The sequence below is a fragment of the Cyprinus carpio genome, chromosome B23 (assembly GCF_018340385.1).
Source record: "Cyprinus carpio isolate SPL01 chromosome B23, ASM1834038v1, whole genome shotgun sequence".
Taxonomy (NCBI): Eukaryota; Metazoa; Chordata; class Actinopteri; order Cypriniformes; family Cyprinidae; genus Cyprinus; species Cyprinus carpio.
The window spans coordinates 18,560,819-18,631,687 of record NC_056619.1 but is presented as its reverse complement, the minus strand read 5'-3'; the positions used below and the strand labels follow the sequence as shown (position 1 = coordinate 18,631,687).

Here is a 70,869-nt window from a genome sequence, read left to right as displayed (position 1 = left end):
AACTATTGTTGACTTTGATAAAACACACACACACACACACACACACAAAACAATCTTGACTACCAAATCAGCATATTATAATTATTTCTGAAAGCTCGTGTGACACTGAAGACTTGAGTAATGGATGCTGAAAATTCAGCTTTGCCATCACATGAAAAAAATAAATTTTAAAATATATTAAAATAGAACAGTTTTTTTTTTTAATTGTAATAATATTTCAATATTACTGTTTCTACTATTCAGTCTTGGTGAGCATATGAGACTACTTTCAAAAACATAAATCTTAAACTTTTGAACAATAGTGTATACATGTATATACAGCAATGGCTTTGTGGTCATACCACCTGTGATTTGTCCATCTCAGCCTGTAGGACCTGCTTTGCCACCTCCAGATCCTGCAGCCGTTCACGCAACTCCTCATTTTCCCATTCCAGCCGTGAATTTTTCTTTTGAATGGCCTCAAGTTCGCTGTGTAGGCGAAGGGACACGCTTTTTGCCACCTGGGAAAATATTAATTTAGAGTAAAATAAATACACTGCAAACCATGTGTCCATGCTAACTATCCACAAAAATGTTGATGTTAATATGATAATTATCTCATGTCATTTCATTCTCTTGGGGACCACTGTAAGACACACAAAGCTCTATATTTATAGAAAATACATATCTGAAACTTTATATGGAACATTGCAAGATGAGGATTAAATTACCATGTTTCAGCAGTGGTTTGTGACATTGAGGATGTGAAGAAGAAAAGTGGTTAATTAATTGTTCGGGATTTAATATGGGTCGACTCTCCTATGATCTCCCTCCTTACCCTTTGCAAAGCACTCATGCTCTTGATGCTCAAGGGGTTGCTAACAATTGCAAACAATGTCAAGGGAAAATGGTTAGAGTGCATGTGACCACACCACAGAATTCAGCATATGACTTTTCTTTTTTTATATATATCGCAGGGCGATTATTTTCAGCATTGAGTTCCAAGAGCAACTTCACAAACTCATATTTCTCTGTGAAAAAAGTTAATGATGGAAATGTGGAGTACAGCAGACTTTGAAAAGGATGCTGTTAGATATCAGATTGCAGGACATTCCCGTGGGGGTTGCTGAAGACTCAATATCTTGACAGAGTGCTAGTGAGGACGCCGAGAAGCAATGGACACACACACTGGCCCAGTTTGTGAAAGGAGGGTATCTATTTCGCTCACATGCCTTTAAAATAGACTGGTCATGGACATGCCCGCAGCACACACCAGCAGCTGTGCTTGGACACTTCCCCTCTTGGATACTGTGGCTATAGTCCTTGACACATATACCGCACACATGCAAATGCACACACTCTTTCATTCAACCTTGAGTATACTTCACATTGTGTTTCTCTATAATACATTTTCACTGTTAATCCTGCACAGACAAAGCGTTCGGAAGAAACCTGAGGAATTTGTTTTGCATAGTCTGGAAGCAGATTTCAAAAGAAAACAGCCATTTTATATGGGTCGCCCTGCTGTGTAAATTCGTTTTTAATTCGTAACGTTCCTACAGAAAGCTCTGTCGCTGATTGGCTGGGAAGTTCAAACCAAAAAATGCTTATGCTGTGAGTGGCCTACCACAAACTGAACTACACCAATTGTCTGCCAAACAGAAAACCGAGGATTTTTCTCCTCATTTTACTAGTTGGACCACTTCCAAAAATAAAACCACTCACTACACATGTCAAACTGTAAAACAAAATGATATTTCAGCTCTCACTAAACCCTTAGTACCACGATTTGGGTCACAAACCACAATGGAAGGATTACACAATCCATCTGAGTGCATGCTGATTCATAAAAACAGAGTTTTGACTCATATAGTGACTTACTTTTCAGCATTTAACTGGCACTAAGCGTTAAGCAATTTAGATAAACATCCTGTCCCGATGAATGCCATGGACTGCATCCAAAACCCTAACAGTGGTTTTCCTGTACACACACCACTGTAGCTTAATTGCACCCAAATCATGAGGGAAACATCTATTTAATTACACCCTGAATGTCAGTGATTGCTCTGTATGCTTTATTTGACCTCATACAAGGACTTTCTCACAGAAAACACCAGCAAATTATGACTGTAAGCACATCCTCACCCTAATATCATGTTCAAGTGTCCTGATAAGCTCTCCGTCCACCTGTCCCGTCTGGGCTACACGCAGGCTGCGTCTCTCTGCTTTCCTAAGTCGGTACTGGAGGATGCGACAGGCCTTGTTGGCCTGTTCCAGCTGCTGTCGGAGTTCCTGCAGCTGGTAAACATCCTCCTCCATGTACATGTCCCTCATCTCCAGCATCTCTGAGCGGAGCTCCTCCATTTCATCCTAAAAATGCAGTCAGAATTGTGTATGTCAACATCAATTTCATAGAATTGAATCATATGTGGCAGTTTTACAGCAACCATAACTGTTTTAAAATGGAAGTTTTTGACTGAAAAACATGAGATAAATGAATGCATATTACTTCAGTTGTATGTACAAAGGGTGTTTCCTATATCGCTATCAATGTCAGTCTTCAGCCAACTCATCCAAGACAGTATTGGCCTTACATCTTGAGTGCCAGCATGCTGTTCGCATTAACCCACAGAACTAGGGGTGCATGCCAAGAATGACACGCTGCTCTTCTTGGATGCATTGGTGGCACTTCTGTTGACTTCTTGATTTCTACTGAGACACCTTGCACTTAATCACAGTAAAGCTTGTCTCGTTCTCACTGTGAACCCGTCCTTCTGTTGCATGTCAATACAATGAGGGATGACACGAGCCAATTAGTGAAAGTATAATCTTCTAAGAAGAGAGTAAATCTTACTGTATAAGCCATATCACGTGCAATTTATTTTTGCTTTGTTTATGTGACTGTTAAAATGTATTATACATGTAGTAGACACTGTGGGATTGTTTTGATTTACTTTTACATAGTGCAGCACATCATATGACATGATTTATGCCATGTTGGCTGATGATATTAGATGCTTAATAGTCATAATCCATCAAAACAGGTTGCATTTATACTCTCCTTTATCTAACATGGGTAAAGTGAAGGTACTTAAAACAGATTCTCACAAATAATTAAATGCAATTGTACAGCAATACATCGTTTTGGTAGCAGAATTCATACATCTGTTAAAAACTACAATGTTTATGTTTAGAAAAGCATCTTCATTTGGTGGATTTTCCATATGCACTCCTTGAGATCAGTCAGATGCTTGCTCATGTCCACTATGTGACAAAACAAAACATTGTCACAATGACAAAAGACCCTCGTGGCAATTATAAATGACTTTAATTTGATTGTCTTGTATTTAAAGAGGAAATATGAAATGTGTCCCACTTTACCTACCTGAACCCTCCCAAGCATAATTAACACCATGCATGACCATTTAGAATTAATAAACAAACAAATAAATTAATTAATAAATTAATCAACAAACCTCACCTTTAAATATTCATTTTCTGATCTTAGGTCATCAATCTCTCTCAGCAGATCCTCATGCACCCCATCAGCAAAGTCTCCAGTCAGATCTGAAAATGCCACAGACGCGCTCAAGTTCAAGCGACTGTCCAGAGAAACGTAGGACCTCTGGTCTCCAGGAGAGATGCTTCCCTCTCCGAGGCCAAACCCTGGAGACAGGGTGGCATTAATCAGACACTCTTCTTCTCTGTGTTCTGATAATATCTGCTCAGCTGAATCGTCCATCATCTCTTTGTCGTTACCTGTGTGACAGACTTCATCATACTGTGACTGGGCATCAGTGGACTGCTTATGCTCCTCAGATGCGTCCGAGATCTCAGAGCTGCTGTCTGTGGATGACAGTTTCCCGGTAGCACAGCCAGAGTCCTTACTCAGGTCATCAGACGTGATGCTGCCATCCGACAGCTTTCTTCTCCCGCACGATTTATTGCGATTGCTATCGGAGCTTTTTCTCGACTCTGGTCTCATCTCCTTTTTCCCCGTGTGGATGTCTGGCGTGACAGATGCTCCACGCTTTGGTTTCCTAGAGTGAACCTCGTTGGTTTTGCTCTGTGAGGCTGCTGCTGGGATGATTTTAGACCAAGCGTTCGCCTGGGGTTGTTTTGACGTCATGTGTTGCATATGATGCCGGTGGATTTGTCTTGACGGCTGCTGGCTGCTCGCGCTCGCGTCCCCGCAGGCTTTATCCTGCCCGTCCCGTCCGTGATGGGATGAGCGTGCATTAGACTCAGGATTTGCATCAACTTTTGTCTTTGTCATTGTGTTGGCTTTCAAATATGATAATTTCCTCTCATTTACCTTGCATTCTTTTTTGTTTGTTTTTGATTTTTTTTTTTTTTTTTTTACAAAGACGATTAATAGCCTGTAATGAGATGAACGCTTCCAGCAGAATCCTCTCAAGGGTTTGTGTGAGATGAGGTAAAGTTAAGGTAAATCCGGGTAAAGCCGTCGCTCCAGCGTTTGAGTGAATATCTGTACTGTGTGGCCATGTGCTATAAAAACTCTGAAATCTCCGCCCCAAAAACAGGAGCTTACACTCTCTCTTTCTCTCACTCTGAGTCACAGACAACTCTGCTTTACTGGCATTATTACGAACAGCTACAATAATGCCAAAACAATGTTTTACTAGCATAAAATATGTTAGTTTTCTCCCATGCATATTTGTTCAATATTAATTTAGTAATCGGCTATTTTGCATATGATGGCCTATAATGAACACTTATGACTGAAATCGGTAACAGTATCTGTGTTATTCATTAATAAAATCTAATAAGATGTAAGTTATTTGATTCATGGGTTGGGTAAGTCTCTTTTCTAAATATATACACCGATTTCAAAAGGAAAACAGTTTATCAAAATTCACGCTTCTCAGTGGCACGGAGCTGAAAATATCCTAACATTGCTCCGCTGACATCTAGTGGCTTCAAATGAAAGTAAAGTTTCGACGCATTCAGGTAATGTGGGCTGTCGCCAAGGCAGGGGCATATCAACTTCCTTCCGACACAAGAATATTTATTAATATTGCAATGATTATAATCTGTTTAGTATAACCTGGTTTATTACATTATGAATTCCCCGCTGGAATCCAAATTACATCAAACATTACAGTTTTTGTTTGTTTGTTTGTTTGTTTTTTACTATGCCTAACAAAACATAACCAGAAGTGGACACACAAAAGCCCTGATTGCATGAAATAAATGTTGAGGCTAATCACTAAAACTAGTCGTTTTTTTCTTCTCTGCAGCTTATTGTTTAAATAAATTATTGCTTATTAAAAATAGTAATTTGCAGATATACCAACTATTTTATTTGTATTTGTAATATATTTTGATGTATTTTGGACCTATTTTAAATATTTAGTTATGTTTTTGTTATATTTTTCCATTATTTCCCCAAACTGCACGTTTTTCACTTATGTTCTTACACTTTCACTTATATCTTGCACAGTTTTTCTCCAGTTTCTTGCTGCACAAAATGAACTTTTTAACATTTACATAAAGTTATGTTTAAATTAAATGCCTTATTTATCATTTTCTAAGCTTATTTTAATTAAGTTACTGCATATTGTATGATTTGAACTGCATAAAAAAGTCCATGTGATTAAAATTGAAAGCAAAATGCTTTCTCTTAAAACCAAGAAACCATATGTTACACTATTGGACCTAATTTATTTTCATGCTCTTATCAAAGGCCCCACAAACTTCTGGTCCTGTTTCACAGCACAAATAAGAATTCAAAATATGCAATGTAGTTGTAAAACATCTGTCTATTTGTGAATTCATTGAATATTTTCTATAGCTTCTTACTGATTTTTCTTATTCACACCCTAAAATCAAGGAGCGCCACTGCCATAGCCTACGGCGATATTTATTGTTAGGATTATAAATAACCCACATCCCTGCCTTTTTAGTACCGACCCCTTTTATGTAACCTCAATATAACCCCGCCCCTTCGAAAGGTTAATATCGTGCGTTCGCTGAGAGGGCTTCTTTCACAATAGGCTACTGCTTCTGTCAATCAAACGTCGCCCCGCCCAACTTCGTTTGTACCACTCCAATCCAGTTTTTCCTCCCGTCCTGGCGAAATGTATCCGCCCCGCTGTCAGTCTTCCCAAACTGGGCGCTTGTTTTCTGTCCCACCGGAGAAAGGAGCGACCCAGCTTTACATAACTGAAAGGTAACGCGACACACGAACAGTATACAGCCTTCTACGCAAGATCGACGTTATACGTCGTGTTATTTTGTGCCTTCTTGAAGGTTTTGACGATATCAAACGGGTTGATGAGTAATATGCGGGTTTATTATAGGTCAGTGCTCACTGCTAGCGGCTAACGCGGGTCAAAACAGCTCAAGCCAAACACCCAGTGCCTTCCGCCCGCAGTAGATCTAGCCTGGAGATGCCGCGCGAGGCAGGTTATTCATAGTATCTGATGTGTTTGTATATCTAACGGGACATAACTTGAATGTCAGCTTGCCCTCATGCACGGATAGCTATCATTTGGCAGTGAGGATGGGTGGATGTAGATTGTGTGTTGTGTTAATATGGTGCTGCATGTGATCATGTACTAAGCAGTGCGTTCTATGTCTTTTAAATGATATACTGAATCAACTGATTGAACTGTACTTTTGATGGGTTTAATCTACTCCACTGTTTTGGCTGACACTCATTACACCTGTGCTTATGATGAAAGATGCTACTATGATCCATCTTTTAGTTGACAGCAGTACTAATTCTGGGAATGCATTTTGACTTGATTGAGAAGAGCACATACTGTGGAGCGGTGCATTGAGGGAAAACAAAAGGTTTTATAAAAAGATGTATTAAACTGATTTAAAAAAAGTGAGAGTAGATACATTTAAATTATTTTTTTCCCCAAATAAATGCTGTTCTGAACTTTCTGCTCATTTAAATATTCTGAAAAATATATCAGTGTTTCCACAAACATTAATTAGCATAAAACAGCATATTAGAAAAGATGATGTGACACTGAAGACTGGAGTGACAGCTGCTGAAAATAAAATTTTGCCATCATAGGAATAAATTACATTTTAAAATATAGTAAAACAGAAAAGAATTATTTTAGATTGTAATAATATTTTACAATTTTATATTACTGTTTTAACTGTATTTAATAAATGCAGCCTTAATGAGCTTTAATAGACTTCTTTCAGAAATCTTACAGACCCTAAACTATATTCACAAGTGACACCAGTCTAGACAAATCTGCTTTATTGTATTGCTACCACTAATAAGTTATGTTTAACGTAGTATTTTTTTTTTTTTTTATATATATAAGTTACGACTGTGAACCTGCAACTGCTGTTAGTTAATAAAATAACTTTGTGCATCCAGGTCAGTATAAATTCCAAAACTACTGTCTGGTGCAGTATTTTCTTCCGGCACAACCACCAGGAACTGTGCCACGTTTTCTGAGAACCAGCCACTTATGTGGTTGTCTTAGTCACCATTGATCTGTAGCGCTGTCATTTTCCAGTCAGTCGTACGACTAGTTTTTTTTGTTTATTGTTGTTATAACAGTCCATCACAGCCGAAAGACGTTCATCCAACCGTTCCCTTTAGCTGAAAGACTATAGGGTTTATTGTTTATCTGATTATTTGGAAATATTTGAAAGAAAGTGTAAAAAGGTTTTGTAGTCAACAAGTTTTTTTTTTTTTTTTAAACATATATGATTAAATAATACTGTTACAGTCTGTTTTGGTAAGGTATATAGTGTCATTATTTTAATTTTTTTGTACTGTATATTGTGCAATGTTTGTGTTTATGTAAATGGAATTAGATGATATTATATAGAAATATTGTATTATAACATTTGTTTCATAACAAAACAGGAACTTAAATAATACAGTTGAAAGCTGTTTTCCAAAGCCAGCATTGTGAAATGATCTTTGTCGGTCTGTCTTGTGTACTGTAGCTTCATACAGTTTGGCTGCCTTGCACCCTATCCTTCACATTAAGAGCCCAAGGCTTTCTTTGTTCCAGCCCAAAGCGTGCGGTCAGTCACAGCCACCTCTAGTCTACATTCATTTCAGTTGTGCTACCTTAAATTTGTGCGGTTGCAAAACGACCAGGGCTACGTGCTGCTGAGCCAGCCAAGACTTCCTCTGTTGGCAGTTTACCACATGGGTGTTTGAATGTGTGATAGCTGTCAGCTTGTTAAGTGGCTGCTTTGCCTTTCTGAGTTCCAAATAATTTGCATGGTGGCCACCTCCGTTATATGGCTAATAGTTTTTTATGCTGCTTTGCATTTATGCCTGCCTCCGTTATATGGTCAATAGTTTTTTAAACTGCTTTGCATTTTTGTTCATCGACACCTGTATAATTGGCTGTCTGAACAAGAGTTTTCCCTTTTAGCTCCCTATATCTGTTACTCTTTGTGTGTGGGTCAAAGACATGATGCTTATTTATGTCCGGTTTATTAATTTATTCAAGAATATATTACAATGCAATTCATACATTGAATATACCGTTGTAATCATTTTTTAAATTTTTTTATTAAATCAAATTAAAATTAATTTTGATTACTTTTTTGGGTGCATAAATTAAAAAATGTCAACTTTCCTGATATGACTAGAAGAAAAAAAACCCATTAAAATAATTTCATTCTTGAAGTGTGTTAAATATTTTGCCATAATTGTTTACCATTACTTCTTGAAGTTTTTAACAAAATTTTTGAAAATATTTAAGAAACATTTGTTTGTCATCTGGTGTGATTTAAATCATGTGGAAAGATAAAACCAACATGCAGAAAAAAGGAAAATATTTGTAAGCAAATTTAAAGCATATTTTGCGTTGTTACAAAAAATTAAATTTCAAATGAATGCTTTTCTTTTGAACTTTCTATTCAACAAAACATCTAGAGAAAATGTACAGTATCTTGCTTTCCACAAAAATATTAAGCAGCACAACTGTTTTCAACATGATACTGAAAGTAATGTAATGAGCAATTTCTTCATCACCCATTCAACAAATGAGATTTTTGAAAGATGATGTGAAACTATTTCAACTTTTCCATCACAGGAATAAAATAAATTATAATATATATATTTAAAAAAAAAAAAAAAAAAAAAGGTATTTAAAAATTGAAATAATTGGCCTTCTAGTAATTGGAGACTTCTTACCGACCCCAAACTTTTTAACAGTAGTGTATACGATATATATTTGATTAAATGAATTTAATCTACTTTTATTAAATATGGCATTCAAACCATATAATGCCAACTTGAATACAAAAAGCACATTTATAAAAAAATTCTGAGAACTCTTAAGAAATATGTTTTCATTTGAGTTTTTATTTTCTTTATTATGCACACCCTACCAGGACATTTGCGTCATAATCCCTGAATGGCGTCCTTTCTTTAATTAAGCCAACATTGTGAATCGGTACAGTCAGTTGCAATAATGACAATCGGATGCTGACACGCTCTCTCTCTCTCTCTCTGCTATGAGCTGCCATTGACCATTAAAGGATTAGCTTGGTCGGACATTCTCATCAGATGGTTTTGCCAAGCACAGCTGTTTAAAGACTGCAGTGAGATGATTGGATTTTTTCTGTGTGTTCAGTAAGGGAATGGATATAGAGAGTAGGCCAGCATTAGTAGCCAGTATGTTCCAGGTATACGGCATAGAAGTAGTCTACAATACGTTAATGATTCATTTTTATAAGTCGGACTAATGAGGTTCAGATTTATGTCTTTTTAATTTGCAAACCTACAATATTAATCTCTGGTTTGATCTACAGATCAAATTCAAGCTGTGAAACAATGCATTCTGATTGACATCAGCAGCAGTAACTGTCCATCATGAACAGCGAGGAAGAGTTCTATGATGCTGAGACAGGTATGTGATGAGGTTTAGTACTGTACATCACATTTTTATCACCTGTCACCTATAGCTACATCTCTCTTCTGTCTCAGGTTTAGAATCAGACGACTCGTGTGAAGTCAGCTTTAAAGATGCCTGTGTCTATGAGAGCAAGCAGACGGTGAATGGCAAGGTGCCATCTGAAAATGGAGTATGGGAGAGGCGGTAATGAAATAATATCCAGCTGCAGGAAACAAAATGTGAAGATGTTTATCCGCCGAACAGTGTAATGAATTTTATGTGTGTGTCTGTGTGTTCAGGACTACTCTGCCAGCGCCCATGTTCTCCAGAAATGATTTTAGTGTATGGGGCTTTCTGAAGAAATGCATTGGAATGGTGAGCACAAGCTACTTTGACCAAAAAACAGCTCAGTCAGAAGTTCTCCATTCAAACAAAGCATGAAATATGAAATTGTAAAAGAGAGACATGTTATTTAGATTGTGGTGTCATCATCCACATGCCAAGCTATTTCTATCTGGGAATACTTTATCTTTGCAGGAGCTGTCCAAGATAACAATGCCTATTGTTTTCAACGAACCGCTGAGCTTCTTGCAGAGGATTACAGAGTACATGGAACATACATACCTCATTCATAAAGCTTGTACACTTTCTGATTCTATAGAGCGGATGCAGGTTAGTGCCTCAAGGCTCAAGAAGTCTTAATTTGCCCTTCCACAAATGAAGGCCTTGAAAAGTTGCTCAATGTTGCTTACACTTCAAAAAATGTGAATGTTCCACAGTATTTTGGCTTGTTTTCCTATAAAAATACCTAAAAATGCCTTAAATTAGAATACATTTATCCTCTGTTTTCTGAGAACAAAATTAAGCAAGTTAATGCTTAAAAAAAAGAGCAAATATCTTTCAGTGGGATATGAAAACTTGCAGATATTTGTTTTTGTTAACCATTAACTTTTTTTCTCGGTTTCTCAGAAAACAAGCCATCAGAAGGTACAATTAAAAAGTTATTTTACAGTTAAAGGGTTACTCCACTGCAAAATGAAAATTTTGTCGCGTTCTAAACCCGTAAAAGCTTTCCGGGAAAGTATGAAAAGCATCGTCAGAATAGTCCATCTGCCATCAGTGATTCAACCGTAACATTATAAAGCGATGACAGTACTTTTTGTACACAAAGAAAACAAAAATCACTTTCCTGGACCTTGACACTGTTATTTATTTGGCAGTCAATGGGACACATTCAAGCCTCCGTGTTTTCATCCAAAATATCTTAAATTGTGTTCCGAAGACGAACAGAGCTTTTAAGGGTTTGGAACGACATGGGGGTAAGTGAATAATGACAAAATTTTCATTTTGGAATGGAGTATCCCTTTAAGCTGTTTTTTTTGTAAAATGAATAAAAATGTAACAGAGATCTAATGGTAGTTGTATTTTCAAACTTTAAAGCGTTTCTCATTGTGTGCTCTCTAGATATTTACATTTAGAGAACATATTGATATTGTTAACTTATAATGTATTCCTTACATTTTCTTTATTGGTTTTAAAAAGGGCTTGAAAAAGTGCCTTCATAAAACCTGCAGAAACCTTGCCTCCTTTATATTTTGTTCTCATACAGTATGTGTGCGTGCATGGAATACTCAACAAATTCTTATTACGCAATTGCATCTCATTTTGTCAGCTTGTTGCCGCATTCGCCATTTCTGCTGTTGCATCACAATGGGACAGAACTGGGAAACCTTTTAACCCTTTATTAGGAGAGACTTTTGAACTTACAAGGTAAATCTGAAGAACATTTGGACATAAACACTATTCATCATCTACTACAAAGCTGAATATGTAAATCCAAATTAGCCTGCACCAATAATTTGAATATCTGTGCTCAGGGATGAAGAGGGTTACCGCATGATCTCAGAACAGGTGAGCCACCATCCACCAATCAGCGCCTTCTATTCAGAGTCACTCAATCAGGACTTCTCATTTCACGGCTCCATCTACCCTAAACTGAAATTCTGGGGGAAGAGTGTGGAGGCAGAGCCTAAAGGCACTATGACACTTGAGCTCTCCAAGTGAGTTTTATTTATGTGACATCACTAAGTATAATATGATCACCTTTTTATTGGAGCTGGAGAGTCATTGAGATCCTCAAGTACCATTGGACTCTTGAGCAAGGCAGTAGCCTTTCTCTGCCCTTAGTGTACTGTAACTTGCTTTGGAAAGCATCATCTGCTAGATAAGTAACATGCTGGAATGTCCATTTATTATTTAGCATGTTTCGTATGTGTATGGAAGAGATTTTTTGGGTGTAAGTTTTGGCTGAGCTATTTTTTTAACTCTTTTTCTCTCTCTCTCAGACACAGAGAAGCTTACACATGGACGAACCCTATGTGCTGTGTGCATAACGTTATTCTGGGTAAACTGTGGATTGAGCAGTATGGGACAGTGGAGATTGTCAACCACAGGTACTTCATCTCTTTCCTTACTTACACTAAATATTCTGCCTGCATTTGTAACCTTTTTTAGCATTTAAATATTGTTGTCGTACAGGCTGCATTGTGATCTTTCCATGTCACACGTGGATTAATGTTCACTCATTCCCTTATTTTTGACTGAGAACTCTCTCTGTTCGTTTTAGCACTGGGGACAAGTGTGTGCTGAATTTTAAGCCATGCGGCATGTTTGGCAAAGAGCTGCATAGGGTAGAGGGACATATCCAGGACAAGAGGTGAGCAGTCATTCGTATCAAATGTCAGTGGGTATATCTGGCACCCAGCCTGTAGAGTTCACTCTGCACATCCACTTTGTGTCTGTAGCACTAAAGGCATCAGCAATGTCTTTTACAGCTGGATTGTATATGTACTTTGGCATTTCTGATGTACTTTTTTCTGGATTTGATGCTTGTGTTTGTGACTCATTTTGTCTGGGTCTATTTCAGTAAAAAGAAGCATCAGGTTATCTATGGGAAGTGGACTGAGTGCGTGTATAGCATTGAGCCAAAAGTCTACGAAGCCAACAAGAAAGCAGAGAAGAAAAGCGGAGGAGATTCCAAGAAACACAAGCAGGTACAAAGCGTTAAGTCATTTATCTCTTACTGCAGAGCTGTGATCTATTTTCTGTTCTGTTTTCACATGGAAGTCCAAAAGGGTTCTCACGCATTCTCAGATAGAGGCTTCATCACTTACCACAATAGAGACTGTTTGCTAACTCTTAGAAGAGAGCACTATACATTTTTATGTAACTATACAAACAAACTCCTTGTTCAAGTTTTTTTTTTTTTTTTTTTTGTGAAATATTTTTAAAATGTATTATTATATGTTTAAGGTCTGTAAGATTTTTATTTATTTATTTTTTTGAATGATTTTGAATTTGAAAGAGGACTCGTATACTCACCTGCATTTATTCGATAAAAAAATACAGTAAAAAAAGTAATATTGTGAAATATTTAGGGATGCACCGAATGTTTGGCAACCGAAAGCGCTTGGCCAAAAAAAGCTCTTTCCGTGTTCTGTGAAAAAAATAAATAAATAAGCAAAAAGACCAAATAAATTGTACCGAACAATGACGTGACATGATAAAATACAGGCGCGCATTAATTCAGCAAACTTGTCAGTAGTTTGGAGGCATTTAAAAGGGTCAAAGACAGACGCAAAAATCATTATATAAGCACCGACTGCAAGACTGCATCGCATGTCTTCGATGAAAAAGAGGAAGGGGTGGTTGTTGCTGCTGCTTACTGTATGATGATTGAAATTGTGAAATGGCCTTAAACAATTAGTAAAACTGCAGAATGCTATGTTTTTTAATACAAGCACGTTTTCAAACAGCACTGACTGCACGAGCTCCCAGCGCCAGGGTTCAAAGTCCAACACACAAGGAAAATGTGAGCTGAAACACTGGTACTCGTCAGTTTTCTCAGTAACATTTTTAGAATCATTTATAAATTCAACAAAAAGAAGCAAATTACACACAACAAACAAATAAACAAATACAAAAATATATAAATTCAACAAAAAGAAGCAAATTATACACAGGGGGGCCAATAATTAAAATTTTGGTGCATCCCTAGAAATATTCTTACACTTCATCCACGAAAATAAATTTCATTTCATCCCAACAAAATAAATATTGTTACAGTTTTGTTTCAATTTGACTATATTTTAAAGTTTTATTTATTCATGTGATGGCAAAGCAGAATTTTCAGCAGCCATTACTCTGGTTTTCATAGTCACATGATCCTTTAGAAATCATTCCAATATGCTGATTAGGTACTCAGAAAATATTTCTGATTATTATCAATGTTGTAAACAGTTCTTTTTTGTGGAAACCGTGATATATTGTTTTCAGGATTCTTCGATGAATGGAAAGTTGAAATGAACAGTATTATTAGAAATATTTTGCAATATTATAAATGTCTTTACTGTCACCTTTGATTTAATTTATTGCACAAAAAAAACAACAACAAAAACAACTACTGTCCCCAAACTGAACAATAGTGTAACTAAAATGATCTGCAGTGTGTTTGCTGGAAGTCAATTTTTGTTTCCCTTCTTTCTGTTAACATGCAGTTTCTGTGAGATGTGAAGGTAAAGAGGTAAAAAGTGGGTTTTTATCAGTGTAGCTACAGTAACTGAGCCACCATTATAGTAGAGTTTGTAGTTCAATTAGTTTTTTCTAGTACATTTGCTTCCAGATCTTGCTTTGTCTGTAACGTTTAATGGTTTTTATATGTATGTAAGATATTATGGGTTATTAATGGAAGTGCTGTTTGCTTGTGATCAGGAGCAGAGTACAGGGGGTGATGATGCAGATGAAATGCCAGATGTTCAGGAGACAGTCACTATGATCCCAGGCAGTACGCTGCTATGGAGAGTAGCCCCTCGACCGCCAAACTCAACACAGGTAACCCCAAGCCCCCAATGACTCCAACATCTGTCTTGCGTGATTGCATGTTATGCTTAATTTCTCTGTACTTTTCTTTTTATCCTTGATTCTGTTTAGATGTATAATTTTACCAACTTTGCCATGACGCTTAATGAGCTGGAGCCTGGCATGATTGGAGTCATTGCACCGACAGACTGTCGCTTGCGACCTGACATCAGAGCTATGGAGAATGGGGATATTGGTATCTCTCTCATATTAAGCTGTCTTCTGTATGTTCCTGTACTTATTTTACCCCTAAATTTAAAAGCTATTCTTAAATCCCAGATACTGCAAGTCGTGAGAAGGAGAGATTGGAAGAGAAGCAGAGAGCTGCCAGAAGAGAGCGTGCTAAAGACGAGGAAGAATGGTCTACGAGGCGAGTATTTGAATTGATTTTTTTGCCTTGGGTCCTCATTTTGCATATTCTCTTTCCTCTCATGTTTAGAAATATTTAAGATCTGTTTTGTTTTTGTTTGACAAACAAAAATGAAAGCTTCTCATGAAATCAAATGAAGACAGACCGAGTCGTGTATATTTCATACATAATTAATTTGTGCTGATTTAAGTTCTCTTTGGGAATTAACCGTCAACCCTGAATCCATTTTAGATTTTATTTTATTTATTTTATTTTAGAGTTTTAGCATTATCTAAAGCACACTTGTATCTGTGTTTAAATTTAAAATTATACTATTTCAAACTGACCAACCACAGGCATTGAACATTTTTAATGAAGCCAGCCAGTTCTGAGACTGCTAATTGAAATATTAACATTCAAAAACAGAAGCAGATACCACAATTTAAAACCCTTTTAGTATGTCCATCTTGAAAGGTTAATATATAAGTTTAAAAAAATAATAATAATTCTGTGAGGATTTTGAATAGGCTTTTTATTTTTATAACCTTCTTGGCCTCCCATCTTTCAGATGGTTCCAGCAGGGCAAGAATCCTTACACTGGAGCTTCAGACTGGATCTACAAGGGTGGTTATTTTGACAGGAGATATCCTCACCTTCCAGACATCTACTGATTCGGTTAGGAAGACTGAAAAATCTTGAGATTCATCCTTTGCTCTCCTTCACTCAATCCATATCATCTCCTCTCCTTAAGCTCTTTTCATATTTTTCATTGGAATGTGAGATTCATATGAACAGTTTTTGAACAAAGCCTCTCCAAGAGTTCTACTCTTTACTAGAATCTGGAAATTCAGTGTGAACAGATTTATTTATTTTAAAAGGTAGGGAATACCTTAATTATTTAGTTTTTTTTTCTTTATGTATGTTAGTGTAAACATTCTGTGCAAACCTTAGTATGTTTAGAAATTGCTAGTTTATGTACAGTATGTGCTAACTTACCTTTCCATGCGTCTTGCTAGTTACACTCAGGTGTTCATTTTATGGGTACAAGTGGTTAGTGATGGCATCACTGCAGTGCCATCTGTGAAGATTTTTTGTGTCATTATTATAATGTGAGGCTGCTCAGAACCTATTAGGAGAGCATAATTTTGTGTTTTTGTTCAAACTAATGCTATTTTATCATCTCTATAATATGCTTTTTCCTTATCTCAAAAATATGACCTCTGTTTTTGGTATGCATGATGTGCAGGAACTTCACATTTAAAGATTCTGCCTGATTTTGAGTACCTGGAATGAAAACGAGTTTATTTTTCTGAATTATCCCACTTTTTGTTTTACCATAAATTACGGTTATATCTCACTGATTAGGCTCTTGGGCAATTTCTCACCATCTCCATTGTACAGGGGAGTTTACTAAACCTAATATTCTCATTCCTCACACATTTAGATATATTTTAGATCTGTTTAGTTTTTGTTTGACAGACAAAAATGAAAGCTGCTCATGAAAAATGTTTACGGGTTAAAAAAAAGGGTGTTTTTTTAATTGTTAAAAAACTCATAAATAACACAAAACCTATTGCTGTTTTGAGTGTTTATGGTTGCCAAAGAGACTTTTCTCTTATAGAAACTAAAGCCATATAACTCGTCAGGACTGCGTTGTTGAGTGATACATCCTTGTGAATGAAATGGAGATGGGTGCTAATCTTTCTTTTTATTTCAGCACTTAATGGCTCACGAATGTCACACACACACACACACACACACACACACACACACACACACACACACACATATATTCATGTGTACCAAAAATGCTCAGAATGTGTTCACATGCTTTCTGCCATACAGCAAATTTCATTCTGCAAGGACTCATTTTTTTCATACAAATCGTAGACAAGATGACCTCAGAGGATCATGAAAGACACCGCTGTCTTTAATTTCGAAACTTTAAACAATACTGTGATTTTAACACTCACAAATCTCAGAAGCTATGCAAACATTGATGGGAATGTCTGTCTGTTTATGAATTGTACAATTTAATGTGTCAATAAGCTCCACTGTTTATGTAAAATACTTTGGTTAACCTAGCGCAAAGGTGTCAAGCATGCTAGTACTTTTTCTGATGGTTTTTCACACTATTATTGGCTGTTTTTCACAGCATAAAGTTGGTTAGGTGTGACTGCAGTGATTAATAACACTGTTATATAGTTATTAGAAATGGTTATCATCTACACTTAATGGAAGCTCATCATCTGCTGTGTAGCACAATATTTTATTTATCTTTAATTAGAAATTACAAATGCCAAGCTTCGGGCCATGGCATACTTTAAATGAAAGAGTTAACTACAATTTATTTCCCTCTGTATTTTCTACACTATATTGTGGCATGTCTAAACATAAATTATTTAATCTCACTATCAATGCTTACTAGCGGTTAGAAATATGAGTATATTATTCCACCAGCTTCTAACGTAAAGTCTTTTAAAGCCCTTAAAATCATGAGACATTAAAAAACAACTTATCCCCAATTGTCTCATGATTTTGTGCCATGTTCATCAGCGATTCCTGTAGCAATCACATCAAGTTAATACACAAGTAAATCTGGTCACAGTGAATGCAACTATGTAAAGCAAACATACACTAAGAATTTTCAAGTCATTCTGTCTGTGTTCTTATTAAGCTGTTGATATTGGTCGGGACACTAGGGATCGATCGTTTCTGTTGTGAATTTCACAGATAGAAGCCCAAATTTATACCACTGTGGTGCTATGATTGATTTACATAATTGTACATGATGTATTGTGACTTTTTACTACATTTGTATAGAACACATGAAATGCACTTAAACGGTCTTATGAATCTGCTCATTTGTAAACTAGCAATATTAATAATATATGTGAGTACTCACTAATTAAAGAAATTTCATTTTGCTCTTTTGTGTTTAAAGGGAATTGACAAGTATCAGTTCAAAATTTCTGACAAAAAACATTTGGGAGAAGCTTCAGCTTCAGGCATATGTTTGATGGTGAGAACGTTTGTGAAATATTATGTTGTTTTGCATTAATTTGACCTAAAATGTGAACTGATCTTCATCAAAGTCAATGTCATTAAACACATAACAGAAAAAGAAAATGTGCTTTCTTTCTGTCTTTATTCAGCAAGCTGGTATTGGTTTAGAAGTATAATTATTAGATTATTCAACAATTAATTTGACAAAGAATAACTAATGCATTAGAGACTAGCCTTTTTAAGGGTTGTTTTGTTGACATTCAGTTACAGTGTTACATGGACAGGTTAACTAAACACTCAATACAAGTGCATATAATAATACAGAAGGTGACAAACAATTGCATAACAGCTGCTATGGATTTCTTCCCACTGCAGTAGTCATAACTACAATGAAAAAACAAGACTTACTTGAAACCGAATAGAAAAATGATTCACCACTCAACACTCCTGATATCAACTGAACGATTGAATTGTGCATTCAAGTTAGAACAAGCCAGACAAGAAACGTATTTGCCCAGCAAAGTGCAAGTGATTCGATCTAAAATGTTTTAACTGGTGAAAATGTAATTTAGTATCTCTAAAAGCTTACACTTATCGCTCCAAGTCTGTCTTTGACAAACTCACAACTGCACAATTCAGCTATTATTGCTTGTGTGGGCATATTGACATGTGCAACCACCAATCAGAGAAAAGGACGCAGAATCCTCCACCAATCGAACGTACGCCCCGCCCCTTCTGCTAGTAAGGTTGGTCGACATCGGAAAAGTGAAAGAAGTCTTAGAATTTGACTAGAAAGAGAGATAAATTGTAAGTTTTATGTTTGTCATATACCACAAAGACCACTCATATTCGTCAGTACTGCATTTGTAAATATGTAATGTAGAAGCCAGTGTTTAAAAGCATGGACTTTTTTGTTTTAAATGGTTTCCTCAATACTCGCAGCGTTAGCTTCGGGTTTAGCTGCGGATCAGTTGCTCATGTTGCTCATAGATTAGTAGCTAACTAATTTTATTATCACTTCACATTAATGCTAATGTGTTATATGACCGTATATTATAACTCTACTGTACATTAACTACATTGAAACAGCCAGCAGACAAATGCATCTCGGACAGTGTTGCTCTAGACAAGGATGCTAATCTTTTGTGCTTGCCAGTATTGACTAAAGTATGTTTAATTGTTATAAATTCCCCCAATTTGTCAGGATTTGTGTATTAGCCGTTACTATAATGAAAAAAAAGTAAGATTATTAGACTGAAAGATTGCATAATATATTATTATTAGTAATATATTACTATTTACACGAGTAACCATAATTTTAATTTTGAAAATCTAGCAACTAATAACTATAGAGGCCTAAATATACTCCACTTGGAATGTAAAGGATGTTAGTGGCTGAATATATATGTATATGTATATGTATATATATATATATATATATATATATATATATATATATATATATATATATATATATATATATACAGGTGCATCTCAATAAATTAGAATGTCTTGGAATAAGTTCATTTATTCAAATTGATATGAATTCATAATTACTTATGAAGTATTCTAATTTGTTGAGATAGTGAATTGGTGGGGTTTTGTTAAATGTTAAAATGTTAAATCAGTTTGTGTGCATTGAATTTATTTAATACACAAGTTTCACAATTTGAGTTCAATTACTGAAATAAATGAACTTTTCCATGACATTCTAATTTATTAAGATGCACCTGTGTATATAAAACAGAATTTATAAAAAGTACAGTATTATGATTTAATATATTTTAAATATATTGTTCTACTTCTATATATTATTTAGCTGCACAAACATTGCAATTTCTCTCCCTGGGATAAATTGGCATTTTGTTGCTACAGATGTCGTCTGGAGCTCTGTTCCCTAGCTTGGCGTCCGGATCCCGGGGCTCATCCAGCAAATACCTGGTAGAGTTCCGTGCTGGAAAAATGACCCTGAAGGGCAGCACCGTGACTCCGGATAAGCGCAAAGGACTTGTGTACATTCAGCAGACAGACGATTCGCTCATCCACTTCTGCTGGAAGGACAGATCTACGGGGACTGTGGAGGATGTTAGTGCATGCTCATTTAAACAGCATTGATTATTCCAAATTCCTTTGTAATGCTGATCTTAAAAATAGTAATATTTTCATTGTTCCTTTTACAAGGACCTGATCATTTTTCCCGATGATTGCGAGTTCAAGAGGGTCAATCAGTGCACTACAGGCCGTGTTTTTGTGCTTAAGTTTAAAGCTGGCTCCAAAAGACTCTTCTTTTGGTTGCAGGTATGCCAGGCTGAGAGCCTTCTGGCATCTAATATTGCTCATTAAAAATGTATTGTAAATATTACCTGAAATACATCTTCTGCAATCACCCCTATTTGACCTTTCAGGAGCCTAAGACGGATAAAGATGATGAGTACTGCAGGAAAGTGAATGAATACCTCAACAACCCACCAATACCTGGCACTCTGGGGAGTGGAGGCGGCAGCAGCCATGAGCTGTCTGCTCTTGGAGGTATTTCTGAAGTATTTTTGTCCAATGCACTGATACCCTTTCTAAAAACTCATCTTAAAGCTAAAGTGTTTTTTTTTTTTTTTTTTTTTTTTTTTTTTTTGTTATAATAAACTTGGAAAACACATACTTTGAGTTCTTAGTATTGATCATAGCAGAAAGCTTAAATGTTGTAAAGAAAAATAATTGTGTTAAAAAATTATGTCTTGAAACTGATACTTTAACATTATTCTCCAGGTGAAGGTGGCCTTCAGAGTCTTCTTGGTAATATGAGTCACAACCAGCTAATGCAACTCATAGGACCAACTGGACTCGGTGGACTAGGTGAGTAATTATGCTGCTTTATTTTCTCTCTCTGTGACAGTATTGTTATTGTTAACAAAACCTATTAAAATTGTGTTTGGTAACTGAAATGAATCTGAAGTAAAATAAAATGTAAAAATATGCAAATATTAGATATTATTAGAAATATGTTTAAAAAGGCTAAAAAATAGAATTGAAAACTGAAATAATCAAGTTTAAGTAATACAAGTACTCATAATTTGAAATAAAAATTAATTAAAGATAAATATTTAAAAACAGACGAACAAAAACGAATAAAATAATAAACACATAATTAAATGATTGAAATTTAAACAAAAAATGAAAACGGAAATGAATAAAATAAAAGCTAATTCAAAATATGAATACCTTAATAATAATAATAATAATAAAATAAGACTGCTGTGTGACAAATTGATCTGGAAATCTACTAAAAAACTACTATATTGTATAGTAATATAATATTTCATAATGTAATATTTTCTAATAATTTTTGGATTTTTTTTTTTTTTTTTTTTTGCATTTTTGCCTTTATTGCACAGGAGAGAAGATACTTGACAGGAAGCAATATGTGAGCAAGAAGCACATGCCATGTGTCAGAGCACTGCCCATTGCTGTTGACTCTATAATACATTTTTATGTCATCAGAATGCACGGTTACTTTTGAATGGATGTAAACTATGCCAAAAATGCTTTTTTTTGCATTTGCAACAGAAGCTAACTGGCCCATTCTTACTAGCAAAACCTTAATCCCTTGTATCATCTTATGATCAAATTTTATCTGAAATGTATATGTCCCATATATAAAGTACATGAACCCAGACGTATTTTTACAAGGTTATCTTTTCGCTGATGCCTGTCCTTGTAACATCATGCATTTTTGTTTGGTCTGCAGGGGGTCTAGGGGCTCTGACAGGACCAGGTCTGGCCAGCCTGCTAGGAAGTGGAGTTCCAGCTACTAGCAGCTCATCTTCCAGGTAACAACCAGTAATAGTTTGGCTATGGAAGATTGTACCTAATCCAGTGACAACTGAAATATTCTTCTTTCATCTCTAGCTCTCGTAGTCAGTCCACTGCCGCCGCCACTCCATCATCCACCTCAGCCCCCGTGCGCCTCGGCTCCTCCCAGGTTCCAAGCACACCCGTAACTCCATCTGCAACAGTCACAGCCTCACCCGCACCCGCACCCACCCCCAGTACACCTGCAGGCCCTGCTCTCTCTGCTGGAGCCACCAGCCCATCTCAGCCCATTCAACTGAGTGACCTGCAGAGCATCTTAGCTACAATGAACGTGCCTACAGCAGGACAAGGAGGTGAGATCATGATGTTAGTTCTCTGTAAGGTGAACCTTGGATTACATGCTGACATGTCAACTTTTTTGTTCAGTGGACCTTGCAAGTGTTTTGACCCCTGAGGTCATGGCCCCAATTCTCGCTAATGCAGAAGTGCAGCAGAGGCTCCTGCCGTACCTCCCATCTGGAGAATCCCTTCCTCAAAGCACAGAAGAACTTCAAAACACTCACACCTCACCGCAGTTTCAGCAGGTTTGACTATTGCATATAGTGATGTAGAGAATTTTTTTTTATCAAAACACCCAAAGTTTTCATGTTAATAGAAACTGAGCATGAAAATACAGTTACATAAAGGGTAATTAAATTTGGTTTACTGGGTAATTGAATTGTTTATGTTGTTAAGGGTGTCCTGTTCTTCAGCAAGGTGATTTTTGGTCAGGTAAAGCAAAACACAACAAAAAAAAAACTCTAACAAAATTAAACTATTCTAGCATCATTTTTGGTCAGGTAAAGTGCGTCCTTACTGCTGATATGTTTAATAGACACAGACAGAGTCAAAACACATCATCAGAGAAGTGCTAACTAAATGTCATGGTTTCAGTTAATGATTTGGCCAAACCATTTTTGTTTTTCTATTTTGAGTTGATCAAATTTTGGTGCATCTCCAATTGTGTACACTTAGTAAATTAATTTAAGACAAGTTTGTTAGCATAACTGCTCTTGGACCTGATTATTTTTAGAATACATCTAATATTCATCAGCACTCTTTCTGGGTTGTGTAGGCTATGAGTATGTTCAGCAGTGCACTGGCATCAGGGCAGTTGGGACCTTTGATGAATCAGTTTGGATTACCTACAGAAGCCGTAGAGGCGGCCAATAAAGGAGGTCAGTATATTTCATATGTACACAAACTGATCTGGTTCATTCCATTTCTAAACACTTCCCAAAAAACATACATATAAATACACACTATACATATTCCTCTCTCCCAGACATCCTTCTGATAAGTCTGTGGTTTATACAGAATGTCCTTACAAGGGCAAAACTGGATGCACTCTAAAGTATCTAGACAATTGTTTTTGGCTAGATTTACATAAATCGTGTAATAAAAAAATGTGAGATTTTAAGAAAGAAAAGAACATTCTTATAAAGATAGAATGGCTGTTTTCTTTGTTTTTTTTTGTAGATGTGGAAGCATTTGCCAAGGCCATGGAAGGTGAAGGCAAGTCGAATGAAGGAGGAGACAAGAAAGATGATGAGGAGGACATGAGTTTAGATTAGGCAACTCTACATGAGCTGCTTCTTTGCTTTCATCAGTTGTACTTTTTTCTCACTGTAGAGCTTCCAGAGCATCATGTTGTCAAGCTAAATGTCATGTTAAAGGTAATCTGTTTTTTTTTTTAAAGGAATAGTTAAGAATTCTGTCATTGAAAATGTAGATATTTTAATGAACCCTGAGAGGTTTCTGTTACTCAATGGAAAATCTAGATAAAGTGATCATATCCCTTCACAAGACTTGGATTAAACTACTTGATTCATTAAGGATTCGTTTTAAAACACTTTTGGATGTTTTACATTTTGTTTACCTGGACTTGTTTTCAAGGATTTTTAAGAGTTTGAAATGAAATGAGGGTTAATAAAAATAAGTATTTTTTTGGTGAACTATTCCTTTAAACAATAAATTCTGTCCCAGTCACAGTGTAACAGTGACAAGATTTTTTTTTTTTTCTGTACTGTGAAGTACATTTAAAAAATTTACAAAATAGATAAGGTTAATAAGGCTGAATATGCCAAGTTTAATGTGCTTTAAACATTTCTTAGTTTGAACGGCCTCACATAGCTACTTCTTGCTTTACTATTGGCATTGGGGTGCGACTACCTTAGATACTACCTTAGATTCTGAACTATAGATCTTTCATATTTCTATTTTAATCAGGAGGTCTTATACTGTTATTAAAACCCTTTTCCAAATAAAGAAACTTGCATCAACAGGTAAATAGTTTTTTTGATGTGTATAAATTGACAAAAACTCTACAAGCAACTGAAACAATTAAAAACATCTTTATAAATGCAAATAGAAAAAAACCACAAAGACAGCATCTACACAGCACAGCATATAGGACCATGTGAACAGTTCAGTACAAACTAAAGCCTAGCTCACACCGCCCAATAAACACCAACATACAGTGGTTTTTGGTTCAGTGTCAACCCCGTTGGCATTTAATCAAGCAGTGCATAACTATCCTCACATCATTCTATGACATACTGCTAAAATAGACAATTTTGAAAAATAAAGCTTTTGGAAGAAATTCATAGACACCATAAAACACAGTATTCTCATGCAGAAGGTCACAGGATTCCCTCACAGTGCTTGTACCATTTCACATCCTCAAAGCTTCCACGACAGTATCACAGGAGTCAATGTATTCACATACAGTGAGATTTCAATCAACGTCACATGGTTTTCCAACCGGATCTACAGTCACATTCATAATGTGTCAAGGTGTGTGATTACTTGGTATCAAAAAGATTAAAGAGACAAGATGTGTGAAAAACGGTGTGGCAGCAGAACCATACTGACAAATGTAATAGAAAAGGCACTTCATTCTGCAATGCTCAGTGAAGATTTACACTTTTTTTTCAAGAAATAGTAATGTATGATTACCCACAATTCTCTCCAATTCAATTACCCTCTCATAGTTGATCATTGGTCTCAGCAATGTGAATTTTGACCAGTCTGACTCCCTGAGGGAAAGAAGCAAATGCACCATACAGAGCCATCATGTTAAAAAAAAAAAAAAAAAAAAAAAAAAAAACCACTAGATGGTGGCTATGTGCTTCTGCTTCTCAGTCAAAAAAAAAAAAAAAAAAAAAAAATTCAAATGGCCTACAGAAATCAGATGTAATCAGGTGTGATACTGTCCAGGTTCTGAAAGTAAACAAGCCACTCCTATGGTGTATAAACATTTCCAAAGAAGAATATCGGAGATAAAAATAAGACATTGTATGATATTGTATGAACACTAACCAAGAAGATTCAGAAAGGTTAGGTCCTATTCAACACTGCACAACACAAAACAGACTCACTCGGTCAAGGAGGAAACGCCACGTTCTCCTGTGACCAAATACACAAAAGCTTCATATACAGATGTGGAGTTATTTGTAAAACCTACTGTACCATTTGAAACGTGCTCAATCAGTGATGCACATAAGAAAAACAGGACACAGTAGGATGCTAAAAATTAAACATTTCATCACTGTAATTGTCACAGCTGTGCATTGGAACTGTGAAAACTGTAAAAGACTGAAGTCAAGGCATTCAAAAACACTTGCATCTATAAGAAAAAACAAGTGGTAAATGGTTCAGTTTCTCTAAACATTTGATTAACTGTTTAAAATGGCACTCACATATTCAAAAGACGTTTTTACATTCAACACTACCTAAAATGCATTGTGGTGTGTCTCAAAGAACATATCACTGTTAAACCACAGTCTAGTTAGTAAATGTTAGATGACAAAAAAAAGGAGAGTGAGAGATAAAAGCACAATTAATGTGCCCGTTAAATGTCATCTCTAACATAGAGTGCCTGGCTGGATACGCATCGGAATGCCACACATACCCCAAAACTCATCGAAAAGGAAAAAAAATTACAAAAAAACACCTATGTAAAGAATCTTTAAAAATATATTCAGTATTCATAAATTATGAACTCTAATAAAATTAAGGTCCATAAATAAAATATTGCATAAATAAAGGGGTGCATTAAGAAAAAGCTTTGATAAACTGTGGTTAATGAGCATTTGTGGTATTAAAAAAAGAAAGAAAGAATGGATAAAAATGATCAGTGCTTAAAGTAAGCCTCTCCATAAATGTGTTTGATTTACAAAATCAGTTCTATGAAGGACGTAAACAAGTGAAGATGGAGTGCAAAGACCACTGGACATTGCTGAGACAATAAATAATACAAATAACCTTCTAGAACTGCCGTACGACAAGAGCGTCATCTCTCTCGTACACAGGCATCTCTTAAAGGCACAGCTAACCCCAAAATGAAAATTCTGTCATCATTTTCTCACCCTCATGCTGTTCCAAACCTATACAATGTACTTTGTTCTTTAAAACAAATAGCAAAGGATATTAAGTCATACATGTTTTGAAACAATATCAAGGTGAGTAAATGACGACAGAATTTAAATTTTTTGGTGAACTATCCCTTTAAGGGCCCTCTCCATTTCATCCCTGCTGCACCAATCTGCGATAGTGAGGCATGACCTTGCTGTCTGGGAGGTAGAGTGCCATCTCCAAAGCAACCAAAACCGTGAACTCCAGGGAAATCAACTCCTTGCTATTTATTCGGAAACGCTCCTCCAACCTCTGATCAGGGTCATGCGGATCGAAAAAGAGAGGAAATAGGTAGGGCAGAAGAAAGAGAGAGAGAGAGAGAGAGAGAGAGAGAGAGAGAGAGTCAGTGAATAAATCATATTAACCAAGAACACATGAAGCATATACCTATAAAGAACAGTTAAGTCTTTGAATTAAATTACTATCCGAAACAGTAATACACTTACATCGATCAGTTGCTTGACCTCTTGTTTCTTGAGGTCGCTGCTGATCTTGGCAGCTAATAAAACACAAGCAGCAGACACCAGCTTTCTGTTGTGCTTGTTCAGCCTCCCTTGCAGAACCAGCTTCTCAAAGTAAACATAAGCCATAGCTATGGTAACCGGCTGTAGGCCACACTCCTCGCTCACTGAGCGCATCTCCCTTTTCAAACTGTGGTGGACATTAAAAAGAGGAGAAAAAGAAGTTTGGAAACTTAGGATCAATTTACAACATGCCCATGTTGTATGTTAATTCACTGTTAATTCATTCAACCAAATCTAAAATGTGACTGCGATAGTGCTGTGTGCTAAAAACCCCATAAAAATAGATTCAGGCACACCCTTTCTTTCCTGTGTTCACATATTTTCTTTTAAATTAGGGATGTAGTCAGTAAATTTCTGGCTAATGCAATAAGTCGATAATAGTTTTCAAGCTGTAGCCAGTAACTTAATAAATAGTAAAAATAAATATTCATTTTGAGATTTGCAAGATTTGTTTTTAAAGATGATGGTAAAGGCAAATATCTAACAATCTAAACACAGAAATCTAAGAAAAAAACATGCATAATTAAATTTCCTTACAGACATGGTCCAAAGCAACTAGTGCTGTCAAACAATTAATCAAGATTAATCACATCCAAAATAAAAGTTTGTTTACACAATATATATGTGTGTACTGTGTTTATTTATTGTGTATATATAAATACACAGGTATATATTTTGAAAATAATTACATGTATATATTTATACTAATTTGTATAACTTATATATAAATATATTTAATATATGAACACAAGATTTTTCTTAAATGTATACATGCATGTGTGTCTATTTATATATATATTTACGCACATAATAAATATAACACAGTACACACATATTATGTAAACAAAAACTTATTTTGGATGCCATTAATCGTTTGACAGCACTAGAAGCAACACAACTGAGGTATTTAACCATTTTATTTTACATAGAAATGACTTTACCTTCTGATTTTGCTGAGTGTCAGTTTTATGTGAGGAAACTTCTCCTTGAATGTCTCGTTCATGTCTTTCTTCAGGTCAGATGGTTTCACATACTCAATGACTGTTGCCTGGAGGGGACAAGGACAGTCTTATTATAGTTGTCGTAAAAAAATGTATGGGTTATTATGGCTACTAAAACACAACCATGGCTGCCTGTATTCACTTTTTACAGCTAAAGCCTAGTCAGCTGTGATATATAAGATAGCATACTTCATGCCTGTAGCTGTTAGACAATACTGAGCCCTTAGGGTTATCATATGACATGCTGGTGTGATCTGATATAGGTCATAAGCTGGGTTCAAGGATTATGAATCACTATCACGCTGTAGTGCAACTCAGATGCCCTTGCAAAGCCTATTCATTGGCATCATGCTAGAAGAGATTATTGAAACTGTGTTGGTTAAAACTTTTCAATCAAGGAGCTTACCACATAAGATGCAAAAATTAAGACTCGCTTGTGCTTCCCACAAGGCCACTGCGGGTCACTGAGTAAGTTGGGGTCATATTCTGATAGCTCGTCCACACCTAGCAAGAGTTACAGCATTAAACATGTTTGTTTTTTAAAGAAATTAATACTTATGCTCAGCAAGGATGCATTATATTTGTCAAAAGTGACAGTTACGTCATTCATAAATAATGCTACAAAAGATGCCTATTTCAAATAAATGCTGTCCTATTGAACTTTACATTCATCAAATAATTCTGAAACAAAATGCAAAGTTTCCACAAAAATATTAAGCAGCTGTTTTCAACATTGATAATAATAATTAAAAAAAAAAGTTTCTTGAACAACAAATCAGCGTATTTGAATTGTGTGACACTAAAGACTGGAGTAATTGCCATCACAGGAATAAATTACAATTTAAATTACATTAAAATACAAAATTATTTTAAATTGTAATTTAATTAAATTGTAATATTTCATAATATTATTGTTTTTAATGTACATAATGTACGTAACTGACCATGTAACACACCAGTATCCTGTCCAACTGTGCTGTTGATTCGTGAAGGGGTGAAGTTCTTCTGCCCATTAATACGGTTGCGAGACATTGGCATCTGAGCTGTACTGATGTCAGGTGGGCCGCTGCTCTTCTGCCTGTCCAAGGCATTAGTTGGAAGCAGAAAACGGGCATATGATACTGTCTGCAACGCAAAACATTCCAGAGCTATCAGTGTAAACACGAACATATACATTGTGCAAAACTAGAACTGCACCTTGCACAATGATGCTTTTAAAACAGATAGTAATACACCAGCAAATAAACAAACAAGAAGGATTCTAAAGCACATAATCATGCCTTTTCTCAATCTTCTTAGAGAAATACCTTTCCAAAGTCCACCTCCACTCCCTCCAGTCCAGGGACCATATCAGCTCCACCACCAGAAGAGTGTCTCTGTCTCTGGGCTTCTAGTTTAGAGTCACTGCAGGGGGTTGATAAAATATTAACAGTCAGAATTTAATAACACTTCCCTGAAATAATCTGTTTTATTCAGATATTGAGATAAAGAATCCTCTGTCTTATTGCTGTTTGTCTGGTGCAAAGACGCTGTTAATATACCAGCATCAGGCCTCAGTAGACTGCTTATAATCTGCTCCATTTGTAAATACAGTACACCATTATGATACCGCAGCACATCTTTAAGAAGTGATAAAGCACATTGACTAAATTATAATAAATAAATAAATAAATAAAGATGTGATTAGATGTATGACAGGTGGACAAATCACTGTGATCTCTGGACTGCCAAAACCAAAATCTAATCACTCACTTAGAGTCATGCACAGAGCTGAATACAACATTATGCATGTAATTTATGTACATCTAAATCTCGAGCCATATCATATATTTTTATTGTTTAATTTCTTCCCAGAAGTCCTCTTAAAATGTTGAGTTTTATGTAAAACATAAAAAGTTTAATTAGTTTTTCATGAAAATTTTACAGACCCTTTTTTTAATGTGTGAAAGTGCTTTGCTCCTCTAAGACTTGCTGCTGTTTTTCTTTACAAATTAATCATTTATTGTGGAACATATTTCATTAACCAAAAAAAGGAAGAAAGAAGAAAAGAACAGCTGATTTGTCCATCCCTCATGTATGGGTTTGCATGATATGAAATGAGTTGTTTGGCTGACTGTGGTGGCTTTGTACCTGATGTGATAACTCTCTCCATAGGGCAATACAGAGAAAGCAGCACACAGGGATCTCTTGGCACAAATCAGCACAACCCTGCAGGACACAGATGGCAAGTGCAGACAGAACAGACAACATCAGTCACCTAAACATCAAACCATCACAGTATACCAGCCATGTTTCACCACAAGTGCATATGGGTCACAACAGCATGCATCACAATGCAAATGGGAGATCTTATAGCCCTGGAATGATATTGGTGACAAAATTAGTCCAAAAAATAAAAAATAAAAACCTTCTTCAGGCACAAATCAAAATATTAAAGCAGCATGTAGCTTTTCTATGTTACAGCATATTGGTCCGCAGGACCAAGTCTAATTACAGCAAACCCTGTCACATTTACCAGGGGTCTGGACAACATCGCAATTAACAGGACTGCAGTTTGTGACACAAGATGTGCTAATGAGGTCAAAGGGTCCATATGAGGCTGGGGGTGAATGTGTATATGAGTGAAGGTGTGATTCCATGGTTGATAATGTAATGCATGTTGAGTGAAAAAAGGGAGTAAAGTTCAGCATAATATTCAAGATCATATAAGAAAATAACACCTCCACTGTGTTTGTCTTTATTTCCTTAACCTGGGTAAAATTCATCACCAATATATATACTTGTGTATATAAGTCATAGGTTGTATATAGGTCATAAACTTTTTTAAAGCAATTAAAAAAAAACTACAATAGAAAAAAAAGCAGGATTCAAAATTCAAAAGAGCCAGATGGGTTTGGCACTTTTTACCAGAAGAGGTAAGTTAATTAGAAAGAAAAAGAAAAGGAATCAGGGAGGAAAACACTTTTGGAAGCTTTTATCTTACGTAACTGAGTTTCATTACATTTTAATGGTTCTTGCCCAGGTGCAGTTCTACTTTCAGAAGATGCCATTGCTATATAAGGTTCCATTCCAGATTAATTTAATTCAGCCCAGTTGTTCCTCATGTAGGCAGACACATCTATCCCCTATTTCGTCTGTGTAAGAACCTAACTGATTTATCCCAGTGAGTACTTATGCCAGTTATTAAGTTAGCTAAGGAATCACAGAGTCTGTCTCACTAAGCATGAGAGCACACTGCAGTTATATAACAAAGAACTTTACTGCCTGAGGAAACAGTCCAGCATCCACTTCACCAGCATCTGCAGTATTTTTTATATTCACCCTATCTGACAGGAGCCCAGTGTGGACAATCTGAACACCTCCATTCAAACAGAAGTTGTTGATAAGAAAGTGCAAATAAAAGATTGGCCTTGCAGAAGACCAATTATATTTTAATATAACTTTTGAAAATTAAAAATAAAATGTAATGTATGTTATTGTAAAACAAACAAACAAATAATTTAAATTGATAGAAAGTGCTAATAAAGGATCAGCCTAAATAAGGGGTCTTCAACAGAGAACCAGTTATTGTTTAAAATAATTTTTGAAAATGAAAAATTATATGAAAAAAAAAAATGCATTCAACAAATTTAACTACATCTAGGAAGCTGAAGTTCAGCTAAATGACAGAAAGAGCTAATAAAGGATCAGCCTAAATCAGGGGTCTTCAACAGAGGAACAATTGTTTGAAATAATTTCTAAAAATGAAATAATATAAAAATAAAAAAGCATTCACGTTAACTAAAATTAATAATTTTATTAACAAAATAATAAGTTAAGAAGCTAAAATCAAATGTTTCATTGTCCTCCAATGAAATCCAAAAAATGTATTAAAATGAATATTTAATGTATTAATTTGACTTAATGATTACATAATAGTTCAATTGGCTTTGTAATGCAAGAATCATAAAGTACAGTATGTAAAATTGTAAATACATTACTATGGTACTACAGTATATGCATGTTATAATTGGTCACATGCTCTAAGTCTCCTTAGCTTGAAAAAGCTTAAAGACCACTGTTCTAAATTGATCTTGCATATACAGACTATTTATTCAAAAAAGAAAACAAATACAACTCCTACTCACAGGGAAGATATTTCCCATCACATCCGCCAACTCACCTGCTCCCTCGAGTGTCATACTGTCTCATATTCTTGATGAAATGCACCTTCTTGGAAACCTTTGGCCCTGGAGACCCAGAGAGGTTACGTGTCCTGCAACAAGAATTAAATAAAATTTAGACATAAATGCATGTGGCTTGCTTCAATTTGTTTATCCTTAGAGAAAAACTGTGATGGATTAAATTGAAGCAAAAGCTTAATCTTTTGGCTCTTGACTATAAATTAAGGCTTAAAGCTCATCCGTCCAGCATCAGTCCATCAGCAGACCTTACATAAAAAGATGAGAGGGTGAGGGGAACAGAAGAGGAGAGAGACGGAAGGCATGCAACAAAAAGCCATACAGGAAATGATGTGCATGTGTACTGCAGTGAGATCATGAGGCTTTATTTCAAGGTCTCTGTATGTTCACTTGTATGTTTCTATCACTTCAAGAATATCAATGAAAAAAAAATGAAAAAAAAAATATATATATATATATTTATAGATGACTGTAATATATACTAAATATAAAGCTAATAAATAATTATGTGTGAACCATTTATGTTAAATATGGACCAAAAAATAAATAAAAAAATCTACTGAGAGGTTTGGAAATTTGAGTCTGGAAAAGTATGGAATTTTGAAATGGAAAATGTGTAGGAACCCTGGGCTCGGTTCACATGAGTAAAAGGGAGGCAGATACTTGTTGTGACTGCTTGATGGCCTTTAGGCTTTACTTCTTTGACTGACTCTGCAGCCCCTTTATTATCTACTCTGACAGCAGTGATATCTTATCATCATACAAACCTTCCATCTGTCCTATGGGTTTTCCTAATCACCGTCTCTGTTGTCACAGTTACAAATGACTTTTAAAGTCGGAGAGCTCACTCATTACACTTCATATAGGCGAACTGTCAAGCACTTATCTTACTCTTAATGATTAATGAATCATTTTTCCATCATACAGTAGTACACACTTTATCACCGAGACTTTTAATTTCGCCCAGAGGAGTCTTATGAATGACTTATAATTCGATCACTTTAGTGAATCAGAAAACATATGGTGCGGCCTTGTAGTCCGATTCCCGAACGAATGACTCTTATTAGCAGGTTCTTTCAGTGAATCAAAAAACATACAGCGCGACCCCAGCAGTCCGATTATCGAAGAAATTATTACTGTGAGTCTGTTCCTATTGCGAATTAAAAATATACACAACTTACAGTAAATATCTAAGATCCTGATTCCATGAAATGTCTGACTCACAAACGAATGAGTATTATGAGTGAAAACATGCAGCGCGACTAAAATAGTCCGAGCAAATGACTGCTTCACTTCAGTGAATCAAAAACACTTACAGTTAATCAGTCAAATAAATTACTGAATTAATCTGACTCTCTTAATGAACTGCAAATTATTATTTTCCTCATGTCAAAAATATACCAAGAATAGATGGATCATGTTACGTTATGTCTCGTGAGATGCAAACCAATGTAAGTTAGCTGATTTACAAAATAGTTATAAAATACACATTATGGTTTTGGCTTTTATTTTCCCAAACATTTTTCATTTAAAGCACTCCACAAGAACTGCATCCGTTAAGGATTCAAAACCAGAGCTTCCCACCCGATCTATTCATATTAACAGGTATCAAAAATGTCGCAGAAACATTTCCTGTCAAATTCATGCCTAGAAAACGACACCTCTCTTCAAAGATGAAAATGAAAGTTGCAGACAATAACGCGGAAGTCAGCAATTCCCCTTATAGATCTGTTTTTGTTTTGTTTTGTTTCTCGTATTGTAACGCAGGCTACTGTTTGTAACACTGCTTCAGAAGTCACAATCGAATGTAAACACTGGTAAACAACAGGCCAGATAGCATAAATGTTCTATCCACAAAATTTGGAACGTTGATACGATTTGGGAATAAACATGTAGCTTTCATAAACATATTTAGAATTGTTTATAACAGATAACACCTTTACAGAAGGTTGCATCACACATTTACTCCATATTTGTTATGAATGATGTAATTTATGCATACAATAGCAGCCACTGAATAAATGTCATAACGCGTTTCATTGTTTGCCAACCTGCATGACAAAAACAAAACTAACCTTTGGCGGGGGTCGGGCACAGGATTAGATCCCGGGAATTGGCCGGGTGATTTACTAGATCCTAAAACCGGATTCACCGGTCCTGAGGTCGGTGAAAGCGGGGGTGCCTGGACTGACAAAGGATCTGTTCGTCCATCCTCCGTGAAAACGTCGCAGCTCCCTTGATTGAAAGCTGGAGGAGCGCTCAGAGGAGCAGGGTAAGAGTTAGTGCTCGGTAGAGGGGTCGCCGCTCCCCCGGTGATGGATGATGACACTTGGGTCAATGTTCCGTAGCTGCTGGTTGTCGCCAGAGGGAGACCCGTCACCGCCGCCGCGCCGACATCCACACACCGGCTCTCGGCTTCCCTGGGGCCAGCGATTCCATTGCTTAGGTTGTGAACCGGTCTTCCGTCCAAAGATATATTTGTGAGAAACAATAGTGCTGCTTGTCTGCGACGGGAATCCCGGCTTTTTCGTAGGTGCTCTTTGTGTGGTTTGGCTGAATTAGTCCTCGGACAGCCGCGAGAACCGCAGGCTGCGGCCGCCATTCTACTCTGATTAAGCTAAAAGCAGACAGACCTGCTGAGGAGCTGGCCACGCCCCCTGACACCTTATTGGTTCAAGTCACGGACACTTGCATATAAATGAATCTTTGCCTCAGCGGATTGGACGAGAGGTCTTGGTTTCTAAATTTGTACAATAATTTTGCTTCAACTGTACAGGAGAACATAAGAAATATGACAGACACCTGTTGCTGTCTTTGATTAATAGTATATATTTTAATGAGAATGATACTTGAAATGAATAATTTAACATTTGTATATTATTATTATTTTATTTTATATATTTATTTGTATATTATTATTTTATTATTTGTAATTTTTATTATTATATAATATAAAATTATATATTAATTTCTATAAATTAATGATATAAAAAATCTGCATTCATAAGAGCCCCTTCTGCTATCTACACAGCAGCAACAAAAATGAATTTTCTTGAATGTGGTATAGTCCATGGGTCAGTACAATCATGAATTTTCGTTTATGCAATTTCTAGTTGTATTCACACTCTAATGTTTGACTAGGCACTGCTCTGTATGGAGCAGTGTCTTTATACTTCTGCAATTTCTTTATATAGCTATCTGCTCCACATGATGCTGTAAATTCAGTGCTGGTTAGCATAAGCCTTTGTTAAGCTCTAAGTTTCAGCACAGCTCATTACAGGAGTTAAAGTATTGTATCTATACGGTTCATTATGTTATGTAAATATGCAGTGTGATGTCTGCAACAGCTTGTGGGATACTATAATTGGAAAAAGAAAAGGAGGGGGAAAAAAACAATTTCCAGTTTGCTCAGATAAAATGTTGGCAGCAGGAGCATAATCAGAAGTTCTTAATAGACTTGCAATAATATTCCTCAGAATTACTTCCTAAAGAATTACCTTTATGTTGTTTAAATACATATCCAAATCCACAAAATGCATTTGTTTAAGATTGTTGAGGGAATGAATGGCTGAGACTATTATAATTGCTATGTTGCAATACGCTTGCAGTTCCACATTATGTAATGTAATAAGGCTTGAGCTAATATTTCATAATCTACTGGTCCACTGTTTGTGGGAAATTAACCTTTGTCTAATCAGACTGCTCAAAATATTTCCTACAGTTATTTATTTTGTTTTATTTTTAACAGCTAATCCATACTGTCTACATTTAAAGGGTTAGTTCACCCAAAAAATAAAATTTTGTCATGAATTAATGATCCTTTTGTCCTTCCAAACCTGTAAGACCTTCTTTCATCACACAAATTAAGATATTTTTGATTAAATCTGAGAGCTTTCTGTGTGCCTCAATGTTTTAAAAGGCTTTATTTGTAAAGTTGTAGTTAAAATGTCTTCCAACTGACTTTGAAATGTAAATGTATCTAATATGAACGTTTTTACCTTCCTCATTGCTATTCAGCTGGTTTCCACTTGAGTGCAGTATACATCAAATAGAAATCACTGGGTGAGACTTGTTGTGGCTGTAACTTATTTTTGGAATGAGCGTTCAGAGGAAAAAGAAAAAAACACTGCAGTATAATGCTATTATATTATAGTGTACATTTCTTTTAAGATAACAAGAAAAAAAAGTACACTCTTTCAGTTGATGCTTTGGTCAGGTCAGTAAACACACAATTTTGCTTTTTTTATTGTCCAAATAAAACACATGGCTGGGGATCGACATCCTTTTTACAGTCGACAGCAACAGTCTTGCAGGTGCAGTGTAAGGCTTAACGTCTTTTAGCATGTCTACGGTAAAAATCCAGCATTAACCAGAGTGAACGAGTATGATCCACAATGATAAAGTACAGCATACATGGCTGTGCTGAGGTGTTCCAGCTAGCACCAACATAATAACACAAATGGACATACGTAATGGTTATGCCAAGAAGTGAAATAGTTACAATGGGTTAATGGACTTAGCAATAACATTATATCAGTAAACATTGCGCAAACCCAAGGATTATTCATCTTCTCTCTATTCAACAGCCCAATAGGCAATCAATGCAAAATACTATGTTCTCAGTCATTTGTACACAACAGGGTCACTGTTCTGTTTTAGAAAGAAAGAAAGAAAGAAAGACAAGATAGCTGCTGTTTTGATCAGAGTAAAAATATACATTCTCATCAATTGGTATGCTATTAGATGATATGACCAAATGTATCATTGCCTTAATTTAAATGTTAAATAAAAGAGACAGAAGATACTGTATGGATTTGTTCATATCCATCAAAATGTTCACTATCCAAACATTTGTGAGTATTATTGCACCAAATTATGTCAATTACAAGAAATGGCATAATCATAATGCTGATAACTTTTCATGAACCCTAAAAGGAGAACTATTTTGAAACGTAAACATATCCCATATGATTTTTTCCCTTCAGCAGTCACACAAGTACTTTAAAATGTGCACAAGTAATCTTTGATAGCTCAGACATATTTTAATACTGTGGTATAACCATACATTCCTATTACAGGCATATAATAAACCGGTTTGATCACGGTTCTTTGTCCTTGTGATGAACATTCATTCAGTTCTCTTTATAGGTGCACTCAGCCATTTTTCAGCATCAGACCCATTATTTCCATCATGACACAAATGTCCTTTGAGAACATTTAAAAAAAATCCCACATTTTTCAGTGATATGCAATTTTTCACTTGAAAGGTATGCGGAAATGTCTTGAAAAGAGACCTTGATAATTGTGAACGGTTTCTTTTTTTTAAACATAAAGAGTGTTCCTTGCAAAGTCTGATCCCTGTTCTTGAAGGCAACATATTCTGTGCTTAATAAAATGCCTAGATGTTATCAGAAGCTCAACCCTTCAATTATCTAACACAAACTGTTTTCATATATTCGCTAATGTTTATACAGGGTTAAATGCACCTTTCAGATGCTAAATACCCAAACGTAAGAAAGTCTTAAGGCCTTTAATGAGACACTTACACATTTTACTTGCACCTACCACGACCTCAATACCCACAGAATTACGACCAAGTGGATTCAGTATTTGTTGTTTATGGCAGCTGCCACAAGAGATTTAAAAACACCTAGGATGGTCTGAAATGGTGTTTAGGATGTGTTTAAGCACCATTGCTGTTAATGTACCACACTGATATGTTGTTTTACTCATTACAGATTTACCATGGCTTCACTGCTTTTTTTTTTTTCATTCATTTGGCCAGACCCCTGCCTAACCTCCTAACCCAATAACCTGTAGTAATGTGTAATGACACCACAGGGTGGCTCTTTTCAAGACACTAGTGCATCATGTGCTTGCACAACAAGAGTCAATAACGGGTCAAGTGGAGATCTGACAAACTCTTCCTCTTCACCAAATAAAGCTGGACGCAACTGACTTTTCTGCACACTAACACATTTTTTATTTGGAGAAGGTAAAACGTTCAGACTGTTGTCTCATATTCCATCACTTCCTTCGGTGTGCCTAGACAGCGGTACTGGATCCTCGGTGTGACTGGAGAAGCAGCTTCCAGCACCAAAATGGTCTTTCGCAGCCTGCGATCAATGAAGTGGGCATCCCAGGCTGGGTACTGCTTCCTGGGAAGGTCGATGCGAATTACCGGCCCCTCTGTCCTTGGTGTGAGGCGAGGCACAGCAGTCCGCGAGGCCTTCAGGGTCCGCATCTTAAACACTTCTCCAATGTCTCCTCCTGGTACTGACTCTACTCCTTTAGTCCTCTGCAGAGTCCGTGGCGGGCTGCTCACTGCATCCAGAGGAGGAGGAGCGGAGGTGGGTGATGAGATACAAGGATCTGAAACAGCACCCACCTGGACATCGCAACATCCAATATAGGCCCCAGACACAGAGCCATCAGGGTGCAACAGGCAGTAGTAGACAAACATAAAAAATGTGCCCAGGGCGTAGCTACAGGCCACCACGCACACCACCACCACGGCGTAAAAGTCTGAAAAGCGCTGGCTGCGATATATGTACCACACGGCAGTGAGGGCCACATTTTCACCCAGGATTATGAGGCTGTAAAGAAGCAGACGGCACCGCGTGGGGCCCTCACGGACACTGAACCAGCAGAATATGTACACGATGCCCACCATCATGTTGTAGATGATCTCTTCCCACTTGGACATGCAGAAGTCCGTCTCACCTTGGATGATCCAGAAGGTCATGGCACACCAGTGGGCCACAATGAAAATGCCGAAGTAGAGCTGGAAAATGGAAACGAAGAGGGCGAAGGCCATGGCGCGGGCTCCCACTGTGAACAGGTGCCACAGCATGTTCACCACCACTGCTTTATACGACATTGGGAGCTTGTCATCACGAGAGTCCCGTAATGCCTTCTGATAAGACGCCATCATCCAGCCCAGAGACACTAGAGAGGCGGACGCAGACAGACCTAGATCAAATGAAGCACAATGAGAAAGAGTGTCAGAGAGAAAATAGGTTGGGTTCTTGGATAGTTAGATGGTGTTTCAGTGTACTAAGGACATCTAAGTAGCTACCTGGCTATTGGTTAAAACCGCATGGTCTATAAAATAATAAATATCCAGTAACAATAAATAATAAATTATATTAAAATAATTTATTTAGACTTTTATTATAAATATTATTATTTTTTTATATAAAGCTTTTATATTTTCACTGTACTAAAGCCAAAACTAACTGAAATATTATGTGGACAATATTTACTTTCTATTAATTTTAAATATCTTTTGGTAATGTTATGGTAACATTAGATAACTTTTAACATAATGGCAATATTCAAAATGACTATCCATTTGATTAATGTATTTTACATGTAAATTAGATATTTGGGGTGGTATACCTCAAGTAGCTACTTTGCTATTGTTTAGCACTGCATGGTCTATAAAATATAATGAATATAATAAAAATAAATGTTAATAAAATAAACTAAAAATAAAATAATTAAAAAAACATAATAACAATAATAATAATAATGTTTTTGAAATCCTAATATTATTATTGTTGTTGTTATTTTACAATAAATCTTTCATATTTTCATTGTACTAAAGTGAAATTGAATTAAAATTTTATGTGGACAATATTTTGTGGTAACGCTTTATTTTAAGGTGTCCTTGTTACACGTTACATGTACTTTACTATTATAATAACAATTAATTATTCATAATTTCATGCAACTAAACCTAAACCAAACCCTAATCCTAACCATATATTAAGTACATAGTTAATTAATATTTATCTCAATACTTAAATGTATTGCACTGTAACAAGGACACCTTGAAATAAAGTGTAGCCTACTTTGTTTTTTAGCCCATTATCATAGTAATGTAAGCTATAGCTATAATGTTTTAAAAAAATAGATTTTCCAACTGTTAAAAATTAGGCTGCCAAAAGGAATAAATAATTGTGATTTATTTTATAGTTACTATACACTTATGCCAAAAATCATTTTTATTTTACAATAATTTTACAAGACACATTAGAGACAAAGTGAATAATTTAGCAATAAAATACTTTAAATTCATTTCAAATCAAAACCTACAGAGGCAAGTTTTATACTTAAGCAAAAAATACTTCAAGTTGATTTCAAATTAAAACCTATACCAATGTGTAACCATTCACATGAGTCTGTACAGTATATGAAGAATGACAGTACACCTCACCATCCCTCTCAGGAAAAAATAAATAAAATCTGTTTGAGTGCTGGTACACTCTTGAGAAGCTCTCATGAATATTTAATCAGATTCCTGTCTGGCCATTCATCAGCTCACCCATTTCGTCAGGAGCAGTCAAAATGGAAAATCTCTCCTAATCAGCAAAAACATAATCATTAGTCAGTTCTCCAGCCGTCTCACATTGCACTGGATATGATTATGAGCGATTATGGCAGACCCAGCAAAGCACCTTAATCATACTATCAGTCTTCAGACTGGAAAAGTGCAGGTCAGGACAGACCAAGAGGAAACACTCTTGCACTGATGCCAGTATTCTCTACACTGCTGACTGTGCCCTGCTCATCTCCTGAGAACTGGATATGCTTTGTTGTGGAATCACATTTCGGCTCTCCTCAGGTTCATTTTTATCTTTCTGGAAAAAAAGCCTTCAGCAGTCTGAATAAATGTAATATGAGTAGGGCTGCCACAGAGTAAATACTGCAGCTCTCTAAACTCTGGTCCGAATGGCATGGAAAGAAAGAAAGATGTCACATGAAATAACATTTTTTAAACAAAAATCACATCCTTTAGTTAACTAGCTCTGGGCGCTCCATAAAAGTCACAGTTTGCGGTTTGACATTTGGATAAAATTCCTCAGGGAACATCTAACAGTGGTAGCAATTGTTCCCATTGAGCTGAACTAATGCAACAGTGAGTTCTCGCAGCTCTGTAATCAAAGGCACCTGTCAGGTGGCTTTGTAACTACCACATGTACTGTTCCCTTCTTACAGAGCCAAAGATAGACTAAAGCAATTAAACTACACAATTAATGATGATTTTAACATGTCACAATTATGAAGACACTGACATGAACATCTAATTAGGTAATATTCTAAATGATCCCTTGATTACTGTAATTTTCATGTTAAATTATATCTCTTTATGATCAAATTTGGAGTGCACTCTTCCAAGGAACAATGAGAAAAAAAACATCTTAACTGCTGTCGGATAGTTTAATCATTAATGAAAGTACTTAAATTTTCATGCACAATGACCTGAAATATGAATGCATGCAACCCGTGGTCTTTCATATTCAGTCACACTTATCACATCCTCGGTAATTTACCAGCTAATTTGCTCTTGGATTGAAAATGAGATGCTATGAAATTGCACTTTGATCCTTAATGATGGCCAAATGAATTTCTGAAACAACTCTTATTGTGTCCCATTTAAATTAGATGCAATACAGAAATCACACTGCAAGAAAGACATTGAATCAAACTCTGTACTCTGTGACCTATTGGATAGCAATATTACAGATTGGGTGACTGATGTAGTAGTCTTTCAATCTCAGACAGTACACCCACAGTCCACCCACAGCACGTTTTCTGACCGTCTGATGTATAGTGCAGTCAAAAATAGGTTGAAATCATCAGTTCTAATCTGACTGGTAGTCTTGGTGATTATAAGGGTCTTTCAAAAACATTAAAATCTTTTACTGACGCAAAACATTAAAATAGTAAATTATGTTAGGAAAATGTTACATTCAATACTTCTACCTTTTGAAGTCTGATTATGAAGCTGTGCCCATAAACACCACATAAAGACAAAACAAACTGTGATTGATAGCTTTATATTTTTATCTTCTATATCTTATATCTTCTTGTCTAAGTGGGTGGTTCTTAGTGATACAAATTTACTGTCACTGTCTGGCTTAAAACTATTGATGAAATGTGAATATAATGCATATGATACAGACAAACAGCACAGGCCCAACTTCTTCTAGCATACTTGGTGAGCTGTTTTTAATCATAGGTGTCATCAACTTACCCTGCAAAGGGAGGACCTGGCCGGTCTGGACCATAATGCTGAGTTGCAGAACGAGCTGGGGTGCGCTCTTCAGGAAAGTCTCAAGCAACCTCAGCATGCTAATGTCAGCGTTCTCAAACATCGTACGCCAATAGAAGTGTTTGTGCTCGTGGTCCCCACGCCAGCGGCTTTGCACGCCCAGATATAAGGCATGGACATACCTGGGGTAAAAAGCATAGGATAAGACCTCCAGATAATTTTTTTTCTAACACATCACCATAACTTGCATCAGAAAATGCTAAATTACAAAACTACACCAATGCTCCAAGTATTCAATTAAAAAAACAAAAAAAAAAAAAAACAGTAAAATCTTAAAACAATTAATAAAACAAAAAAATAACATTTATTAAAAAGAATATGTTTAAAAATGTATTCTATTCCTTTGATGGCAAAGCTGAATTTTCAGCATCATAACTCAAGTCTTCAGTGTCATATGATCCTTCAGAAATCATTCTTATATGCTCATTTAGTGCTTAAGAAACATTTCATATTATTATCATGCATTTTGAAATTGATGTTTTGCTGATTAATATTTTTGTGGAAACCATGGTACACTACTATCACTTCACTACAGTGCACTACCAGTTTTGTGTAAGACTGTGTAAGAGAAAAACAAAGAAAAGAAAGAAAGATATTAATACAAGGGCACATTAAATTGATCAAAATACATTTATAATGTTACAAAAGATTTCTATTTTTAAAATAAATGCTGTTCTTTTGAAGTGATTTCTGAAGGATCATGTGACACTGAAGACTGAGTAATGGCTGCTGAAAATTCAGCTTTGCATCACAGGAATAAATTACATTTTAAAACATATAGAAACAAATAGAAAGCAGTTATTTTTAACTGTAGTAATATTTCACAACATTACAGTTTTTACTGTATTTTTGATCAAATAAATGCTGCCTTGGTGAGCATAAAATACTTCTTCTTCGGAATTCCATATAACTTTGATGCCAGTTTGCAGGCTTGGAAAAGACAGCGAGTCTGCTTATAGTGTCACTGTGACCAGCTGAAAAAGGCAGTACACTTGTCTGGGCAGACTGCCAGCGCACCATCGAGTGCTCCAGCATGTGATGTTCTACCCTCAGCACCACAGTCTACATGCTGTTGCAGATGTCTTGTGAGACACACCAAGGTCGTACTTGAGATTACATGGATGTCAGAATGCATGTTTTCTAAGGAATAATCACTGTCTCTTACTTCCGTTATTTATAATTTCCTGATTTACGACCCCAGGACTGCACTGTTTATCCTGTGAGATGGATGTAAGTGCCAGAGGAAAGTAGAGAGTGCATGACTTTTGGAAGATATGAAGCAAAACCTGTATCTGTGCATTTATGTGAGGTCCTTGAAAAATCTGACTTTCACTAGACTTTTTTCTTTGTTTCTTTTGACAGGAAGTGCCATGATTTTTCAGTCTGTCTCAAGGGTAGCGAGAGTAATAGAAGTGCTCGCCGGATGTCAGGAGATTGGCAGAATGAATCACCCTGCCTTGATGAGGTCTATAAAATTGCTCCACATCCTTCTCACAACTTGCTGTGTGAGAAAAAAACAGCCTCTGAAAGAAAAATCAAGAAATAAAGAGCCTGCGAGAATGGCTGTCAGCGAGCGTGCCTCAAATTTGACAAGGGACACAAGAGACTTTCTTTCTCTAAATAAAGAGTGTGTTTTCAATGAGACAGAAAAGCTCTCTTTGCTCGTAAAATTCACACTGATGATATCAGACAAAATCAAATCTTGAACCTTGACCATGCAACTCTTTTTTTCTTATTCAAGAAAATAGGAAAATGTGAACAAATAGGCAGTGCTACAGCTGAGAAACCATCTCTCAAACAGCCAGGATTGGCAGGCAATGCATCAGTCTCCATGGTGATGACTGGCAAACATTGCAGCTGACAAGCTCGGCCCATTACTTAGTTTAATATAAACCAATTGGAGACAATCCTCTGCTAGGTCTGCCTTTTGCAAAGACTCTGGCTTCCTCTGAAAAAGACTTTCTATTATAAAGACAGGTCAGAACAGGTTTACTACACTGATTAGGTTGCTGTTCACCTACCATTAAACTCCATTAGAATTCAGCAATATTCAGAATGGCCAATTGACCCATTTTGGTTACTCAGATGGCACAGCAGGCCAAACAGCACTCAGCTATTAACTGGCAGGGTTCCTGTAAGTCAGTTAAATACAATTCCCCCTCTCTGCTAAATTACAACACTGATCACACCCTTGAGAATGACAGCAGAAAGAAAGAAAGAAAGAAAGAAAGAAAGAAAGAAAGAAAGAAAGAAAGAAAGAAAGAAAGAAAGAAAGAAAGACTTGAAATCAAAGTTGAATGTTCTAGATCAGATTTCCAGTTGGCTGGACTCAGGCTGTCATTTATTTTATTGAACAGTTAAGCCCTGCTGAGGTGGTTATGAGACACTGGATCATGTCATCATGTAACAGAATTAGGAAAATGGAAGTGCTTTCTATTTCCTGTAGCCATATACAGTACATTTCTTTCGTTCTTTGCTGTCCTTCTCAAGAATGTGATCAGAGAATGTTGTTGTAATCTTTGACTCTCTATAGATTCTTTAACAAAATTTTTAAAGCTATTTCACAATAGTGAGTATAAATCAATGTAGTACCATCTACCAGCTAGGGAGAAAGTGAAAGACAATGTTCCTGCATCAGTACAATCAATTTAGGGTGGAATGATCTGTATCTATCTATGCTATTGCTTTACAGTACCTACATTCAGTAACTGACTCATTTAATGCATTCAATGAACACATAGTATTTAGAATTTGCACAACATTTGACAGACTTCTGCTGACAAATGGATGAGGATTCCTTCATTTCCAGATTATTGTATTTTTCAGTAAAAAGAAATATATAAAAAATAAACAAAGTTGAGTACGAATGTCAGTTCAGAATTAATTAGAGCTTGATATTTTGACCCTTATGCATAATAGACAGAATTTAGGAATGTAAAGACATTTAAAATGTTTTTTTCTTGAATTAGCATCAAACACTGAAAAAATACTTTATGCATAAACATATTCAGATTTCTGTCTTTTAAATGTATTAAATTCATCCCATCAGTGCTCAACCAGACATACCTTCAAACAAGCACAAACCTAAATCACACTAAAACACACACTGCCTACAGCTTCCCTCGGTTTATCAAACACACAGTAACCACAGCTTAAGTTTTATTAGGTTCCTTTTCTTGTCACAGTAAATCCCAGTGCACCGTCTCTCAGGAATATGTCTCAAATAGGAATTAAGCTGTTTGGCCAGCAGCAACAGACATCCTCTATCTCTCCTCTAGAATGTGTCCTCACATCTTCTCAGTAGAGTTTTACTTTGGTATCCAGAGGGGAAAATCAATCACACAGTGCTTGCAAATTATCTCATTGTCACAGATGAGGTGTTTTTCGCCTTCACTCCTGCTCACTCACACTTTAGGTCTGAATCTTATGTATTTATATAAATAAATAAAAAAATTAAACACACTTTTGGCATGCTCAAAAGGGCACCACACCTGAAACAAACAAATGACTCTTATGAACCGATCATTTTTAGTGAATCAAAAACCAACAGCGAAACCAGTGTAGTTCACAAACAAATGATTTATTGTTTTATGAATCATTCAGAAAGACTTTAATGAACATGCTGAATCCATTGTGTCAAGATAATCATTGCTTTCAGTGATGGAGTATTGTTCAAAAATGTACATGTACATTATGTATATTACAATGAATATGTAAACCAATTAAAGCTGTTGCCTTCATTTCTTATGTTCTACAAACTTTTGCAGCACATGTAGTGATTTCTTTCTGTGTAAAGGTGTCTTTTCACCTTTGAGGGATGTGACTGATCTTGATTGATCCTGCTCATCTGATGCTGCAGTGAACATGGAATCGAAAACTGTCTTTGAACATGTGCAGTGAACCAGGTCAGAGTACCCAGAGGGGACTTTTGAAAATGGCTCACTCAAAATGCTCAGTGAAGTCTTTGGTTAAACTAAAATGTAAGAAAGAGAATATTTTATTTGGCATCAGTTAGTTGTATCATTATTTTATGTCTGATGTAAAGACATGAGGGGGAATTGCTTTATGATGGCTAACTTTCATATCAAACCACACAGTTTTCACATATTCTCCCTCTCAATCATTCTCTCAAGTATGCATCTCAACCCTAAAAATGGGCATTTATTTTCACATCTACTCTCCACCTATCATTCCTCACCTGTCCTTCTTTGCAGCAGCTCAGCGCTCTTTCAATCTCTGGCTGTCTGCTGCAGGTAAAGGACATGTAAACACTACAGCTATAATCCCTGTAATGCAGAGATGTGACAAGCTCAGTGCCGGTGGCAGCTTTAATGGTATTACTGCTAATTCCAATCAAACAAAGACAGAAAGCCTGGGAAGCTCTGGTCGAAAGCTTTTAAGCAAAGACTCAGTCAGAGAGTAGGCTACTAGTAAGAGGTGAAGAACAGAAAGAAATCCATTGCAGGTCAAACAGAGGTAACATGAAAATGGCAAAATGTGCTTCCTAAAAGGTGCTATTCTTAGCTATATTAATAGAAAGGGCCAAAGAGAGAGCAGAGGATATTTCATTAGAGATTGGCCTGCAGTGTGAAATGATTTTTTCGTTAGTGGCACTGGAAATATTTTGAGTTAATTATATATTCATGGGAACTTAGCTCAGAAGGGCTTAGGCTAAAATTCTCAAGGCTAATTTGTGAATAAAAGGGATAATGGTTTGATTTATTCAAATGAGATGAAAATAATTTCCCAATTGTGCCTTATTTGCAGGCTGACTGGTTTGTTTTGAATTGCAGATATCCTCATTCTCTTTCTGAAAAGTGTCTGCTGTCTTATTACATGAACACATGAACTTCATCTCCAGAGGTGCTCTGAGAGTCACTTCACCAGCATTTCACCATTTCATTTCATATAGAATATAGAATTATGACAAACTTATATTACTATTGCACTGTAGAATGTACTTCTTAAAGCAATACCACTACTACTACTTATACATTTTATTTAAACACACAGAAATGCAAAGGTCTTCATTATAACCCGTCAATAAAAGTTTGGTCTAACTTGAAGAAATTATGACAGGAATATATGTATATATACTGTTGCACAGAAGAATGTACTTCTTAATAATAATTGTTGTCCATATTTTAATTTAAACCATAAATATGCCAAATTAAATAAAATGAAAAGGAATGTAATATTTTTTCATTTGCTTATATTTAATAATTGTATTACACTTTTAAAAGATGAATTAAATTGTTAGTAAATTTGTATTTAATATTATAATGTTTATATTCTGTGTGCTCCTGACAGTAAAATGAGCCCCTATAAACCTATATAATGGTCCAGTCAAAGACAAAAATACAGTGACACAGATTTTTAGTCATACCACCCAGCACCAATTACGGTGAATTTGGTAAAAAAAAAAAAAAAAAAAAAAAAAAAATACAAGATCAGGAGCAGAGGTCTGATGAAAAACTGAGTAACAGATAGAGAATGACACATGTGGCATGAGAAGCACAGCACACGTGTTGTGACAGCAGCATAAATGAAGCTTGATCGAAATGACCAGCAGCTTTGTGATATCAATGGCAGAAAACGTCATTAACCCTGTGTTACCCTGCGGGTCAGCCAGCAGCGAGGTCCAGTCACACAGAAGCTTGACCTGTCACTGCTGATCAACGCAGGAAGTGAAAGACAAGCACATCGCCATTTCTGTGTTTACAACCACAATTACACAGCACTCACTCCCTACACATGCCTCTAATATGTGTGGGTGTGTTCCTATTGATTTATATGTGAGTGGATTAAACTTTTGGCTGTGATCGTGGGCTGCAAATTTTTTCTCAGCATTATTATGGAAATTGCATTGTGAGTTGCAGCACGCTGTCTGTCAGCAATCAAGATGCTTAGCACTTGATAGACACTTGCACATTCTGCTCATGGCAACCACACTGAGCGAAAAGAGTGTGAGAACGCAAAATCTGATGTCACTGTTTCTTGAGCTGAGTTCAGAAAGGAGTCTTATCTTGTAAAAAATAACCATCTTTATGACTTTATGTCAACTTTTAGGTAAAATCTGGTGCATATAAACAGCTCAGGCCCCTTTAAAGGAGTAGTTTACCCAAAAATGAAAATGTATTACTCACCCTCATGCCATCTAACATGTAGATGACTCCAGTCCATCAATTAACATCTTGTGAAGTGAAAAGCTGCCATTATTAATGTGTCATAACTATAAACCATCATGCAAGTTTATAATCCCTATAACACCTCCTCCAGTGAAAAAGTTAATTCCCTGTTGTTGTCTCACATCAAAATCCACCGACATATTTTAGAACTGTTTTTTGTTGATCTGTGAGTATTTCTTTTAACTTTTCACTGGAGAAAGCAATATTATGGATAGATGGCTCATATTTTAACCGGAAGCAAAGGTTTGAAGTTAAAAACTCTTGCTGATGGATTTGTTTCTTACACACAAGCAGCTTTTCACTTCATTAATTTAACTGATTTATGGACTGGAGTCGTGTGGTTTACTTATAGAATGTTTTAATGTTTTTATCAGCTGTTTGGACTCTCATTCTGACGGCACCCATTCACTGCAGGGGATCCATTTATAAAAAATAAAAAAAAAAATAAAAAACTCCAAATCTGTTCCAATGAAGAAACAAACTCATCTACATCTTGGATGGCCTGAGAGTGAGTCAGTTTCCACATATTGTCATTCATGGGTGAACTATTCCTTTAAACAGAAAAATAAATGACAGAAAAAACTCAAACAAAATTCTTAAATTCAAAATTCATCACAGCTATGTTTGAAATTAAACTAGTGGCATCAGTAAGTAATATTACAAAAATCTTTTGCACTGCTCTAAAGACAAAGGGATTTTCAGAGTGTGCATAAGGCGATTTCTGGTGGACAGATTGAATGAGTGGATGAGTGGAGGAGTCTCTCCGGGAGATTATTGACCCAGAAGCTCATGAGAGGTGGAGGAGGAAGAAGAGGAGGAGCCTAGAACCAAACGGCTTGGAGATAATGATGAACTGGCATGGGATGACAGGAAATGCAAGGAGGATCCCGTTTCCTCACTATTACTGCAGGACAGTCAATGCAAACTAACAGCGGTGAGGTTGAGTACTGTGATATCTTGCATCATTTCTATTGTAATTTTCCCATCATAGACACCACGTACTGAATGTATGTTCAAGTGACTGATTCTTAAATTACCATCCTATATTTGGCCTGCTGAAATATGTGCTTTCAAATATGAAAGCCTATTAAATCCAATCAATCTGTGCCAAACTACATAAATACTGACTGCAATAAAAGTGGTTCCTATAGTATTTTCTTAACATAAACCTTGCCATCTTAGTAGTTTAATCATATGGCCCTGAACACCCATGTATGGGTGTGGATTAGTTGCACGCCAAGGGAAGGCATATGATGACAGAACAATATGAATGAACTACTGAGGTAACACCTCAAAGGAATGCACTATAGATTTGTATCTCATACTGAGTTCTATGCACTCACGTACCTCCAGACCTGTGCCAGCTGAAGAACGTGCACGACGCTTTGGAAGAGCCACACGCAGGCTCTGCAGCAGCTCTCAGCGCTGCTCCGGGATCCAGTGACCGCAGCGGAGCGGCCAGCGCCCCGCTGGTCGCTGTCCTTGGTGCTGAAGTGGCTCTCCGCATTGGACGCCGCTACCATGGCAGCCGCAGCCGTGCCGCTCCCGTTGGCGTCGGAGTAATCGCACGCGAACCATCGGAAGCTGAGCACCTGCACCACCACAGAGGGAATGATGATAAAAACGAGTGTCAGAGCGAACCACCAGTAGTCCCGCCTGAGATAGTAGTCGGCAGCCAGCCACAGGTCTGAAGCCCCGTCCGAGAAAAAGACCAAGAGGGCGCAGAGGGTCCAGCAGAAGTCCAGGAGCGAATACTCTTTCCCGACGGGATGGCACTGGGGAGAGCGCTTCTCCAGCCCAGGGAGGCACGTCGGCGGAATGTCATTCTGCACAGAAACGGCTGTACCGTCTGATTTCGCGGCCATGTTTGTTGTAGAAAAGAGAGTAGATAGAAAAGAGCGGTGGGAGGGAGGGGGTCGTGTGTCTGTGTGGGAGGGAGAAAAGAGGGCTGGGACACGCACACACACACACACACACACACACAAACCCTTCTCCTTATTCCTGCTTGAACATCTAGCTCCTGCATTTTCCACCTGAAAGCAATTTATCACGGCAATCGCCGATAGTAAGTGTGCAGACATGCGTGTAGTTTTTATTTAAAAGCCTATACAGTGATATAGAATTAATAATACAGCGACAGGTATAGCGATATCCAATCTCATGGCCTGAGAGGAAAGGTACCTCTGCAATCCTGATTCAGATTCAATTTAGCGCCTGTATCTTCATTGTCTCAAGCTAGATCAGTTTATGTAAATATTTTAAAGTTATATTAATCTGTTCAGACCCAAATTATGTCACAGACACAGAAATATGACCATGCTTTATTCCTACTCTTATTGAAACAAATCACCTCAGTAACATCATGTAAGTTAATGTTAGTTATTGAAGCTATCTAACAGTTGTCGTGTGTGTGTGTGTGTGTGTGTGTGTGTGTATAGTTCTATTAATAGGATATCATAAATAGGCTAGTATTATGTTTTTTTTTTTGTATTTTGCTAAATAAACAACACATGTAAATGTACATAAGATACAAAGCTATAGCGTTTAACAGTGTTTCTCATTGCCTTGTAAACAGGGCGCCTCATGGGTATAGTAGCTAAATGAAGTCATAATCTCCCCTTGAAGTGCAAATGCACTCATTTAAAACAGCTTCCACCACCACCACAGTCAGTACACATTAACATACAATGTGGTGTTGATAAGAATGCGAAGAAAGACCAAAAATGTAATGTCAAGTCTTTTATCAAGTCTAGATATTTGATATTTGTAGATATTGATAACATTAGTCAAATGCTGTATTTTAGTAAGATAAAATAAATAAAAATAAAAATAAAATAACACTAATCAGATTTCAAACGTTTTAAGCTCAAATTCATACTGTGTTTTTTGTGTTTCTCTTTTGTGGTTATATTAAGTTTTCACTACACCTAAACCAAGTTTGGCAATAGGAAATAATACATTTTACTGCCTCCTGAGTTCGAAGACTTTTTCTGAGTGAGCAGAGAGAGCCACCGGCCGCTTCAGTGACAGACTTTTTTCTTTACCTTTTTTTATTATTATTATTATTGCAAAAAACACAGATACAATAAGCCAATACACCATCGTAAGGAGATCCTCAAGAACAAAACAAACTTTTTGTTTTGTTTGTTTGTTTTTTTTTCAGTTCCAAAAGCGTTCCTGTGCTAGTGCTGCCACCTACTGCTAATAATATGTACACGAGATGACGCAGAGCTCTGACAGTAGTTTGGCAGGGACGTGATTGACAGGCTTAAAAAATAAAATCACATTAATGATCACTTCACTGCAAACGGAGACAAATGCTTCAAACCAGTTCATCTCTGGTTCTGACAGGTTTTAAAAATGAGATGGGCTGGTGTCCTTAGCCAGACAGCTATCTGACCAGCAATTCCACGAAAAGGTTGAGATGTTATGGCATATCAAACTAGTTAAAAACATAACCTATACATCCATATCAAAAGCTTTTACAAAACCCGCTGTACAGCAGGTTGCTTATGAATGGCCAAAAAAAAAATGCATGATGATTCATAGTAGGGTGTTCATGTTTTTTTGTTTTTTGTTTTTGTCAATAATATTCTGAGAGTATATATTAAATATTTCTAAACTAAGCAAATCTACATTAACAAAACCAAGTCCTTAACCAACCACAGAGGGGCAGTAAGGAAGTTTCATTTAGCCTTTGATCAAGCGCAAAATATTACAGAAAACCTTTTAAAAATGTACACTATGAGTAGCCTAATCTTTAACAGTGAAAAGAAACTACTTACATCTAAGCCAAACACAAGTGCAGTCATCATACTAAAACAGACCATTATCACTGAACAGTGGATTTGTAGAAATCTATGACCATTTAAAAAATACTGTAGTTATGTTGTCAGAAAATACCAAGGGCCAGATGGTCACAAATATGTGGTTTATTATCTGTCATAAATATTTTATCCATATTTTGACAAACAACCTCTTAGAAAGCACAGGTTGCTTTCAATTATTTACAGACTTTAATGTTTAACATTCCCCAAATCAATAGTTTCCCAATGATGGACATTATTTTTTAATGCTGTTTGAACAACATAAGGTTTATGAACATAATTTCAGAATCTAAGAACCTTCTGACAATTACAGTAACAAAGCTGAATGCTTAGGTACTGAAAACACGGTCTGGGTGTATAGTAACATGATTCTGGTTGTTAAATCTTAACAGGCTGAGACATAGTAAATCATGGACAGAACACATCTTTTTTAATTCAGGGTCTTCTGGTGGCCTTGTTTACAAAAACTATGTCCTCAACTAGCTAGTCAAAACTAATCAATAACAACATGGTTAATGAAGGATTAGAAAAAAAAAGACAAAAATTATTTGTAGGCTACAATTTCAAATTGTTTTTTAATGACAAAACTTGTAATCATTTTTTATTCAGTAAAATTTTCTAATACCTAATAAATAGACCACTTCATCATTTATGACACATTTACATTTATGCATTCGGCAGACACTTTTATCCAAACAGACTTACGTTGCATTCAAAGTACACATTTTGAATCTGTTCATGCAGTCCCTGGGAATCAAACCCACGGCACAAAAATAATAAGACAATACATTGCTCTGTACACATTTTAACATGCATTATTCCACCTCAGTGTCTCTTATTTTCCCACCTAACCAATCTGTATAGAAGAACAAGAAGTTAATTTATGCAGTCTTTATATTATTTGCATCCCTTCAGTCAAGAGTTTAATTAACATATAGTTTAAAAGCTGAAGTGGGACGAGAGGAAGCATAGCATAAGGAGCATATATCAAGCATTAGAACACAATCTGTCAAGCACTTCACACCACACAGACAAAAACAGATGTTTCTGAGATCCTTCACTCCAGCGTGTTCTTTGTAAGCTGGCCAAGATCAAGGAAACATGCTCTCAATCCCATCACAAAACAAACTGATGAAACCCAAAAATCAACAGTTTCTTCGAATCCCCTCCTCTACCCACCTGCCTGTACAACATTTTACAGATGTCAAACAGATGTGATTTTTGGGAAGAGTTTCATCTTCGTTAGCACTAAATTGTCATTCTGAATCACTGTCAAAATAATCAACTGAAAATACATTCAAGATTATTATTAGATACAGGCACATATAAATACTTCATTATCAGAACTGTGATTTCTCAGTCATTAAATATCAATATATTTAAATACTGCATTCATTTAAGCATCAAACAATAGTTTGGTGTCAGTAAATGTCTTATGTTCATCAGGGCTGCATTTTTTTGATCAGAAATTCAGTATATACTAATATTGTGAATTACTATTGCTAATTAAAACAGCTCTTTTCTATTTTAATTAGTGCTGTCAAACGATCAATCACATCCTAAATAAGTTGTTATATATAAAATGCATAATATATATGTTCTGTATATATATATATATACACACACACACACACACACACACACACACACACACACACCACACACACACATACAGTACATATATTTTGAAAATATTTATACATTTATATTTATATTCATATAATTTATTTTATAAATAAATATATTTAATATATAAAAATATTATTTTTTTTTCTGAAATACATGAATGTATGTGCATTTATATATACATAATAAATATACATAGTACACACATATATTATGTAAACAAAAACTTCAATTTTCGATACAATCAACCTTGATTAATTGTTTGACAGCACTAATTTTAATATATTTTAAAATGCCATTTATTCCTGTGATGGCAAAGCTGAATTTATTTTTGAACATTTCTTATTATTATCAATGTTAAAAACATTTGTGCTGTGATTCATACTCTGATAAATAGAACGTTCAAAAGAACAGCGCTTATTGCATCTCTCTATCTATATACACATACACACACACACACACACACACAATTTACAGAACAAAAGTTTACAAATATATATATATATATATATATATATATATATATATATATATATATATATATATATATATATATATTACTGACCCCAAACTTTTGAACACTAGTGTATATTCGTTGTATACATATATATAGCATATATACACACAAACATTTTTGTACAGCAGTTAAAAATAAAGAAATATTTTGCATATGCAATTCCAATATTCTTATTTTATAACAAAAGCAGTACATTTACAAAAATGCAGTTGAATTAATATAATCATTTAGAATAATTTATTAATAATATAATATAATATATAAATATAATAATAATTAAATTAGTCATGCAATTATATAAGGAGTACAACAAATAATGTGAAGACTGTATACTATACACTATAAGATTTTAAAAGGGGAAAAAAAGCCTTTTGTCCCATGTGAAACAATGGTCTTGAATCATCACAAATAATCCATCAGCTAAAGAAAAAAAAAAAAAAAAAAAAAAAAAACTTTAAACCAGACAAAAGCACCAATGTTTAGATAACTTTACTCAATTGTTAGTTAAGTTTCATGCCATCCAAGTATACGGTCACTTAGAAAAGCTCTACTCTGCACACACTGGAATGGCAACTTCATCAATAACCACCTCTTTTTCTTCCTCCTCAGCACATTCTCTCTCCTGCCTCAGTGACCTCTTGCGCTGCTCTTCTAAGAACAAACTGGAGTTGGCCGGGATACAGAACTCACGGAAACACCGCTTGAAGTTTTCATCCAAGAAGGCATAGAGGACAGGGTTTAAGCAACTGTTCGCATAGCCCAGAGCAATGCAGAAATGCATGGCTGCCATCGAGGCCTGGCTGGTCCCAAGATCCACATGCCCCAAGGCCTGGATCAAAGCCAAGACCTGCACTGGCATCCAGCACAACACAAAAGCAGCGACCACAGACAGTACCATATAGGTGATTCTCCTCAGATTCCGGTCCTTCTCTCTAGAACCGGACAGGAGACGTACACTGTGCAGGCGTCGTACCATCAACCCGTAGCAGACACTTATGATCACCACAGGAATCAAGAAAGAGAAGAGGAACACACAAATCACAAACACAGGCCACCAGTGTTCTCTTGGTTTAGGCAAGTTCAGTATGCACTCGGCACCTGCACAGAAATAAAGTCAGCGAATGAATTGATAAAGCTGATTTAAAGTAGTGCCATGATTTACATTGAATCATGAGCAAATAGCAAAATCTTCTACAAGAGAGAATAGTGCACAAATCATTTAAAAAATAAAAAATAAAAAGCATTTTTTCTCAAAAAGTTCTTCTGAACAGTATGTTTTACAAATACACTACCATTCAAAAGTTTGGAGTCTGTACAATGTTTTTGAAATAGGTATCTTACGCTCACCATGGCTGCATTTATTTGATCAAAGATACAGTAAAAACAGTATTGTTATGGTTTTATTTACTGTTAGTTGTGTTGATTAATATTTTTTTGGAAACTGATTTTTTTTCTCTGAATCAACAAAAAGTTTTATTTGAAATAGTAATCTTTAGTAATTTAATGCATCCTTACTGAATAAAACATTAAATTGTGTGTTTGTCTATTTATTTTATTGGCCCCAGACATTTGAACTGTAGTGTATGTTTCAAAGGCAAAAAGCTATTTTATTCTACAATGGTGGTTTTTCCTGTTGCTGTAATCTTTGTTTATGTACACAAAGTCATATATATTTTAAATCAAATGCCATTTGGTTGATGTTAATTTAATATTGCATTTTTTGTTTAATGTGTGAATTTATTTGATATAAAAATCATCATGAAGAAAAATTATAACTGCACACTGTCAGCATGATTAATAAATAATAATACATTTTCTTCATTAAGCTTCCTTCTTTAACTTGAACCTCAAAACGGTGTGCGTTTGTTTTACTTTTCTACATAAAAATTATCCAACAAATATCAAACAAAAATTGGCATCCCCCTTGCAGGCTGGTCAATGCAACAAAAACTTAATTAGTGCACCTTTAATACAAAGTAAAACCGCAAATATAATCATTTTGGGTACATTAGTAAGGGTTGCTCCCATTAACCCATTAAACTGTAAAACTGTAAAGCAAGTAAACGATGGAACATCAACATGACAACATCAAAATGACAAAGCCGGATTCACATTTTCATGACATAATGAACAAACATGCTTCGGAGTGACAGGTTGACACAGGATAATGAGAAAAGAGACTACCGTAAACATCCTTCTCCTCCTCCACCTGACCCATGATCATAACAGGCAGTCCTACGGCTGACGCCAGCACCCACACAGCCACGTTGATCAGCTTGGCCCGGAGCGGGGTGCGAACTGTCAGAGAGCGCACAGGGTGGCAGACGGCTATGTAGCGATCCACACTCATTATGGTCAGGGTGAAAACACTTGTGAACATGTTGTAATAGTCAATGGCCACCACAGCTTTGCACAGAGCCAGACCGAAGGGCCAGAAACCAAGGATGACATCCGTGCCTTGGAAAGGAAGAGTCGCCAGCACTAGTGCATCAGCCAAGGCCAGGTTAAAGATGTAAATGTTGGTGGCCGTTTTCATCTTTGTGTACCTGAAGCAGGTACAAATATCACTGTTCAAATAACTTTTAATAACACATTTTATTTCATTAAATTTATATAATTATTAATGTACATTAATTTATATGAATGAATATTGCATAATACATGTGTATAAAGTCTAAGTCCAGTTTAAATTACTAATTACAAACTTAGTGTTTATAGGTCTCAAAGCAAATCCAACAATAATAATAATAATTTTATAATTATTATTATTACTTCTCTCACAACCTTGGTATTGTTAGTGTCATGCTCAACTATTTGTGCTACAAGAATGGTATTTATGCATTTTATCAATAAGTGGGTTGATAATTAAAGTACATTTTAGAATATTATAGGACATATATAAGACATTATGAATAATAAAAAAAATCATCAGAAATCAGAAAAGCATTCAGTGGAAACCAACTTTCACATTATATTTAATAGGAAATAGTTTTAGTTTAGTATATTTGTATAGTTTTAGTAATCCTTGGAGATGGAGATGCATGCATGCAAAACACACAATATTATCATATATAACAGTATTATCATATATTGATCGTCTGCCATTGTTTGCGATGCCATGCTAGTTGACATGACCTATTGACAAAGACAAGGACAAGCAAGAGCATCATTTAAAAAGCAAATGACAAAACTACAGATGGATCTTCAGGTTATTAGGATTAGGGTTAAAGGCATAGTTTGCCTAAAAATGATGCCCTCCGAGATATAGATGAGGTTTTTCATCCGAAAAGATTTGGAGAAATTTAGATCACTTTACATCACTTGTTTACCAACGGACCCTCTGCAGTGAATGGGTGCCGTCAGAAAGAGAGTTCAAACAGCTGATAAAAAGATCACAATAATCCACAAGTAATCCACACAACTCCAGTCTATTAAAGGGTTAGTTCACCCAAAAATGAAAATTAGCCCATAAATTACTCACCCTCAAATCATCCTAGGTGTATATGACTTTCTTCTTTCATACAAGAAGTATGTTAATATAACAGTCTGTTATATTAAAAATTGTCTTTGATCTTTCAAGCTGTTTCATGGGACTCAGTGGGTGTAGCATGCATCAGTACAAAAGAAGTTAAATAAAAAGCACCCATCCATAAAAAAAGTGTCTCACACAGGGGGGTGAACAAAGGCCTCCTATAGTGAATTGATGCATTTTGTAAGAAAAATATCCATATTCAAGACATAATAATCACTTTAATCTAGCTTGCGCCAACAGTTGTACACAGAAGCAGCTCCGGGAGTATGATGTATGAGGTCAGTGCTGCGCATGTGCCGGTGAGTCTTGTGAAAACCAACATTTGTTAACAAAGTTTTCTTACTTTAGCAAAGGAAAACCAGTCTCCTCTTGGTTTATATCGAAATCATCATTTTGTACTTCTAATTAGTGACCATTGTTTTGTTTTGATTTCTCCCCTGCGCTTCCGCGTTCATCACGGAATCCATACATCATCCGCCCGGAACTGCTTCTGTGTACAACAGTGAGCGCAAGCTCCATTAAAGTTATTATTATATTTGAATACAGATATTTTTCTTACAAAAATGCATCATTTCACGACAGGAGGCGTTTGTTCACCCACCGGAGCTGTGTGCGACATTTTTTTACGGATGGGCGCTTTTTATTTAACATCTTTTGGACTGATGCATGCATCACCTGCTAAGTGCCATGAAAAAGCTTGAAAGATCAAAGAAAATTTTTTATTTAACTCCAACTGGATTTGTCTGAAAGAAGAAAGTCATATTCACCTAGGTTAACTTGAGAGTAATTTATGGGCTAATTTTCATTTTTGGGTCAACAAACCCTTTAATTAATGTCTTGTGAAGTGAAAAGCTGCATCCATCAAGACATTTTTTAACCTTAAATCATTGCTTCTAACTAAAATAGAAGTCCTCTAATCTTATTTTTTTCTATGGAAAATTCATCTTGTCTGGATCAGGAGAGAAGTATGTGCAGATCAAGCACCTTTTAGAAGTGAAAACAGTTCAAAACAGTTCTAAGCAAATATGTTGGTGGATTTTGATATAAGAGGACAACAAGGGACAGATTCCTTAAATCTGTTCTGATGAAGAAACAAACTCATTTACATCTCAAATGACAAGCGGGCAAGTACATTTTCAGCTAATTAAATTTTTTGGGTGAACTACACCTTTGATGAATATTTAATATGAATTATAAAGCAGCCATGCTTATCTTCAAATATTATCCAATTTAGGCATAGACTGTTTCTTTCTGGATATAAAAGAAAGACTATGCCAGTAATGTTGTGAAAACCTTGTTTAAAATCCTCAAGAGGTAGGACTGACACTTTTCATTCCAAATTCAGTGAAGCTCAGAGACAGGCTGGGATCTTCGAAGGTAAAGAAATTGCAGGTGGTGCTTGGTAACCAGCCTAGCAACAGGTTTTAAAATAGGCCCATAGGACTATATATCAGAATGTCTGAGTAATGACCATAAAAGTGAATGCATGAACACACACATTATAACACTAAAGACAAAGACTCATTGCCTTTCCCTGTATACACAAATCACAAGCATGAACAACTACCTTTAAAGATGTTTTCTCTTAAAAAACATGAAGTGATAGAGCAAATCTATTTTCTGACTTATAATTACGAGGCAGTTTTCCTTGTACATTAGATCAGCAAGGAATTCCTTCATAATTATACCTTCAACAAAATACAAGCATGAGAGGGCGAGACAAAATTGCTACATGGCCATGCTTGTCATGTTAAAGTGAACGACCAGGCGAAGAGTGCAAGTTGGTAAATCAGAGGGACATTTTGCATGGTCTCTTCACAATCGAACCTACATAAATTCCTCTTTCTCTGAATAAGACCTCAGGAATGGCTGAAACAATGTTTAATGATTATAAAACTCATTGTGCATTTTGCTAATACAAACTCTTGCTGTGCTGATCGAAAAGCTGTGTCTTGGCCCCCGTCTACAGCTGTTTCACAACATGGAGGTTTGGACAAGAACCAAATGTTTATTTAGCAATGTAATGAACAAGCAGACTTGTGACACGACGCTGGCAGAACAAGTGCTACGATGGATTAGCTAGCACCAGAAAAGAGAAAATGGTGTCGCTTCAAGCTAATATTTCACTGTGTTAATGTACAGTTTCCACTACAGGGCAAAAACATGTCAAGAGCTCTAACTGGTGGTTAACAACCGAAAAATGAATTGCAGGTCTGTTCTGGTGATAACATAGCCATGTAATCATGCATAGTTCAACAATCAAAAGAAATAGGAATCAAAAGAAAACTACTGAGGAGAAAGCACTTCTCATATCTTTAGTTGCATCTAATTAAATTGTTTTGTATTTTAGAAAGGTCTATTTCCAACTTCATGGTACACATCTTTTTTTTTTTTTTTTTTTTTGATGTGAAATCTTGAATGATTTTTGTAAACCTAAAAAAAATTTGCAGTACTGAAGCAACTTGGGTTTACTAGATTATCACTAGAAAATCATGTTAAAATGTAAGTATCAAAAATAATACAACACAAATAAAACTACAGAGCTCTGATCATAAATTGAGCATTTAAATGTCATCTTGCTAAGACCTTATTGGAAGATAAAAATAACAACTGACATTTATATGGATTTATGTAGGTAGCCTGCTATATAAAAATCTGACTGATTTACATTACAAGCGATAAGAATTTCATCTTACTATGTAGGTGTTTTTCTCCTCCTTGAGTGTGAGCTATTTATTTTTGCTATATTATACTATATGGGCCACAAAAGCCTTATGTATCAATATATGACACATATGTTCCATTATTTTATGTGTCAGGTGCATTGAACTGGTTGTTCTCCTCTATACTTCTCTATATTGAGCTCTTCCTCTAACACACACACTTATAATGATGACCCCGAACACTTATTCTCACCTGATAATTACATACATGACCAGGCAGTTCCCCACGAGCCCCACCACGCACACTATCAAGTAGACCACAACGACAGTGATCTTTGCGCCCTTGGGTAAAGGCTCGTCTACATCATCAAGCTCACTCAAATTCCCCTGAAAACGCGAGTCGTTGAACATCTGTTGGACGTCGGACAACTCGAGCAACTCCATCGTGAAGAAAGCACACTCAACTGTTGATGAGAAGATAAGAAATTAACAAAAACTTATGTATGTCTCACAACAAGCAAATGAACAGAAGAAGTGAATAGGGTTTAAAGGACGCCTACACCCTTTAATATCTTTATATCCTCTTTGAGAGAGTAGTATTGTTAAGTACTTACACCATTAAAGAGCAGATCAAGATTGAAGTATATGACGCTCTCCGGTGAAACTGAAGAGAGATGGATCCATCTTAAACCAAGAAAAACGCTTAAGATTTAATGCTCATGAGACGAATCTCCTCACCGTAGAGTCCGACGTTCACTTCTCGCACATCGTTACAGTAATCAAACATTGCGCGTGCGCGTAAGTGTGTGTGTGTGTGTGTGTGTGTGTGTACAAGTTTAGCTCCAGGGTTGGTTGCTACACTTTTCATTCCTTGTTGAATATCTCTGGTGGAACAAACATTAACATAACCTAACCAGGGACAAAAGAAATCTTGGTCCTTAGGTGAAAAAACATATATATTTTTGTCTTAACAATATTCACAATCTTTAAAAAAAAAATTATTAAAAAATTAAAAAAAGAACAAAATAAACATTTGAAAATTATAAATAATAATAATGATAACAATTTATACAAATATTTAAATTATCACTAGAAAGACTTTATTTCGCTCCTCAATATATGATGTAGGAGCAAAGAAGAAAGTTATTTTAAATTTAATAGCAATGCCAATATTGGACAGTTATGTCTGCAGGGTTTTAAATAAGCTTTAGCCTATCTATGGAAACACTGAGGCATCCAGCCAAAAGTGCATTACTATAATTGAGTCTTGAAGCTATGAAAGGATGACCTAACTTTTCAGTGTCTGGAATAGGTAGAAAAATTCCCATATAAATTTATCAAAAGAAAATGACTTGACATGTAGTCTTTAATGCCCTTGATGTAATCTGCCATCTTGGAAAACCATCAAATTTCATCTGGTCTAGAAGAAATATAGAGCTGTATGTATTCTGCATAACAATGAACGCTAAAGGCTAATAAGCTTGGCTAAAGGAACATTTACAAACAGTGTTTACTGCTTTATACTGAGGGAAACTGCCCTCTGCTGAAGGGTTTCACAAGATTTGAAAGTGCAACCTTTTTTTTTTTTTTTTTTTTTCTGTGGAATTCACCATGCTGCCCTCCAGATCACAAATTAAATATATCGTATGACTGTTTCAGAACAATGAATTCTGAACAAAAACAATAGGTGGATAATACTGTTTAAATAGAGAGACTGGGTGCAGCACTGACTAAGACAGAGATGAAAATGATGTGGACCATAATGCAGTTAAAGGCCGTTAGGCTAGCCATGTGTCTTCTGATGAGACTAGTTATATAAACAATTAAAATGCACAGAAATATAATGAGGATTCGAAAATCATAATGCTTTCGAAATCACGATGCATGATATGGTAGCTTTATGCTTTAAAATGCTTTCCTTACCCTACATGCTGCTCAGTAGCCTATATAATGCACAGAGCTAGATAAAATACTCATATAACCTTGAGAGGAAAATTTACAATGCCTTTGCCAGTGCCATCTTATTTACAGTGAAAGCCTTTACTCATGGCTGCTGGTGATGCAGTATGACAGAGAGACAGCGAGAGAGAAGTGAAGCTGGAGAATATTTATAGTGATGTTGTGTTGTGTGCTACAGAGTGTTTTTAAGATAGCACACACGGCTAGCACTACTGCAGTTCGTGGTGAAGATAAATGAGGGGATATTTTGTATCCCGGTGGAGAACACTCATTGAAATGTGAGGCAATCAATTTTCGACCTGCACTCACAAAACAGCAGCTCTGGAAAGCAGAGGTTGGAAAACTCAGAGCGGTGCCAGGGAGAAAATGAGCCAATGATCTGGAGAGGAAACGGAGATGATAGCGGTGACAGGCAAGAGACAATGTAGTGACAGGTGGGTGAGAAACAAAAGGTATAAAAACAAGTAATATGAAATGGACAGTGTGGATTATTCATTTGAAATGCTCTTCCACAGCAAGCCAGTTTATATATATATATATATATATATATATATATATATATATATATATATATATATATATATATATATATATATATATATATATATATATTTCATATCTGCCTCAAAGCATTTGTGTTTAAGCAGAAAAAAGCATGCTGGATACATTTCTTTCTCTCTCAAAAGAGATTTTGTATATACGATTAGACAAACACAAAATTACCCCTGTGAATGAGAATCACCATTACATCACAATTAAACACCCTCCAGTGCAACTCAATGAGGAGTAATGGCTAATAGAAACACTTAGAAAGTCTGAGATAATGAAATTCACAATGCCAGTGACCTGAATGCTCAATAAAACCATGTTCTTAAGAGTTCTGCATGGAATGTAGCAATCATTATAGATTTAAGAAGAGGAGAATAGAGGGAAATTGTATCACGCTCAATAACTGAAATGAGAAGTAATGATTAAACTTAATCAGCATATCATGCATTAAGGCACCCTATCTGTCAGAGAAAGAATGGCTATTTCACACAAGTGTCTTTAAGATCACTGAAACTAGTTTTTAATCTTTTTTTATGCTACTTGTCTGAAGTTAACCTGATGGAGATCAATGAGCTTCTAGCTAGTTAGTTAAACCTATCAGTAGCAATGCAGATTTTATTTTTATTATTTTAATGTGTATTAATTGATTAAAAAAAAAAAAAAAATTACGGCTGCTAGATCATTTTAACCGAAGTTAATAGTCTTTAGATTTATACGTATATATATATATATATATATATATATATATATATATATATATATATTGTGAATGTACACTGAAATCAGTATAATGGCCTTGGTATATATTACCATAAAATAAAATATTGCGAGTAATTTAATATATTTGTAGAGCTTTTAAAATTACATCAGTTTCTTTCTGATTAAGAGAATATGTTAACGTCATGAAAAAGTTTAAATTAAAACATGATATCACCATGCCCTCTTCTGGTGGTATTAGGTATTACGGAACAGCAGTTTATAATCATCTGGTCCACTTGTTAGTTTAAGGGGAAGGGCATAAATACCTAATTATTTTCATACATTCAGTTTGAAGCATTTTCATTTCTGCTTCATTTACGCAAGAAACATAGGCCACTTCTGGAAAAAAATAACATAACCTGCTGAGCAGTGCACTCTTCATGCACATTTATTAATTATCTACATTGAACACAACACGAGCAGCAGCATTTTATGCCACAGGAGGCGACAGAGTTTCACTTTCAAGCTTTTAAGCCTATATGCAAAGCACTCCCAAACCACATAGCATAAGAGATAAATATAGTCATATATATACACGCCCATTAGTATTCATGTATTGTACATAAATAATTATTAACACTTTAAAACAAGATTTGGTTTTACTTTATTTTATGGTGTCCTGGTTACAGTGTAATTATAAATTTAAGTATAGTGATGGTTAATTACCATATGGTTTGGATTAGGGTTATACTTAATTTATTGTTATTATAATAGTAAGTACATGTAACGTGTAACAAGGACACCTTAAAATAAAGTGTTAACTAAGATTTATAAAATTGCTAATGAATGAGTGTTAATTTAAACAAACAAACAAGTTTAATTGTGTTAAAATCAAAGTGGTACTAAAGTCACACCCAACAGGGATGCATTCATTACTCTTCTGCACCACTTCAAATTTAAACACTGATGAGGAAAATTATGTTGAATGATGAGAACGCGTAAAGGAATGGATTGAGACACGAGTTGGCATAACTCAGTCCCGTGATAAAATAAGAAATACCTATAACCAGAGGAGTGGTGGGCAAGTTTGAGGTGAGGGCGACCACCGTACTCAGGTGGAAGGGTGTCCAACAAAACAAGCAAACGGCAAGCACGACGAAGACCATCACTGTGACTCGTTTCTTGGCTTTGTCCAGAGCCTTCCCATTTGAGTTGAGACACGTGCGTCTCAGCTTGTAGAGCATCACGCTATAGAGGATGCATATGGTTGAAACTGGGATGACAAAACCGAGGACCAGCGTGTAGATCCGACTGGCTTTGAACCAGAAACGCTCAGGACTTGGGAAACTCAAAACGCAGCTCTTCCGGCTCTCCGCATCGTCGGGACTCACATAGACGCCGGCGAAAACGGTGAAGGGCATCACGATGAGAATGACCAGAGCCCAAATGCTCAGGCTGACCGTTTTGGCTGACCTGTAGGTCCGGTGGGGCATCCGTTTGGAGCGCAACGTGGACACCACGACCAGATAGCGGTCCACACTCATCAAAGTCAAGAAGAAGATGCTGGAGAAGATATTGTAGTGGTCTATGGACAGAATCACTTTGCATAAAATCTCTCCAAACGGCCAGTAGTTTAACAGGTGCTCGGCTATGTTGATGGGCAACACCAACGTGAAAAGGTCGTCGGCGATGGCCAAATTCAAAATGAATAAGTTGGTGACAGTTTTCATTTTAGGCGCCTTCAAAATCACGTAAATAACAGCGGTGTTGCCCGTGAGTCCCACAGCGCATATGATTGAGTAAATAACCGGTAGCCAGATGTAGAAGTCAGGGTAGAGCATACACGCTGGAGACGTGCAGTTGGTTTGGTTGTAATCCGGACTGGTCACGGTGGATGAAGATTGCATTGTTTTATTATCCATTGTGTCTTTGAATTCTATTAAAAAGCAGAACCTTTTAAAAGCAGAGAAAGTAAAAGTTTACAACAGAAGGAAAAACTGCATGCAATTGCTGCATTGTTTTCTGTAGAGAAGTCAAATATTGTTATTGTTTCAGTGATTGTTTTCTAAATACATTTTATCTAAAATATGTTTGGCATATATTCGTACAGTTATTCTTGTTTACCTTTTTAGTAAATAAATGTTAGTTAAGCATGTAAATATTTAAAACACTTAAATAGTTTTGAAATGTAATATTGTGTTTCATTTCACGAAGTTGAAAATTCATTGAAGTCAACATAAAAGTAAAAACATTGAGAATTAGTCATCTTACCTGACAGATCCAGGCATACGGGATCTTCTGCTGATCTGCTCTATTGGTATTCAATGGACACTTTGTGGTAAATGGCAGAGCGCAGCGCTTTTACGCGCTCGATTTCATGCACGTATGATGAAAGACAGACCCTGCACCAGTCTGTTATATCATTTTCATCTTGTATTGTCCAACAGGAAACACAGTAAGTCTCATAAAGTTTAATTTATCCACTTAGTCTTATGAAATAAATGACTGTATTGTAGCAGAACACTGTTCTTCTTAGGAGTCAAAAAGTAAAACACCAATCAGACTCATAACCTAAAAATAAGTAAATAAATATAATAAAATAAATGAAAATAGAAATATAATTGAAATTACATAATACACAAAAATAGGCTAAATTATCAAATCAACACTTACAAGTGGTCAAAATGGACTTAAGCTATTTTCTTCATACAAAAAAAAAAAGTACTGACATTTGCAATTTGAAATACTGTATGTGAGTGCATAAGTTAAGAAAAGAATAGTGATGTTAATGGGTACTTGTAAAGCCAGGATGCCTGCAGCCTTTTGTCAGCATGTTCAAGCCTTATTTAAAGGCTATTTTTAACATAGTTGTTGCCATAGCGATTTACAAGTCAACTTTTCTCTCTCTCTCTTATAACCCTCTTAATGCAGATGACCACACACTTCAGGATTTCATTTAAATATATTATTCTCTAACATCAGCATGTTACTCTGCTGGAGCTTTAATCATCAGGATATCATGTATGCAGACACCTGCTGATATGTTGTACATGGACATAATTTAATTTTTCATATTTTAATGTATTATTATTATTTTTTTTTTGCAGTGCTATTTTTAATTTGAGATAATGCATTAGTCTCAATTTCTGCATTAGGCTTTCTAAATATATAATGAAATTAGAGGAATACAACAGTCAAGATAAGAAAAAGCAAGATAAGAAGCATGTAGTGTCTATGTAGAGTTCATTTTAGATTATTTAAAACTGAGAAATTAACCGTGGCAGTACACAAAGCATCACTGCAGATGTCATTTCTCACAAAATATATTTGCAGCTGTCAAGGTAAAGATAATATATATATATATATATATATATATATATATATATATATATATTATATATATATATATATATATATATATATATATATATATATATTCTTCCAGTATTCACAAACGGGGTTTCAGAAGTCACTTATGTTTTATGTATAGTAGACCACATATGTCATGTCATTCTATAAAATTAAGTAAAAGCACTTAAGATGTGTGATTTAAAGTAGCTTTCACACCGTAAATCAGAGGCCATAATGTTGTCCTCGAGTAGATGCATATATGTTCTGATTTAGCCATGACAAATTATCAATCAAGGTAACACATAAAAAAGAAAAGTGCCATTAGTAATGTGATAGCAACACATGCCTCAGAAAGTCTCAGTTTCTACATTAAATGTAAAAAAAAAAAAAAAGAACAATAGTAAGAGTAAACAGGAGTAAAAAAGACGCAGAACACAGCAATTTGAACAGCAATTTGAACTTTTATGATAAAGCCAAAAGAAGGAAATGGAGTCTGGGATGATCGATGGACAGGGAAAGGTTGCCAATGCGGAAAACAGATTGTCATGACTCACGACTTAAAGACTGATTTGACTTAGAAGTGGGTGTTGAGGAAGTTTCAGTGGTGCATGGGGGAAGGGTAATTGATCACCATTTTAAAGCTTAAGTTTCCTGTTGATACTACACTCATACTGCATCTGCTATGGGAGAAAGCCTTTTTTTCTCCTGAACTGAAGCCTTTTTCCAATCATGCAGGGAAACTGCATGGCCATTGCTTTGTGCAGTGTATAAAAAATGAACCAATGGCTCGGCAGCAGAGCTGCATGAGCATTTGGTGACAAAGCCCGCCAGAGCCCACCAGAATGGGCGGGGCATCTGGCTATATAAGTGGCCGTTCGCCACAGGATTCTCAGATTTCACTTCATTTTCATTTTTTGATGTTTCAGCAATGTCAATGCTCTATGCTGATCTGAAGTCTGCTTGCTGTTGAAACTCCTACACAGCTGGAATCGGGACAGCTCAGCACGGCTGACCTGCTTCTCCACCACTTCAGTTGACACAGCAGTTCCAGTCCATTTCCCCTGCCGCCATCTGGTGTTTCTAAAAGAGCTTGCTAAAAGAGCTTGGCAATGTTGCAAATGTTGCGCCATTTGTGCGGGTCTCCCATGCACTCCGATGATGGCCACAACGAGTGCATTTCCTGCTTAGGGAAATCCCATGCGGAAGCTGTGCTCTCGGGAACTGAGTGTTCTCACTGCGAGAATTTCAGTCTCGCCTCTCTTTGCTTGAGGAATGCTTTCTTTTTAGAGAGCAACTCCGTCCCTCACACCCTCCCGTTTTCTTCATCCCATGGACCTGTGAGGTAAAAACAGCGGGGCAGAGGACTCGAGCATCCGGCTGCAAGCGAGCTCACATTGACCAAGATCCCACGTGCCTTGCCCTCGCCCTAGAGAGAGAGTTCTCCCATCTTTTTCTCACAGTCTGACCAGCGTCCCTCTACTGGTGCGAGTGACCTGGTCTCATTTGGGGGAAGTGAGGACCAGCTGCTTGATGACAGTATGTTATTAACAGCCTCGGATGCAGAGGAGCTGTTGGGCACTGAATAGAAGGGGTCTGATAAATTGCCTCCCCTGGATGAGTCTGTGGCCGTGTACCTCTGCCCACCCACGGCTATCGGCTGGAGAGCAAAGGCCGCTCACCCATCCAAGCTGTGTAGGATCAAGGATGTGGATAAGATCCCCTTCCTTGATGCTCCAATCTCTCCCAAGGGTCTCTTCGGACTGGCGGTCGAAGGATTCGCCGATGTTTCACAGAGGCACAGAAATCGTCCTAAGCTATGCAACATTTCCTCCCAAAGTGCTCCAGCTCCGCTGCTGCTTCTAGTTGCCCAAAGTCTATGCTGACTCACCAGCCCGCAAAGCCAGTACCTGCCGCCCCCCCTATTCAGCCTGCTAAGGCTCAGCAGATGCTAGGACGCTCCCGCTCGGACAGACGCTACCCTCTTTCTAAGTGCCAGGGACCCCAACCCAAGACTGCGTTGGACCCAGCACCTCAGGCATCTTCCTGATCTGCGAGACAGGAAGAGGATGGGGCCAGGTCTCGCTAAGTCCGGACCGCCTCCCAAGCAGCCTCTCTTAGACCTCCTGACACCCCGTTCAACTCCGGGTACAGAGGAAAATGTGTTTTTTGCAAACAATGGGTCCGTTCAAGCGCCGGAGCAATCAGCCGCTGTTACAGTGGGAAAAATAAAACTCAAACATTTTCAAAAAGAGAGCAAACTCCTTCTTCCATTACTCACGAGTATTCTGCCCTAGTGCAGCAAGTCACTCGAGTTAATCCAACCCCTCGCCACACAGGCCGAGGCCTGGCAGACCATCCCCGGAGTGTCGAGATAGGTCATGGGGATAATAAAATGAGGATATTCATTCCAATTCGCTCGAAGACCCCCGTGCTTCAGCAGCGTGGTCCTCACCTTAGTGCAAAGCAAGGACACCTATTCTACAGCCGTCACTTCCTTGTCCCCAAGAAAGATAGTGGCCTCCAGCCCATCCTCGATCTCAGACGACTGAATCACGCCCTCATGAAGGGATCGTTCAGGATGACTATGCTGAAACAGATCCTTGCGCAAATTCACTCAGGAGACTCATTCTTTTCCCTGGACCTGAAGAATGCATACTTTCACATCCAGATAGCCCCCTGTCACAGGCTATTCTTGAGATTCACTTTTGAGGGAGTGGCTTATCAATACACGGTCCTTCCCTTCGGACTGTCCCTGGCCCCCTCACTTTTACGAAGTGCATTGACGTGGCTCTTTCCCCTCTGAGACAGATGGGTATCCGCTTTCTCAACTACCTCGATGACTGGCTCGTTCTGGCCCAGTCGGAAGCAGAACTAGTATCACACAGGACCCTCCTCCTCAGCCACCTAGAGCATCTGGGACTCAGGGTAAATTTTGCAGAGAACGCTTTGTTCCCCAGCCAGAGAATATTGTTCCTGGGAACAATTTTTGACTCAGCCCAAATGAGAGCTGTAGTCATGCCAGAACAGGCTCTGGCCATATGGAGGGCGGTGACCTCCTTTGAGATTGGTACCACTCACCCTCTCAAAACATTTCAGAGGATGCTGCGCCTAATGGCTGAAATGCATCACGGATTCCTGCAGATCAGGGTGAATCAGGCCTGTATAACAACCCTGGCCCCCTGGAAGAGCTCTCGCTGAATGGAACAGAACGTGACCATGGAAATGGTTTGCAGAAGGACAGTTGTCATGACAGATGCCTCCAACACAGGTAGGGGAGCACTGTGCGAAGCCATACCGACTTTCGGCCACTGGTCGGAGGTGGAGAAAGGCTTCCACATCAATTGGCCCAACCTACTTCTTTATGCATTTCCCCCGATCACCCTGATCCCACAGGTAATCAGGGAACAAAAACACAAGGTTCTTCTGGTGGCCCCTCTCTGAATGAACCAGCTGTGGCTATCAGAGCTGACTCAGCTGTTGGTAGTGGCCCCTTGGCCCATTCCGTTGAGACAGGATCTCCTCTCTCAAGTGAACATCTATGAGATGCCTTACTTCCGATCTGTCAGAGGTGTTGTCATTCCTGCAAGAGCTGCTGGATAAGGGACGCTCCCCATCCACTCTCAAAGTCTATGTGGCAGCTATAGTGGCCTTTCATGCCCCTATTGTGGGCCAATCAGTGGGCAGAAACAGCGCAGCTATCTGCTTCTTAAGGGGTGTCAGGAGGCTGAATCTGCCTGGTCCACTAACCGTCCCTTCATG

The 70,869-nt window shown here is 36.6% G+C and overlaps 7 protein-coding genes across 10 annotated transcripts in view; 2 read left to right on the top strand and 5 right to left on the bottom strand.

Moving 5' to 3' along the window:
- Positions 1-4,482, bottom strand: part of LOC109093767 (protein SOGA1-like) — a 13,182-nt gene extending 8,700 nt beyond the window's left edge. The window contains exons 1-3 of the mRNA XM_042750284.1: positions 3,461-4,482; positions 2,125-2,349; positions 345-500 (exon numbers count right to left, since the gene is read on the bottom strand). Coding sequence (XP_042606218.1) covers positions 345-500; positions 2,125-2,349; positions 3,461-4,255 — 1,176 coding nt within the window. The 5' untranslated portion in view covers positions 4,256-4,482. The remainder of the gene's footprint in view (positions 1-344; positions 501-2,124; positions 2,350-3,460) is intronic.
- Positions 4,483-6,020: 1,538 nt separating this feature from the next.
- Positions 6,021-18,234, top strand: LOC109094139 (oxysterol-binding protein-related protein 2-like). Of its 2 annotated transcripts, XM_019107814.2 has the most exons (15): positions 6,092-6,172; positions 6,303-6,404; positions 9,757-9,854; positions 9,932-10,043; positions 10,139-10,214; positions 10,377-10,511; positions 11,512-11,609; positions 11,717-11,899; positions 12,185-12,292; positions 12,466-12,555; positions 12,766-12,892; positions 14,610-14,729; positions 14,829-14,952; positions 15,036-15,126; positions 15,674-18,234. In XM_019107814.2, exons 3-15 carry the CDS (start codon positions 9,818-9,820, stop codon positions 15,774-15,776), a joined length of 1,404 nt encoding a protein of 467 aa, XP_018963359.1. In that variant the 5' UTR covers positions 6,092-6,172; positions 6,303-6,404; positions 9,757-9,817; the 3' UTR covers positions 15,777-18,234. The 2 variants fall into 2 exon arrangements, with proteins under 2 accessions (XP_018963358.1, XP_018963359.1); XM_019107813.2 differs by lacking the exon at positions 6,303-6,404 and having other exon boundaries at positions 6,021-6,172.
- A 539-nt stretch (positions 18,235-18,773) lies between these two features.
- LOC109094142 (proteasomal ubiquitin receptor ADRM1-like) lies at positions 18,774-24,247 on the top strand. The gene is made up of 10 exons (XM_019107816.2): positions 18,774-18,918; positions 19,987-20,196; positions 20,293-20,409; positions 20,517-20,640; positions 20,875-20,961; positions 21,854-21,935; positions 22,015-22,271; positions 22,345-22,502; positions 23,033-23,135; positions 23,437-24,247. The coding sequence occupies exons 2-10, from the start codon at positions 19,987-19,989 to the stop codon at positions 23,529-23,531; spliced, it is 1,233 nt and encodes a 410-aa protein (XP_018963361.2). The 5' UTR covers positions 18,774-18,918; the 3' UTR covers positions 23,532-24,247.
- A 45-nt stretch (positions 24,248-24,292) lies between these two features.
- Positions 24,293-34,751, bottom strand: LOC109093766 (CDK5 and ABL1 enzyme substrate 2-like). Of its 3 annotated transcripts, none has more exons than XM_042750317.1 (9): positions 34,155-34,751; positions 32,061-32,153; positions 30,029-30,106; positions 29,206-29,302; positions 28,843-29,023; positions 28,305-28,402; positions 27,839-27,945; positions 26,820-27,024; positions 24,293-26,625 (listed from the first exon to the last, which is right to left on the bottom strand). In XM_042750317.1, the coding sequence occupies exons 1-9, from the start codon at positions 34,679-34,681 to the stop codon at positions 26,485-26,487; spliced, it is 1,527 nt and encodes a 508-aa protein (XP_042606251.1). In that variant the 5' UTR covers positions 34,682-34,751; the 3' UTR covers positions 24,293-26,484. The 3 variants fall into 3 exon arrangements, with proteins under 3 accessions (XP_042606251.1, XP_042606253.1, XP_042606254.1); XM_042750319.1 differs by having other exon boundaries at positions 28,855-29,023; XM_042750320.1 differs by lacking the exon at positions 30,029-30,106.
- Positions 34,752-36,283: 1,532 nt separating this feature from the next.
- xkr5l (XK related 5-like) lies at positions 36,284-50,287 on the bottom strand. The gene is made up of 3 exons (XM_042750779.1): positions 49,735-50,287; positions 42,122-42,321; positions 36,284-39,051 (listed from the first exon to the last, which is right to left on the bottom strand). The coding sequence occupies exons 1-3, from the start codon at positions 50,250-50,252 to the stop codon at positions 38,084-38,086; spliced, it is 1,686 nt and encodes a 561-aa protein (XP_042606713.1). The 5' UTR covers positions 50,253-50,287; the 3' UTR covers positions 36,284-38,083.
- A 4,268-nt stretch (positions 50,288-54,555) lies between these two features.
- On the bottom strand, positions 54,556-61,353 carry LOC109048474 (nociceptin receptor). The gene is made up of 4 exons (XM_019066143.2): positions 61,167-61,353; positions 60,806-61,016; positions 56,542-56,903; positions 54,556-55,455 (listed from the first exon to the last, which is right to left on the bottom strand). Exons 2-4 carry the CDS (start codon positions 60,994-60,996, stop codon positions 54,905-54,907), a joined length of 1,104 nt encoding a protein of 367 aa, XP_018921688.1. The 5' UTR covers positions 60,997-61,016; positions 61,167-61,353; the 3' UTR covers positions 54,556-54,904.
- A 3,362-nt stretch (positions 61,354-64,715) lies between these two features.
- Positions 64,716-66,135, bottom strand: LOC109048200 (neuropeptides B/W receptor type 1). Its single transcript, XM_019065893.2, has 2 exons — positions 66,031-66,135; positions 64,716-65,712 (listed from the first exon to the last, which is right to left on the bottom strand). Exons 1-2 carry the CDS (start codon positions 66,045-66,047, stop codon positions 64,716-64,718), a joined length of 1,014 nt encoding a protein of 337 aa, XP_018921438.2. The 5' UTR covers positions 66,048-66,135.
- Positions 66,136-70,869: the final 4,734 nt, after the last annotated feature.

What these genes read in the sequence shown, in the direction of transcription:
- xkr5l (XM_042750779.1), bottom strand. Translation starts at nt 50,252, where the DNA reads ATGGCCGCGAAATCAGACGGTACAGCCGTTTCTGTGCAGAATGACATT. An exon ending in CAGCTGGCACAGGTCTGGAG is followed by an intron (nt 42,322 to 49,734) that starts GTACGTGAGTGC and finishes TTTTTACCCCAG; the next exon opens with GTATGTCCATGCCTTATATC. An exon ending in CCAGGTCCTCCCTTTGCAGG is followed by an intron (nt 39,052 to 42,121) that starts GTAAGTTGATGA and finishes CATTTGATCTAG; the next exon opens with GTCTGTCTGCGTCCGCCTCT.
- LOC109048474 (XM_019066143.2), bottom strand. Translation starts at nt 60,996, where the DNA reads ATGGAGTTGCTCGAGTTGTCCGACGTCCAACAGATGTTCAACGACTCG. An exon ending in GTCATGTATGTAATTATCAG is followed by an intron (nt 56,904 to 60,805) that starts GTGAGAATAAGT and finishes TACCTGCTTCAG; the next exon opens with GTACACAAAGATGAAAACGG. An exon ending in GGAGGAGAAGGATGTTTACG is followed by an intron (nt 55,456 to 56,541) that starts GTAGTCTCTTTT and finishes ATTTCTGTGCAG; the next exon opens with GTGCCGAGTGCATACTGAAC.
- LOC109094139 (XM_019107813.2), top strand. Translation starts at nt 9,818, where the DNA reads ATGAACAGCGAGGAAGAGTTCTATGATGCTGAGACAG. An exon ending in AATGGAGTATGGGAGAGGCG is followed by an intron (nt 10,044 to 10,138) that starts GTAATGAAATAA and finishes CTGTGTGTTCAG; the next exon opens with GACTACTCTGCCAGCGCCCA. An exon ending in GAGGAAGAATGGTCTACGAG is followed by an intron (nt 15,127 to 15,673) that starts GCGAGTATTTGA and finishes CCCATCTTTCAG; the next exon opens with ATGGTTCCAGCAGGGCAAGA.
- LOC109093766 (XM_042750317.1), bottom strand. Translation starts at nt 34,681, where the DNA reads ATGGCGGCCGCAGCCTGCGGTTCTCGCGGCTGTCCGAGGACTAATTCA. An exon ending in GGAGAGAGTTATCACATCAG is followed by an intron (nt 29,303 to 30,028) that starts GTACAAAGCCAC and finishes AACCCCCTGCAG; the next exon opens with TGACTCTAAACTAGAAGCCC. An exon ending in AGGTCAAGCAACTGATCGAT is followed by an intron (nt 26,626 to 26,819) that starts GTAAGTGTATTA and finishes GACCCTGATCAG; the next exon opens with AGGTTGGAGGAGCGTTTCCG.
- LOC109094142 (XM_019107816.2), top strand. Translation starts at nt 19,987, where the DNA reads ATGTCGTCTGGAGCTCTGTTCCCTAGCTTGGCGTCCGGATCCCGGGGC. An exon ending in ACTAGCAGCTCATCTTCCAG is followed by an intron (nt 21,936 to 22,014) that starts GTAACAACCAGT and finishes TTTCATCTCTAG; the next exon opens with CTCTCGTAGTCAGTCCACTG. An exon ending in AGAGGCGGCCAATAAAGGAG is followed by an intron (nt 23,136 to 23,436) that starts GTCAGTATATTT and finishes TTTTTTTTGTAG; the next exon opens with ATGTGGAAGCATTTGCCAAG.